Below are 71,155 nucleotides of genomic sequence, written 5' to 3' on the forward strand. Positions count from 1 at the left end.
GTGGAGAACCACATTTCAATATTAATTGCTTTGGGGGCTTTGTACAATGTTGTTTTCCAAACATGATCTCAAGTCCCCATGCAGATGTTTATTGCCACTGCAGTCACAGGTGAAATGCTAATTACTTCCCAAGAAGGAGGTGAGATCATGGAGTTCCAGTCATTTATTTCAGACTCAGATGCCCCTCCCCACTCCTGCACAGACACTGCACTGACACCCACTGTGTGCACCTCAGATGCCACTTGGTAAGTATCTGTATTCTGTCAGATAAGTGTTTGATTTATAGGAGAATTCTATCACAGGAAATCCCCAGGAACAAAGGACGTGTGTGTGTGTGTGTGTGTGTGTGTGTATAGTGTGTAGTTAGTATGTGCTCTGTTTTGTGGTGTGTGTGTGTGTGTGTGGTGTATAGTGTGTAGTGTGGTGTCTGTGTGTATAGTGTGTAGTTAGTATGCTCTGTTTTGTGGTGTGTGTGTGTAGTGTGTAGTGTGGTGTCTGTGTGTATAGTGTATAGTTAGTATGCTCTGTTTTGTGGTGTGTGTGTGTAGTGTGTAGTGTGGTGTCTGTGTGTATAGTGTGTAGTTAGTATGCTCTGTTTTGTGGTGTGTGTGTGTAGTGTGTAGTGTGTAGTGTGGTGTCTGTGTGTATAGTGTATAGTTAGTATGCTCTGTTTTGTGGTGTGTGTGTGTAGTGTATAGTGTGTAGTTAGTATGTGCTCTGTTTTGTGGTGTGTGTGTGTGGTGTATAGTGTGTAGTGTGGTGTCTGTGTGTATAGTGTGTAGTTAGTATGCTCTGTTTTGTGGTGTGTGTGTGTAGTGTGTAGTGTGGTGTCTGTGTGTATAGTGTATAGTTAGTATGCTCTGTTTTGTGGTGTGTGTGTGTAGTGTGTAGTGTGGTGTCTGTGTGTATAGTGTGTAGTTAGTATGCTCTGTTTTGTGGTGTGTGTGTGTAGTGTGTAGTGTGTAGTGTGGTGTCTGTGTGTATAGTGTATAGTTAGTATGCTCTGTTTTGTGGTGTGTGTGTGTAGTGTATAGTGTGTAGTTAGTATGTGCTCTGTTTTGTGGTGTGTGTGTGTGTAGTGTATAGTGTGTAGTGTGGTATCTGTGTGTATAGTGTGTAGTTAGTATGCTCTGTTTTGTGGTGTGTGTGTGTAGTGTGTAGTGTGTAGTGTGGTGTCTGTGTGTATAGTGTATAGTTAGTATGCTCTGTTTTGTGGTGTGTGTGTGTAGTGTATAGTGTGTAGTTAGTATGTGCTCTGTTTTGTGGTGTGTGTGTGTGTAGTGTATAGTGTGTAGTGTGGTATCTGTGTGTATAGTGTGTAGTTAGTATGCTCTGTTTTGTGGTGTGTGTGTGTAGTGTGTAGTGTGTAGTGTGGTGTCTGTGTGTATAGTGTACAGTTAGTATGCTCTGTTTTGTGGTGTGTGTGTGTGTAGTGTATAGTGTGTAGTGTGGTATCTGTGTGTATAGTGTGTAGTTAGTATGTGCTCTGTTTTGTGGTGTGTGTGTGTGTGTGTAGTGTGTAGTGTGTAGTGTGGTATCTGTGTGTATAGTGTGTAGTTAGTATGTGCTCTGTTTTGTGGTGTGTGTGTGTGTGGTGTATAGTGTGTAGTGTGGTGTCTGTGTGTATAGTGTGTAGTTAGTATGCTCTGTTTTGTGGTGTGTGTGTGTAGTGTGTAGTGTGTAGTGTGGTGTCTGTGTGTATAGTGTATAGTTAGTATGCTCTGTTTTGTGGTGTGTGTGTGTGTGTAGTGTGTAGTGTGTAGTGTGGTGTCTGTGTGTATAGTGTGTAGTTAGTATGTGCTCTGTTTTGTGGTGTGTGTGTGTAGTGTGTAGTGTGTAGTGTGGTGTCTGTGTGTATAGTGTGTAGTTAGTATGCTCTGTTTTGTGGTGTGTGTGTGTGTGTAGTGTGTAGTGTGTAGTGTGGTGTCTGTGTGTATAGTGTATAGTTAGTATGCTCTGTTTTGTGGTGTGTGTGTGTGTGTAGTGTATAGTGTGTAGTTAGTATGTGCTCTGTTTTGTGGTGTGTGTGTGTGTGTAGTGTATAGTGTGTAGTGTGGTATCTGTGTGTATAGTGTGTAGTTAGTATGTGCTCTGTTTTGTGGTGTGTGTGTGTGTGTAGTGTGTAGTGTGTAGTGTGGTATCTGTGTGTATAGTGTGTAGTTAGTATGTGCTCTGTTTTGTGGTGTGTGTGTGTGTAGTGTATAGTGTGTAGTGTGGTATCTGTGTGTATAGTGTGTAGTTAGTATGTGCTCTGTTTTGTGGTGTGTGTGTGTGTGTGTGTAGTGTGTAGTGTGGTATCTGTGTGTATAGTGTGTAGTTAGTATGTGCTCTGTTTTGTGGTGTGTGTATGTGTAGTGTATAGTGTGTAGTGTGGTATCTGTGTGTATAGTGTGTAGTTAGTATGTGCTCTGTTTTGTGGTGTGTGTGTGTGTGTGTAGTGTGTAGTGTGGTATCTGTGTGTATAGTGTGTAGTTAGTATGTGCTCTGTTTTGTGGTGTGTGTGTGTGTGTGTAGTGTGTAGTGTGTAGTGTGGTATCTGTGTGTATAGTGTGTAGTTAGTATGTGCTCTGTTTTGTGGTGTGTGTGTGTGTGTAGTGTGTAGTGTGGTATCTGTGTGTATAGTGTGTAGTTAGTATGTGCTCTGTTTTGTGGTGTGTGTGTGTGTGTGTAGTGTGTAGTGTGTAGTGTGGTATCTGTGTGTATAGTGTGTAGTTAGTATGTGCTCTGTTTTGTGGTGTGTGTGTGTGTGTGTAGTGTGTAGTGTGTAGTGTGGTATCTGTGTGTATAGTGTGTAGTTAGTATGTGCTCTGTTTTGTGGTGTGTGTGTGTGTGTGTAGTGTGTAGTGTGTAGTGTGGTATCTGTGTGTATAGTGTGTAGTTAGTATGTGCTCTGTTTTGTGGTGTGTGTATGTGTAGTGTGTAGTGTGTAGTGTGGTATCTGTGTGTATAGTGTGTAGTTAGTATGTGCTCTGTTTTGTGGTGTGTGTGTGTGTGTGTAGTGTGTAGTGTGTAGTGTGGTATCTGTGTGTATAGTGTGTAGTTAGTATGTGCTCTGTTTTGTGGTGTGTGTGTGTGTGTGTAGTGTGTAGTGTGTAGTGTGGTATCTGTGTGTATAGTGTGTAGTTAGTATGTGCTCTGTTTTGTGGTGTGTGTGTGTGTGTAGTGTGTAGTGTGTAGTGTGGTATCTGTGTATATAGTGTGTAGTTAGTATGTGCTCTGTTTTGTGGTGTGTGTGCAGTGTGGTGTGTGTGTGTAGTGTACAGTGTGTAGTGTGGGGGTGTTGTGTGACTGGCCACAGGCATATTTCTGCACAAAGTGTGAAATCACTCTTTCTGAGAGCAGCTGTTGCATCTGGTGCCTTTCCTGCCTCCATCAGCCTGATCTGTCCCATCCCCTGTCCCAGGTGTGGAGTCATTAAAGTATGCATGGCTAATGGGGGCTCACTAAAGGATTTTCAGGGACATCTTAGTCTTAAGGTGATATTATCACCCAGGCACGTAAGCAGATGTCCAACGTGCCTTGCCATTATCATTCTCCTATTAATCTCCTGCTGTTTCTCCCCTAATCACAAGATACATTTTTTTTAAAAAAAGCAACCTAAAAGGATAAAGATAAAAACAATAAAAATTCTACTTGCAGAACTTGTTTGATGAACATCACATCCTTGCCTCTGAAAGTAGGAATCGCCTAGTTTAAATCATCCCTGTCTCCAAATGTTCTATGACAAAGGGTATGAGCTTTAATCTATGTTGTATTTCAAGCAGCACCATGTTTATGCAATCCACAGATTTGCAGGTTCCTAAGTGTTTTCTCTAGCCCTGGGAAACGTGGATTCCCAAACCAGGACTTCATACTTGAGCAGACTTAAATTCATTTCATAAAGTCTTTTTCACATGATTCCTACAGTTTACCTTTCCCCCTTTTCTTAGTTTATTGCTCTAATTTCATTACCTATTTTTTTGAGAGAGATAGAGAGAGAATTTTTAATATTTATTTTTTAGTTCTCGGCGGACACAACATCTTTGTTGGTATGTGGTGTTGAGGATCGAACCCGGGCCGCCCGCATGCCAGGCGAGCACGCTACCGCTTGAGCCACATCCCCAGCCCTCATTACCTATTTTTAATTCCACTTATCACACCTCAAATTTCTCTTTTCAATATTTACTGGAATTTCAAATATTACAAAATGTTAAATTGGATCTAAAAGCTAATATTTTGGTTGCTGGGGTTATAGCTCAGCTGGTACAGAGCTGGCCTCACATGCACAAGGCCCTGGGTTCAATCTGCAGCCCTGAAAGAAACCTGGAATTCTGCTGTAAAATCCTTAAGAAATCAACAAAGGTATGAATGTGAGGTGCTTGTTTACTCAGATACCCTTCCCCACCCCTGTTCCCCTTGCTAGCCAGAGAGGTCACAATGCTTCACTGTTGGGGAACTTGGCCACCACTTCATAATCACCCAGGAAGTTGTGTCTTAACTCCCATCTTCCTGGATTCCTGCAGACTGAATTCTCCTTCTGTCTTCTCTTGTGAGAGACGATCACTCCGGGACATGTGCTCCCACTACCCACACTTTGTCCTGTCATCACTAGTCCAGTCCTTGACCAAAAGTGACGTCTCCCCAACTCACACATAAACTGTCCTCTTTATCCCAATTGCTGAGATTTGATGGCAATATCTTTGCAAATGATTTGATCTTTTCAATGTTAAATCGCATGATTCTGGAAAATAAATTTAGCAAAATTTCATGTATCGGCAATCTGCATGATCTTCAAAAAAGCTCTGTAAGTATGCAGCGTTCTGTATCTTTTCACACTACAATCAGCTGCAGCCACAAGACAGGACACCAGAGAGGTACAAGTTAACTACACTCACACAGGTCCTAGAGAGGGCCCACACTGGGGAGTCCCACAGGAAGTGGGAGAGTGAGGAAAACTTTCTATTATAAAAAGTACAAATATCACCAGATGTGGTGCCACATGCCTGTAATTCCAGCAATGGGGGGGCTGAGGCAGGAGGATTGCAAGGTAGGCCAGTCTTGGCAACTTGGCAAGGCCATACGGAACTTAGCAAGACCCTGTCTGAAAATAAACAATAAAAAGTGTTGGGGATGTACCTGATAGTGAAACAGCTCTGGTTCCTGTCCCAGTACCAAAGGAAAAAAAAGTTACATTTTATGAAAACACCAAAAACTTTTGGGACCTCAGGTTTGACACAAGTTTAGTAATACTTTGCTAAGACAAAATTATGAAAAATATCCTGCTATATTTTTATCTGAGAGATTTTATATTATATATATTTACATCAAGTATTTATTATTTTCTTCTAAGATTAAAGCTAGAAATATACCTGTAAAGTCTTAATTAAATCTCCACATACTTCAGTGGTGATCATTGAACAAGCTGTTTCCCCCAGGCCATCATTCACTTCAACCATATATAAGTTCTTTTGAAGCTCTCTTATGTAAGTATCTGCCAACCTAGGTCATTAAAGTTCTGTTACATTTTTATTTTTTTCAGTAGCAAACTGTAATTCTTATTATACTTTACACATAGTAAGTTCTTTTCATTAAACTGATTTTTTACATGTCTTGCCCTTTTGATATTAGTAGAGGAAATTAGGAAATGTTAACATTTTCATTGCCATTTTATTCAATAAGGTACATATTAGTGTGCTTTGAATTACTAAAAATACTGGAAAGACTTCTACCTAGGACAACAGTTTTCTTTGCTATTATTTAAAATAAGTTCTATAATTTAAATACCACCTTTGGTTGTCATTCAATATTTCCTTTTTATTACTTTATCAGTCTTTCTCCAAAATCTCCCCCTTTTTTTACTAATGTATTTTTGCTTGTACATTTAAGATTATTGCTTACATAAAAGAAAAATTTCAGCTGTCTTGACTTGTGACTATTCTAGATGATCATCTATTATTGATCTTAATAACATTTCCTGTTTCTAGAATGTTTCTCAAATGTGTATTTCAATTCTCAGTCATGGAAGTGGACATTCATCTCACAGCTGAGGTTTCTGTGTGGTAGAAATGACCATGCCAGAAGATAACTGAACAAGGCATCGCCAGCGTGATAGTATTTTTTCTTCTTGACTTCAAACATCCTCATATTTCACCATCCAACAATGAAGCTTCAGTGCTTTTGGAAGAAGGAATTGTTCTGAGGAAGGCTCTCTAAAAACTATCTTGAAACTTCTATTATTTTATCTTTTATACATGATGGTAAATATTTTGAAGTGTGATACATTTTACCCCAAACTGAAATTTCTTAACATGAAATAGCATCTATAGAGCTATAGGTAGGATAGAGGATTAGCATTCCCTCCATTGATTTTCAGAAGAATGCGTGGGTTTTCCAAACATCTCCCAGCATAAACCTTATCAGTTACTGTCACTTTTACTATATGCAGCTCGGTTATGAGCATCAATCCTTCAGAGTGACTATTACATAATTTTGTACAATGGTAGTTTCTTCCTATGGGCCTGAGACTACTTCAAGTGAACTCAGCTTTCTCTCAATTTCCTCACATCCCTTATTTGATCAGATTTTCCAAAAGAATCTTGGAAAGTTTCTGCTCTAGATCTGAAATAAACTGCCTTCACCCTCAAAGACACTTATTTCTTATACTGAGAAATTTTAGAGACCAAAACCTGGTTGTTAGAAATAGGCATTGATATTTGGTTGCCCATAATTTCTACAGTTTTTCAATGTAGAAAGGAAGGAGAGTATATATTTTTATGCATTTACTTACAAATTGATGTGACATTTATTTGTGTGTATGTGTGGTTTAGGGGCAAGAATGTAGCTCAGAGTAAATGAGAGTCCCTGCGTTTGATCTCTAGTACAAAACATTTTCTTAAATAATAAGTTAATATTGAATGTTTCTATCAAATGGAGGTTTTATTTATATTACCACTCACTTTCTCTTACATTGAAAGTCTTATTTTCCACTTAAATTAACATATTTGTTTCGAAAATACATCAACCCTTTTGTAAAATATATAAGCAAAATTTAAGCTTTATTGACAGATAATTTTGCCTCTAGGATGTACAGTTGAAATGATATATTTTTCAATTCACTTGAAGTATTTCATTTTCACAGAGGTCACCAACTGAATATTTGCTCATCTTTCCACTTTTCAATTTTGTGTTTTTAAAACATTTAATTTGATTCAACCATGTTTACTATATGAAATATTTATTTTGCAAAAACAAAGCCACTATTTTAGAAGATTTTCTTCTAAATCTGAATGTATTCTGTTCCTGCATTTTTATTTCTCCACGTATGTGGAAAAACTTTGGCATACTTCATACATAGTTTTTTTACTTGGCTTTTCATTTCAAAAAGCAATCGGTTACTAAATCAGAGTATAAAGATCTTCCCCACTCAGTTTACAGGTATTATCTGCTGTGCAGATGAACCATAATGCATTCACCTACTTCCTGTGGGATGACATCTAAACTGCTTCCAAGTAGAACTTTCAAGAACACCTTCTGAATCCACAAGCACACATACTTAATGCTTACATAAACTTAGAAAATATGTGTTAGGTTTAGCAGTAAAGGTTACTGGGCAAGTTGTTTGTCTAACCACCCATTCCTTTATTCCAATCAAAATCACTGTACCAAGCATGCAGTGTGATGGCTATTGTTAAGTTGGAAATTGGGGTTATCTTCCTTATTCAGATGGGAGTGGGAGTCCTTGGAAATATCTCCCTCCTTTGTCTTTATAACTTCTCTTTGCTCACTGGACACAATGTAAAACCCACAGACATGGTCCTCACCCAACTGGTATTAGCCAATTCCATTGTACTTTTCTCCAGAGGGATCCCTCAGACAGTGGCAGCTTTTGGCCTGAACTACTTCCTGGATGAAACTGGATGTAAACTTCTCTTCTATTTCCACAGAGTAGCCAGAGGGGTTTCCCTCAGCACCACCTGCTTCCTCAGTGGTTTCCAGGCCATAAAACTTTACCCCAATTTCTCCAAGTGGCTGGAGCTCAGAATGAAATCCCCGAGGTGCATTGCCTTCAGTTGTTTTCTCTTCTGGATCCTGCAACTGTTGATAAATATATTTGTTCCTATAAAAGTGATTGGTCCAATGAACAGCAAAAATTTAAGTGTGAAAATAAATTATGGATACTGTTCCTCACTTAATCCAGATAGCTTTAAAAAGTTTCTAGTTGCATTCTTATTCTTCACAATTGACTTCATGTGTTTGGGACTCATGGCCTGGGCCAGTGGATTTATGGTCCTTTTCCTGCACAGACACAAACAGCGAGTGCAACACATTTACATCCACAGGCATACTTTTAGACATTCCCCTGAGGGTAAAGCTACATGCACCATTTTGATCCTTGTGAGCTCCTTTTGTATCTTTTACTCATTCTCTTCTGTCTTGCATGTTTGGATGACTCTTGCTGTAATCCCAGGTCAGTGGCTGGTGAATACCTCTATGATTTTGTCTTCATGTTTCCCAGCATTCAGTCCCTTGGTGCTCATTCACAGTGACACTCGTTTCTTTGGTTTCATGGACTGCTAACAAAGAAGCACCTTCTTCCATATTCTCTACAGCTATTTCAGTCATCCTTTCTATCATATGTTAATGTTTAGGGCAATAAATTGCACCTTTTTTATAGAAATGTGTCATTCTATGTAGAATGGGGCAGTTCAATCTTAGACATCGTAAGTCCTATGAGAGGCCTAAAATAAACTTTATGTGCATAAATAAATAAATACTACTCAAACTGCTTTAGCTTCAAAGGAAATATTCATGAATATGAAATAGTGTGATAGGGGAAAATATTGTCTGAGATTTGGAGAAAACCTCTGCTTGTGTGGTTTTTGTGCAGAGTGGTAAATGACATGTAATGTAAAATGCACCATTTTAATAAATTTCAAGAATACAATTCAGTAGTGTTAAGTGAATTTGTAATGTTGTAAACCTACCATTACTATTTCCAACACTTTTTTTGATCAACCCAAAAGAAAATGTGTATACATTAAGTGTAACTCTTCATTTCCTGTGCCCCCAGCCTCTGGTATCCTCTGTTTTTTGTCCGAGTTTGCCTATTCTAGGTATTTCATAAAAGTGGAATAAAATATTTGTTATTTTGAATGTGACTAACACTTCTTAAGAATATTTTTCAAAGTTCATCTTTGTTGTGTCATATATAACTTTATTCCTTTTATGACTATTCCATTGTTTGAATGTATCATTTTTTTAAATTCACAGATCTTTGATGGATACTTAGGTTGTTTCTACCTTTCAGACACTGTGAATAACGTTACCACGGCCCTGAGTGTACGGGTACCTGAATTCATGCTTTCAGTTCTTTAGAATGTGTAAACAAGGTCTCAGGTGGCAGTTTCTATACTTTGAGGAACTGCTAGACTCTTTTCCACAATAGCTCTACCATTTCATATTCCCACTGCAGGTATAAGGGTTCCAACTTCTCCGCATCCTTGATACTGTTTTTTGTTTGTTTTAGTAGCCATTCTGGTAGATGTGCAGAGGACCCTTGTGGCTTTGATTTGACTTTCCCTATTTTCAATATTCCCTCTCCTCATCAATTTGCCCTTCTCTTCTCACCTCCTATGAGTGTACAAACTTACTTTCTCAAAAGGGAAACTCTCCTCTCTCACCTCCTTAAGGCCTATTCCATTTCCAGAGGTACCTGCGTATGTTCCCCACTCTCATTCCAGATTTGCAGTTGAATCTCTCCTCCATCTGTCTCTCTTCCACTCCCCACAGGATGTCAGGGAAATCCAGATTTCCTCCAGGGAGCAAACTCCACATAACAAATTGGATCTTCAACAGGAAATGGGAACATGCTATTTTTTAAAAAGTAAATATATGACTTGAGTCTACCACTTGAGGGTTTTCTCCCTTTATTCAGATCACAAAATCATTTCCCGACACAGGTTTGACGTTAAATGCTGTTCTCTGCCGATTTTCACATATCGAGGGCTGCGAGGGCTCTGGATTCACCCTTCAGGCTGACAAGCCGCGTGGGACCTCCGGGATGTTGGGCGGGAGACTGACGTCATGTCCCCACTGCCAGCAGCCAGACCCCCCTGAGCAGCCTGGGCATCAGGCTCCACCTGAGCCGCCACGGCGGTGGGCGGACTTGCTCCCTCCTGGAGGCGCAGCACCTCAAGCTTCTTTCCTGCCTTCCCTCGGGTTTCTCGGGTGGCCGTCTTGGTGGCCGAGTCTCACTGGGCGGCTCTCCACCCTCGAGGCTCTCTCCCAGAGCTTCTCCACTTTCCCTTTTGTGTCTGCAGATCAGCTTCTCAGGAGGAAGTCACTTCTGCCCTGGGCTGAGCTCAGCGCCTACATCCCAGGTCGGCTGCACCACGAGTGGACTCCGGCCCCGTCTCTGCTCCTGGACCCAGCCCCCGAAACCCGCTAACGTCACGGGAGAGCGAGCGAACGGCGGTTCGCCGGCGCGCAGGGCGGACACGCCTCTCCGCGTCCACGCGGAAACTCCAGTAGAGACAACTCGGCCGCGTTCCCTTTAAGAAGTGCGAAGCCCCGCCCCGCTTTCCAAAGGCGGTGACGCTCTCTCCCAGCGCCCCGCGAGGCCGATCGGCGGCGGTTCCCAGAGAGCCACACAGACCGCCGTGCGGAGCGTGAGAACTACGTGACCCAGAATGCCACGCTAAGACCTGGCCCATGAGCGCTCGGCAGAGGGCGCCGCCGCGTTTGTTCTGCAGCTCGGGGCGGGACTTCCGGCGTCGCTCCCGGACGGTCGTAGTGATAGCTTTCCGGTTCCGCGCGCTCCATCAGCTATCGGGGTCCTGGGTGGTCTTCGCGGCACAACGGCGAAGCCGATGGCTGTGGCCGCGCCGCAGGACACAGGCGGGGTAAGCGCCGCGTTCCCCGGGCCGCCCGAGTCCCGGATCCCCGAGGGGCTGCGCGCGTCCCCCTGTGTCACTCCACCTTTCAGGTCTCGGTGTCCAGAACGGTGCGGGGCTCAGGGGCGGGTCCCCACTTCCCAGACTGGTGTCCAGGGTGTGGGGGAGCGTGACTGCCGAAGGGACTGGTTTCTATTTCACTAGGACGGTTGAGCCAGCAGCCATCAGGCGTTTCACCCTTATCCTCAGGGTTTTGATAGCCAGGGAGTGCTGTGCTCAGAAGAGCGTGGTCTGCGTTAAGTTTTTCAAAGTTTCCAAACGCAATTCAAAGTTAGAACATCTGGAAAGGGGATAGCACCGAGGTGCAGCAAAGATGGAATCCTAGTGCAAGTTCTCACCGTAGTTAAAAGCACCCAGGACTGGGGCACTGAGGCCACCCATAATGCAGTCATCCCCAGGGCTGGGCGGGGAAAAAAAGGAGGCCTGAGTCAGGGGAACCCCCACCATGGTCACTTGTCTCTCTTCTTCTTCTCACAGGCTCCCATGACTACAAAAACCCTTATGGACTTCGCACAGGTGAGTAGAGGGTGTGCCAGGACTTCCATGATTCTGATCCCACTCTGTCTTTTAATGTTCTGGGGATCTTCTCATGTCACTTCTCTACTTCTTTGATCCTGAGCAACTACATCAAGCCCAGGAATCACATGTCTAGACTAGGGGCTATCTGAAGTAGTTTCTTTTGCTGGAAACTTGTACAGTAGGGTGTGGAAAGTTGTCCCAAGTTTAGATAATTGGTAAGCAAATGCTAGAACGCAGGGCTGAATTGTTGAGGAAAGCAGGGAGTTGAAAGCTAGAGAACAGAACAGGTTTTCTCAGATTTTCTGTGTCTCTTCTGGAGTGAGACAAGTAATGCAAGTTTTGGATTAGAAGATGGAGATCTGACCCAAGTCTCAAATTTCCTGTGGCTACAACATGGAGACCAGACTGTGGGTGTGAAGGGTGGGATAGGAGGAGCAAAGATAAGCCTACTGTAGTAGTCAGGTGAGAGCTAATAATGGCTGGACCAATGTGGTGGCCATGTAGTTGGTAGCTGTTGGTATCTATATCAGTTTTTTTAAGTAAGAAAGATCAGGTTTATAGATACTGAGGGTGAGAGATTCTTAAGAATCTGTAGTTCATGGAAGTGGGGTGTTTGGGTCTAGTAGCTAGAAATATAGAAGCTCCACTAAGCAGGATAAGTTCGTAGTAGGGTCAATTATTGAAATATCCGCAGTTTTGTTTTGGGACATCTTTAGAGGCTGAGATATTTCAAAGAACAGTTAGTTTAGACATCAAATGGATAGTTAACTACACAGGACTACAGCTTTGGGGAGGGATTCAGGACACATCCAGAAGGTAGTGGTCAGTGTTTGTCCTGGGTGTAGCTTGGGTCACCATTAAAAGGGAATCCTGGTTTGCTGGTAATGCTATTAGGAGCCTGGGGACCCATGGGTATGTCTTGTGCTTGGGTCCTTGGGTAGTAGTTGTGGGAGTCACAAAGATGTGGGAGAGAAGTGAAAGGTCTGGGAGAGAGGATGGTCTGGCAGTTTGCCATGAAATCAGTGTGAAGGCCTAGGAGTAACTGAGGTACTGAAGCTAGGACTAATGCTTATTCAACATACTTTATATCCACAAGAATTTTGTAGAATCTGTGGTGTTTCTTTTGAGTTTCATAAATTAGCAGCATAAATTTTCATGAGGAGAGTTGGTGTTCCTGAGGTGTAAGGCTACTGTGGCAGGCCATTGAATGAAGGTCAGGAGGAGAGGCAGGCAATTCCTGGAGGGGGGCATATCAAGTACAGCACAAGTGGAAGTGGGCTGTGGTTTCTGAAATCTGAGGCCGTTCTGGGTTGCTGAGGTTGAAACAAGGAGCTCAGTCAGCAGAGGAGCTGTTGTTGGGATGTGGCCTGAGTGTTCCCGAAGGATTCATGTGTTGAAATGTGAATCCCAGACTGACTTATAACAGTGGAAACAATCTGTGATGTTTGGAGGTTGAGCCTTTGGGAAGTGATTCGGGCTATGTAGAGTTGTTAGGATGTAGCCTGTGGTAGGATTCTGCTGGCTGTATAAGTAGAAAAGAGATTGCATACACATGTGCATGTTTCCTGTGTCTTGTCATGTTATGCCCTGAGCTACTTGAGGAGAATGCCAGCAAGAAGGCCATCTCAGAGGAAGTGTTTAGACCTTGCACCTCCAGAACTGTGAGCCCAAACTTCTTTCTTTATACAGTAGTTTGCCTCAAATATTTTGTTATGCTAGTAAAAATGGACTAATCTGGCCTGCAGAACAGGACAGGGACTGCCTCTGGCAGTGGGGACTACCAAAGCTCTGGGTAGTACTAGATCTTGTATCAACTTGCCAAGCTTTTTGGATGCCATGTTCTGAGTAATATGGTGAAACCAGAGAGATGCCTGCGGTATGGGACACAGGGGTGGAGGTGGCTGAGGAGCGAGGCTATATGAGAGGTGCGGTTCAAGGAGTGACGTTTACACTATGGGGATTGTGAGCTAAATGACTGATGGCCTGGCGTTGAGGACATCAAAGATGATGAGCCCAAATTTGTGTCTGAGAGGCACAATCTTGGGACCCCAGGAAAATCACCTGGCTTTTGGGGATCTGGCCCTACATGTCAGGCCATTTAGCTGGTTCTCCCAGCCCACCTGCCTGGGGATGCTGAAGGAGGATAGTGACCATGGGACCAAGAGGAGAGCGTGGTACTTGGTGGTGCTAAGGGAGGACACAGTGACAACAGACCTTGAGGAGACGGTGAAACTCCATACCATTGATGTCTCCTCTGAGTTAGAAAGCAGGAAGGAAGACAAGCAAGGGAAGGCTGACTGGTAGGGAGGAGGAGTGGACTTGGGTTCCTAGGAGAGAAGCTGATTAAATTTTCCCCATCTTGGCAGGACTGTGTGACCTTTGAGGATGTGGCCATTTACTTCTCCCAGGAAGAGTGGGGGCTCCTTGACGAGGATCAGCGGGTGCTGTACCTCGGTGTGATGTTGGAGAACTTTGCACTTGTAACCTCACTAGGTAAGACTCTTGCCCCCACCCCACTGTTTTGAGCTGGGCTCTATTTATCCACTTTCCCTCTAGCGGCAGTTCTGCCTTTTCTAGAGCCTGTGGAAATCCTCTCCACTGTCTTGGCACATGTGCGTGGATGAGCTTGGTGCACTGCCACGAGAAGCCTTAGCTCTTGCTGCCCTGAAGTGCGCAGGGGAGGGTCTGGGCATCAGGTATCTAGAGCCAGCCTGACAGATCTCACCCGACTTTCTACTCCCTCTTTGGGTCACTCTTCCCCAAGGTCTGCACCTCCTTCTGGATGGCATTTCCTGTGGTCTGTAGTGTGCTGTGTGGTTCTGGGCAGTGCTGCAGGATTACCTGGCCTGTCTTTCCCTTAGGAGAGCAAGTGAGAGCCCTGGTGGTGCCATAGGATGAACATGCCACACGTCTCAGAGGACTCTGGGCCTTGATGAGTGGCCGCTGAGGGAGTGTATGACATCCAGACTTTCTCCTCATAACCAGCAGCCTGTTTTCTAACCCTAACCAGCAGCCTGCCTGGTGTCTGCCAGAGTTTCGGAGCTGATGCCACTGGTCAGCGTTTGTTTTTGTCTACCTACTTACCTACTTTTCTTTCCTTTCCTTCTTTCCCTTCCTCCCCTCACTTCCTTTCTTCCTTCTCTTCTTTCTTTAGAGTTTTGGAGCTGATGCCGCTGGTCAGCCTTTGTGTCTGTTGACCTTCCTTTCCTTCCCCTGGAATTGAACTCAGGGGTACTTAATCACTGAGCCACATACCTAGTCCTTTTTTTATGATTTCTTTAGAGACAGTGTCAAGTTGTTTAGGACCTTGCTTAGTTTCTGGGGCTGGCTTTGAACTTACAGTCCTCCTGCCTCAGCCTCCTGAGCTGCTTGGACCACAGGCATGTGGCACCACTCCTGGCCTTTTCCTTATCTTTGTTGATTTTTTGCTGACTCCTTACTTTGTGGTCTCTGGCCTTTTGCTGCTCCCTCCTTTCTGTACTCCATGTGCCACATATCCTCTGCACTGCCTCCTTGGTGACATTTCCCAGCACTGACCATTTGTGGTGAAGTTTGTGAATGTCAGTAAATATTCCTTTTTCCAATTTTACTTTCCTGGTTCTGGATGCTACTAGCCTTTGGGACAGCATGCACATGTCACCAGATGACAAAGGCTTGTCAAAGTCAGTGATGAGGAGTAGATTTGAGGCCCTGCCTCGCCACCGTGTTGTGCAACTCAGCCTTGTGTCCTTTGTCTGGTGATGGCTCACCCTTTTTGATCCTTAGAGGCTCAATACTGCCCGGCAGCCACTGCTTCAAAATGCTTCCAGCTTTCTCATCCTCAGAACGATACAGTGTGGACTCATTCCTTGATATGTATGTGATAGGACCTCCTCTTTCTGTTTTAAAGTGTACTGCAGGATTTTAACTGATTGAGTTGACTGAGTGAGAGTTTAATGTCATCGATAGAATAATTTATTATTTAAAGTGGCAAGAGAATAGTACCATGATATATGGGCCTACATGAGAAGGTGTCCAGTGGTGAAGCCGAAGCAGAAGGGAAAATACTAAACTATAGCCTTTATTGGACTTCCTGCCCAATAGGTAGGGCATGGTAAATAGTTCAGGATGGGTACATTAATCATTGCAGTGGACCCTGGGATTAAGGGACATCTTGGCCATACGTGCCTACTACCTGTCTTGGGATGATTGGGGCAGAGGAATATGGCATACTGAAGTATCAAGGCCATATAGAAAATATAGTCTGCAGTATGGACTCTGGATTGGTTATTTTCCATTTGAATGGTGTGATTCCATCTCAGACCTTTGGTAAGAATTGCCTTGCTCTCTTCCCCAGCCAGCCAAATTTAGTTTGTTTTTAAATGGAATCTCATTCACTCTTGCCTCAGCTTCCCAAGTAACTGGGATTACAGGGGCATGCCATTGTGCAAGGCTTTCAGCAAAGCATTTTTGCTTTGTTTTGTTCTGATGATTGAACTCAGTGCACTGTATTGTTGAGCTACATTCACACCCCTTTTTATTATTTTAAGACAGGGTATTTCTAAGTTTCTTAGGCCAGCCTTGAACTTGTGATCCTTTTGCCTTAGCCTCCCAAATAATCAGGGTTGCAGGCATGTGCCACTAATCCTAGTCTTAGAAGTTTTTTTAAGGTATCAGAAAATCAGGCTGGGGGCATCGCTCAGTGGTAGAGTATTAGCATTTATGAGATCCTGTATTTGATCCTTAATACGACACATGCAAAAGTCATATTATACAGGAAGTACTTTAAAACATGAGTAATATACTCCCACTATGGTGTCAACATGCATTTCATTAGAATTTGTTTGCTTACAGTTTGTTGGCATGGAATGGAGGATGAAGAGATACCTTCTGAGCAGATTTCTGTAGGACTGTCACAAGTCAAGACTACAAAGGCAGGTGTTTCTACCCAGGAGACTTATCCCTGTGAAATGTGTGTCCCAGTTCTGAAAGACCTTTTGCACCTGGCTGATCAACCTGGGCAGGAACCATACTTGACTGGGATATGTGCAAACCTTCACCAGGAGCAGAATTGTCACAGCTCAGAGATGTCCTTGAAGAGAGACTTGAGAAAAGCCTCATTTATGAAGAGCTGCAGAATCCAAGGGAAACCTGTAACTTGTGGGGATGTTGGAAAAAGCTTCTTGGCCACATTGGACTTTATCCAGCCCCAGTCTGTTCCCAACTGTGAGAGGCCAAATACAGTTACTGAGTGTGGGGAAGATCTTCATATTGGAATAAATCATTACAAGTGGGGTGAATGCAGAAAAACTTCCAGCCACAAACATGCTCTTGTTCACCACCCAAGAGTCTACACTGGAAAAAGGCTTTATGAATCTACCAAATGTGGGAAAGCCTACTGCTGCAAGTACTCACTTATTCAGCTCCAGAGAGTCCATAATGGAGAAAGGCCTTATGAATGCAGTGAATGTGGGAAATCTTTCAGCCAGACCTCCCACTTGAATGACCACCGCAGAATCCACACTGGAGAGAGGCCTTATGAGTGTGGTCAGTGTGGGAAATCATTTAGTCAAAGAGCCACCCTCATTAAACATTACAGAGTGCACACTGGAGAAAGGCCTTATGAGTGTGGTGAATGTGGGAAATCTTTTAGCCAAAGCTCCAACCTCATTGAACACTGCAGAATTCACACTGGAGAAAGGCCTTATGAGTGTGATGAGTGTGGGAAAGCATTTGGGTCCAAATCCACTCTTGTTCGACACCAGAGAACTCACACGGGAGAAAAGCCTTATGAATGTAGCGAATGTGGGAAATTCTTTACACAGAGCCACAGCCTATTAGAACACCAGATAATTCACACCGGAGCAAGGCCTTATGAGTGTGGACAGTGTGGTAAGTCATTTAGCCTAAAGTATGGCCTCATTCAGCATCAGTTGATCCACAGTGGGGCTAGGCCTTTTGAGTGTGACCAGTGTGGAAAATCTTTTAGCCAAAGAGCCACCCTCAATAAACACCACAAGGTGCACACTGCAGAAAAGCCTTATGAGTGTGGGGAATGTGGGAAAGCCTTTATGTTCAAATCCAAACTCATTCGGCACCAGAGGACTCACACTGGAGAAAGGCCTTTTGAGTGCAGTGAATGTGGGAAGTTCTTTAGACAGAGCTACACCCTTGTTGAACACCAGAAAATTCACACCGGCTTGAGGCCCTATGAATGTGGTCAGTGTGGAAAATCCTTTATCCAGAAGTCTGGCCTCATTCAGCACCAGGTGGTTCACACAGGAGAAAGACCATATGAGTGCGGCAAATGTGGGAAATCTTTTACACAGCACTCTGGCCTCATTCTTCATCGAAAATCTCACACCATGGAGAGGCCTCACAAAAGCAACAAATGTGAGGAAGCCTTCAGCCCAAGGTTTAACATCACTTAGCTCCTGAAAGTCCACACTTGAGAAAGGCCTATACCTGCAGGAATTGTGCTATTTCTTTGGTCAGTATTAGGCCTTATGAGGGAACTGCCTGCCTGAAGTTGAACATCATACTTCCTAACACCCACACTGGGGTGAGAGTCCCACACATTCAGGGACAGGTAAAGCTTACAGGAGCCTTTGTCAGAGTTAAATCACTGCCAGAAGGCATCTTCTACCACCTAACACAGTGTTCATTGGTCATCTGAGCTTGTAAAAGAAGGTGCATGTTTGCTTATGCCCAGGAGAAATTCTTGAACAGCCTGGGCCTTCAAGGATAATCCTTTCTGCTTTCTGACTGATTAAAACGTATATCTGACCTAGTTTTTAACCAGGAGGAGCTGATCTGCAGTCTGCTAGAGTCTTCTAGGAATGGCTTACCTTACCTTCATGGAAAAGTTTTATCGGTCTCCCATTCACCAACATGAAATTTTCTTCATACTGGTCTAGCTTATGCATTAATAAATGCTTTATTATTTAATCTACCTGTAGTCTTTGTGGTTCTATTCACAGTTTCTGATGAGAGGAGACAAAATTGAGCTCTGTGTGAATGATCAGTAGTTTTACAGAGCCCCCATTTTTAATATCTTAACACAGATATTATGAGTAAAAGTAATTATTATTTCTTACTCTAATTTGCTTTGCTGCCCAGGACCTAGAAAAACCTGCAGAACTGTATGTAGTCTTATGTGTAGCCTTCATGTCTCTATTTTTGGTGAAAACAGACCACTATGAAGAGGGGTATCATGAATTTCTACAGTTCCCATAGACTATCACATAGTGCCCAACACTGTTGAAGGGAAGCCTTTTTTAGGTTCTACAAGGGTAACGTGCTCTTGTGTTTATAATTCCATAGTGTCAGTCAACCCTATGGGAGCCAGGTATGCACCATAACTGGTACAGAAATAGTAGGTGAAATTAATTGGAATTGGAAGATCTGATAGCAGAACAAGTGGACTGACATTTGTAAAAGTGCATACATACCGTTTCATTTCATGACATGCACACACAGTCACATGATCTCTGTGTATTAAGCTTGACAGTGCATTCACAGTCTAGCTTGGATAGAACAACCCCACATCCTGTAGGCATAATAAAGAACTGATACCTGTCAGAGCCTGGGGCTGAGTGCACACCTTGGCACAACCTGCTGACTTATTGAGGGTTCCACATGAGTGCAGAACAGGCTAGGACAGATCATCTGAAGGATCTTGGGTTGAAGAAGACCCAAATGACATTCCCCACCAGAGGCTTTTTTCTCAGGCACAATCATCCTGAAGTGCTGTCCACCTGACTTGGCCCTCAAAAGTCCTGGCTCTCTGCAACTTTCTAAGTGACAGTGACAGATTCTAATGTCCGATAGCCCAAAGCCAACTTCCTACCTCTGACTTGCCAGACATAGTACCTTTCAAGGAAGTGGCCATGACCTTCACCTGGTAGAAATTTGAACCTGGCCTAGAAGATGGTGTATCAGTGTGTGAGGCTTTTGGAAATACACAATGATTAATAGTTCTAGAGGATGTGCTTTGACTTGGGAAGAAAAAGGCAGTGGAAGGAGCATTGTAAAAGCTTACGTATTCATCCGAATTCCCCAGAGAAACAGAACCAATGGCATGTGAGCCTCTGTGCACGTGTGTGGAAGTTGAATTATTTATTATAAGGAATTGACTCATGCAACTATGGAGGGTGACAAATCCAAATATCTGCCATCTGCAAGCAAACCATTGGGGGTGGTTTCATAGTAATAGAAACCATACAGCCATAGCAACCAAATGATATTATGTATTGTATTGACATTAAAATTCACAAATAGAATAGTACAGAATAGAAGACAGATTCAAAACTGCACAATTCAGTCATCCAACTCTTTGACAAAGGTGCCACAATCATACATTAGAAAAAGGGCAGACTTTTTAAACAAATGATTCTGGGGAAACTGGTCATTAGAAGAATGGGACTAGATGATTATCTCTCAATCTGCACAAAAGTCAACACAAAGTGGACCAAAGACCTAAGAATTATAACAGAAACTATGAAACTGCTAGAAGAAAACATAGGGTTTACACTTCACCAAAGAGGTGCAGGAAACAACTTCCTAAATAGGACCCTAGGCACAGGAAATAATTGTAAGAGTTAATAAATGCATTGGCATCAAATTTAAAAACTACACAGCAAAGGAAGCAATTAAGAATGAGAACAGAGAGCCTACAAAATGAAAGAAAATCTTTCCTTGTTACTCTTCTATTAATGCCTAGAATATACAAAGAAGTCAAAAAAACTTAATACCAAAAATTCAAATAACCCAATTGATAAATGGACAAATGATTTCAACAGACACTGCTCAAAAGAAGAAATACAAATGGACAATACATATATGAAAAAATATTCAATGTCATTGGCTGCTAGAGAAATGCAAATTAAAATACACTGAGATTTCATCGAACTCCAGTTAGAATGACAGCCACGAAGAATACAAACAATAATAAATGTTGGAGAGGATGTGATGAAAAGGGAAATTTTTACACTGTTAGAAGGATTGTAAATGAGTATGATACTATGGAAATCAGCCTGGAAGTTCCTTAAAAGACTATAGACATGTAAACCACCATGTGACCCAGCTATACCACTCTTTGGTATTTATCCTGAGAAGCTTAAGTCATTCGACTACAGTGAAACATGCATAGCCATGTTTGAAGTAGGATGATTCACAATAGCCAAACTATGGAACCAGCCTAGGTGTCCATCAATGAATGGACAAAGAAAATGTGGAATACATTTCCAATACACAATGGAGTTCCAATTGCACAATAAAAATTTTAAAGTAATAAAGAGGAATGAAATTATGTCATTTTCAGGAAATGGGGATGGAACTTGAGTGCATTATATTAAGTTAAAGTAAGCTGAAGTCAGAAAGTCAAGGGTGATGTTTTCCCTCATATGTGGAAGCTAGAGAGAATAAAGAAAGATATATGTTAGGGGTGGGAAATCTAATGAAAACTGAACAGAGGTCACAGAAAAGGGACCAAGGGGGAGAGGAGATGGGGGAAAGAGGAAGTACTGGGAAATGGTATTGTCCAATTTATATGGTTATATTGTGTGTGTGTGTGAATGTGTGACAAATTCCATGATATATAACTATGACAATAAAAATATGTTTTAAAAAATGGGCTGGGGATATGGCTCAGTTGGTAGAGGGCTTGCTTCACATGCATAAAGCCTTGGATTTGAATCGCAGCATGATGCACACACACAAAAGTGACCAGTTTGGAGTCATAATATCCTATAAATGGAATAATTGATGATTGTTGTGTCTCCTATGGAGACATTTCTCCCTTTCAGATAAAGACCACTAGGCCAGCAGAATGCCTAGAGGTTGCAGGAGGGGGAAGCAAAACATTTATTTGCTTGTGAATCACTAAGGTTCTAGAGAGTGGTGTCACCTTCATTTGTACCTCTCAATTCCTGGGTTTGTGAGCCCCAGTTATGGGGGAAACCATGTCATGTATTAGATACTGAATCTGAGCATGTAGAGTTTTTGGAACACCTGTAAGGTGTTTCCAACTAGCCAGTGCCCTTTCAAAAGGCCATTCCACCATTCTTTCAGTACGGCTGCATCAGGCTGATGAGAAACATGGGAAGATAAGTGAATTCCATGCACATCAAACCACTGCCATGTATTACTTGCTGTGATGTAGTGAATAGATAGGACAGACGGAGAGTAAAACAGGCAGTTAGGGCAATGGGCACCATAAAAGCTTCTCTAAATGTAAAGGCCACTCCATGAAATTAACCTTTAGAAACTTTCCAAACACTCCAGCCAACTCCTTTGTGCTGGAGCATGGAAAAAAGGAAGCAGGGTGGACCTGAGTGAAGGCTACAGACTCAAGGGCTAAAGGGGTGCATAACCAATCAGAAGGTCACAGGCCAAACCAATAGCCTTGACATTTTTCCAATACCTGATTAACACAGATATTGATAAATGTCCCTATGCAGTATCTCTATTAACCACTAGACTAGTACACGTAGGTGGCAAACTACTGTTTCTTTTCATTGCACTTGAATAAATCCTACTCTTTACATTCACTCTTCACTGTGGATTTCATTCTTCAAATTTGCGAGACAAGAACCTGAAAATAAGTCGCTGAGTATGGTTAGGGTATTCTGCAACAATTAGATCCTGCTCACCTCTGCCAAAAAATCTGATCCCGATATTGAGACCAGCACTAAGGCTGGTAGGCACCCCTTGCTGTAAAAAGCTGCCAGTGAGGTAGAAGGGTGTAACCCTTCCAGTAACTGCAGCAGCAGAAGTAGAGAATCGGATCATCTATAATTCTTGATCAGAAGCAATGCTGTGCAGAATTCCTTGACCATCCACAAGACATTCTGTATGTTCCCAGGTGATAGTATATCATCACATGCAGAGAAGGCACGCTATATTCAAAATATGTGTTGCAGTAAAAACAATGCGCTTCTTCCATGATTGAATAAGTACACCGTAATCATGGCAATCAACCTGCCATCAGGTAGTTGGCTGATCAACCGTGGATCCAGTGTTGGTATCTGCCTTTAGTGACTGGGTACTCAGTGGGTCTTCCTGGCTGGAGACTGTGCTGCGGAAGCCGTGCATGACTTCTCACTTGGCCACCTTAGCACTTTCTTCATAGTCTTATAGGGTAGTGTCAGGGTGACCGGAGCCAGAGTTTGACTCGTATTCACAAAGCAGGTCACCCTCTCTTCCTCATTATTAAAGTCCTTCTATGCCATTCAGGCAGGACTCACTCCTATTCAACAACTTATCCCCAAATACTTTTGTCACCACTTTTTCTATCATCTGTTTTCCCAGCCCCTGACTTTTGATCCAAACTATTAAGCACAATGATAAGTTCTCTCTTCCTCTCTTTCTGTGTCTCTGCAGTATTAAAGATGGAACTCGGGGCCTTCCCCATGCTAACCAAGTGCTCTATTGACTTATAATATATATCCTATTAAATTTGGAGATTTGGTGAGAGGTGTGAGCTGGCAAACGGCTTGAGATACTCGCTTAGAATTTGTTTTTCAGACTGGAATTTTGAAGGGAATTTTTGGAGAAGTTCATTAACTCACTTAGTTAAAACAGAAGTTTGGTACTATTAGGAATGTGAAAATTTTATTAAATACATTTTTCAAGAGCTCATCTGTTGTGGTTGAATCTGGAATGCTCCCCAAAAGCTCAAGTGCTGAAAGTATAGTCCTCAGTGTATCACATTTCAGATGTGGAGCTTTTAGGCAATGATTTGATCATGAGAGCTCTGAATTCAACAATGGATTAATCCATTTTTTAAATGGATGGATTGGTGCATCTTAGCTGGATGGACTCCTAAGAGGCGAAACCTAGTTGGATGAAGTAGGTCACTGACCACATATTCTAGAAGGGTTTGTATTTTCTCTGGTCCTTTTTTGCTATCCAGCTACATTAGCTGAGGAAATTTCCTACATCACTCTTTTCTGCCATAAATTTCTGTTTCACCTTAGGCCAGAGCAATGAGGTAGCTAAACATGGCTCATGGATAAACCAGGAGCCCAAATAAATGATTTCTCCTCTAAGTTGTTCTTAATAGATTTTTTTGATCGCAGTGATGACAAGATAACTAACATCAGCATTGTGCATATTGAAAGGGAATTGTGCATCTTGATTCTTACATCATTGAATCCAAAGCTAATAAGCACTGTCCTGAAAGGGCTCTTTTTTTCTGGCTTTATTAAAAAGGGCTCTTTTTTCTGGGGGTGTATAGGATATGGGTGTATGTGGGAGGCCCATGTCAGGAGCCCAGCATTTTCCCTCTCCTGATCGGATGAGGCCCTGTGGGTCATCCTGCCAATGATCTGGCTACTCTGAAGTTGCGGAAGATGGTGGTCTTGATCTTGAGGGAGGAAACAATGCAACCAAATGCGTCTTCATGCGTGGGCTTGCCTTCCTGCAGATCCATGGGTCGAGCTTCGCTCACCTGTTTCTTTGTGATATTAACCCCTTGCCGTACTGGGGATAGAATGTTCCATGGAAATGCCCTTCTCTTACTCTGCCTTTGGGTGTGGCCTTCCTAGATGTCAGTCAACCTGCTGACAGCAGACCTCATGAAGCTAGACTCAGCCCCTTGAAACCTGACCCCTGGCCTCATTTGAATGGCTTCTCCTCAATAAAAGGGATCAGCATGTGCTCTCTCTCTCTCTCTCTCTCTCTCTCTCTCTCTCTCTCTCCAGACCCTTAAGGTCAGAGGGGCTCTCACAGCACCCCCAAATAAAAAGGTATCTCTGTCTCTTACGTGGTTATTTCACACGGCCCAGGTCCCCTGGAGTGACTTGAGTGTTTTTGTCGCAGGAATGTGACAGGTGTATATTTTCTGGGTGTCTGTGAGGCAGGAGATGTCCAAAGTCCTTCAACTAGAGGAGGAAACCCTTGATGTAGGGGCCTAATCTTTTATAGTACATGCAAAGATGGAAGCACTTGTAGTCAAGGCATTCAGTGTTAACATGTTAACAGTGTTCTCACTCTGGCTGTAACACCACTTGGCCCCCCGGCTCGTAACCAGATTGAGGATGTGCTCTACTGCAGTTTCCATCCACTATTAATCTGTTACTGTGACCTACCCCCCCCATTTGTTTATGATTGCCTGCAAATGGATTCTGTCCTTCTCAGGGATCTTCTGACCAAGGGATAGAAAGCTACAACATTTCAGAGAGCTCCATCATGTTTGTAGATAATTTGTATAATCCATGAGCCTGCAGTGCTATTCATCAGTGAATCCCAGGGTTTCGTCTGGGACCTGTGGGGTACAAAGGAGGGGTGACCCTCACCACCATGGCATCTCACAAGGGACTAAATCCAAGTGAGGCCACACTTTCCTACAGTTAGATTATTATGACAGGGCTCTTGTTAGTCTTCATCTTGTTTGAGAAGCTGCTGTAAAGAGTCATAAGCTAAAGTTCTGTGAGAACCTATATCTTCAAGAGATTCCAATAGGCAGTCAGTCACTTTGTGTGTGTGTGTGTGTGTGTGTGTGTGTGTTTTACTAGGGATTGAATGCAGGGTCACTCTAGAACTGGGCTACATTGCCAGTGAAGAATTATTATTATTATTATTATTATTATTATTATTATTATTATTATTATTATTTTGGCACTGAAGAGTGAACACAGGGGACATGGTAACTCAGCCACACCTTCTCACTAACTTACTTAGGGCCTACCTAATTGGGGTCTCACTAACTTACTTAGGGCCTACCTAAATTTCTGAGGCTGGCCTTGAACTTACAGTCTCCTGCCTCAGCCTCACAAGTTACTGAGGGCCATTGCCAAGTAGGAATGACGCATCAAAATTTCCTTGCCAGCGTACCCCATGTTAAATGGACTTGCCTTGGAATTTCGCTGTTGACATTGCATGTAAGGTGACCTTGCTCAAGGACCAGGGCGGATCCGGGTTTAGAGCTGATCAGGTTTGAGGAAGTATCCCGGTCCTCAGGTTTATGGCGTTCAGGTTTAAGACAAGTTTAAGGCGTTCCCGGTTTAAGACAATATGGGTTTTAGGGAAGTTGGAGGTTGAAGATTATTGCTGCTGGAAATAGGGCCTTGCTGCTACCTGAGCTCCCGTTGAGTTCTCGGGAGATTCAGAAAGAAAGTATTGGAAAAGAAAGCCTCGTGGAGTAGGTGAATTGGGCGGCAGCAGAACTGGGATTTCCCCAGAACGTGTGTAGAGGCCGGTGTGAGTTTGGGAATAAAGAATTACTGTTTGAATCTACCAGGTGTGTGGTGGCTCGTGATTCTGTGCCCAGCCAAGACATTGGCAACAAGTCACTGGGATTACAGGTGTGTACCACCACACCCAGCTCCATGGTTTATTTATTATTTTTCATTCTTGAGACAGCATGTTTATAAGTTTCCCAGGCTGGCCTTGAACTTGCAATCCTTCTGCCTCACACTCTCAAGTAGCTAGGATCTCAGGAAGACTTCAGTGCCCCAGCCCTTGTATTGTTTTAATGGATAACACAGCAGTGAGAAGGGCAGCCTCTTGCCTCTGAGCCGTTGGATGTCTTGTCATCCTAGGTGGTCCAGAGATTCGGGAGGCATGAGAAGAGACTCCCAAACTTCTATGGTGAAGGAGTGTCCAAGATTATTCATGGAAGTGCATATTGATTAATTTTGGTAATAAATTTGGTAAATGAACTGGCAAATGGAAATACATCGCCTCATGAACACTGTGAGACTTAACTGGTATTGGGTGTTGGACCTAGTAATCTTCACGTACTTACAGCTTGTTCATTTTCCTTAACACACTGCTGTCAAAACCACTTATCTCTGGCCATGGCTTTGCTTGTGCTTTGCAGAGATGGCATTTGTGAACCTGGTTTCATCAGATTCTGAGAGACCTTGAAGACATGACTCACCAACAGAATCAAACCATCTAAGGACTGAACCAAAGCTTCTCAATACCATCCTGCAGTAAGAGGTAGCAAAATTCTGTGGGGAACAAAGGGCTGCTTCCTGATCAGAGTAAGGACCTTACAGTAAGATGCCTCTGTAAGGTCTACTTTTTGTTTGTTGTCTCCAGAGGAAGCGCCAAGGAAAATGGTGACATGATCAAACACCAAGAAACCAACTGGGAGAAAACCACTGTCTTATCTGGGGAAGCGTGATCATCAGAGTAAATAAGAGAAATGCCATTACACCAAATTGGACATTTAAAAGTTCACAAATCCACATCAATAGAATGATGAAATGTAGAAGGCCCCAAATGGAAACTGATAGGATGGAAAAGTCTACCTCATGGAACACTGTCCACTCATGAATGTGGGCTGAGTCAGAAATCATCATGGTGGCTAAAAGTGTGGGAGTCACACTGGTATGACCAGGATCTTTACACAGTTCAAAATATCACCAACTATTCCCTAAATACAAAGGAAAACTCGTAAGCATCAAGTCAAGACATGAAAGGTCAACCTGAGCAGAAATAACATAGCCACTATTCTCATACACAGACGTCCCATTGCTCCTGCTGGAGTGCCACCAGGGGTCACATCACCCTTTCTGTGGATTCTCTGAAAATATTAAAATTTTAATAAATCTTTTGGAAATAGTAGAGAAACAGGGAAATCTTACCCCCAAAATATTGGCCTGCAGTGTAGAAAGAAGACAATTCCATGATGCTGAATGAAAGGCTGAGGAGTTATCTCTCAGAAGAATATAAAGAGAGAGAAACTAAATGAAATGTGAGAATTTGGCTTTGGCCCCGTTCACAGAGCACTGCTTACTGGCAATTTGGGGCCAAGAATGACAATGTATTATGAACTGTTTTTTATTGCTTTTCATACTACCACGGTTTAATAATGGCACAGTGACAAGATATAAACTCTTGATTTCTATAATAGTATGCCAATAGCACAAGGAACTTTCTGAACTCATAGATATCATGCAGTGAAATATATCAGCCCACCACATTCATGGATTCCATCAACCATGGGCTGAAAATACGTGTAAATTTGGTCTGTAGGGAACATGTACACAGGGTTTTCGTGGCATGTTCTCCTAATCAATAGAGTCCTGCAGAGTTTTACATTTCATTTGGCATTGTCAGTACTATAGGGTGATTCCAAATGCACAGAAAGTTGTGTTTATCATAGATGTGTTACAGAATTTTATATTAGAAACTTGAGGATCTGTCTATATTGGTATCCACAGTGGCCCAGAAACTGAAGCCCTTATGGTACTGAGGGATGACTGTTTACACTGATAGGTAGGAAGAATACTTCCAGTTAAGGCCAGCTGTCGGGAAATATATCCACATTAATATATAATAACACATGATAGTCACATAATTCATGTTCTATAGTAATACAATATCACCTTTCTAATGGATAGAAACAAACTAGACGTAGAAAATATCTCCCTTAAATGCTAACAAGTCTCACTAAAAGAAATAAAGAAAATCTACAATACGTATAAAAGTGAGATACATTATTAAATTAGTTTGTCTAAGTCAGGAATGAAGGAGGAACCATCATTGTCCATATGGTCCTTGAACATTAGACTATAAGAACTACTTTTTCAGTTATGACAAAAAAAGGACCAAGAATGGGAATGGGAATGGAATCCACCCTCTTCTCCTGAACTCACTAAGTGGGACCCACCCTCGAGCCCACCTTCACAGCATGTAGTTTCTACCCTTCTCTCTCCAGTGGAACCACCGGCTTCTGACAAGAGACTGTGCAACTTAATTACTGGGGTGCATGTGAGTAAGGAAAGCAGACAGAATGTGGGGACAAAGCTGTTGCAATGTCACCTGTGCTGATATATCCTGGTGCCCATAAAAGTGCCTGACCTACGTGGGTTAGGAAATCAATATTCTTGAAGCAGCAAATGAATAAGTCCTTGTGGTACTCCCACCTGTTTGAACCACTGTGGTTGCTGCTCCAAACTCACCACATGCTGTCTGCTGTGAGTCTGGGTGTCCTAGGAGTTCTCAGGCATTAAGACAATAACACTTTGAAGCCCACGGTATCGACATGATTGAAACCCACAGGGCTGCGCGCTCCACTCCTCACTTAGCAGGTCTGTGTTTTCTGCTCAGGCTCCCAGGGGGTCAGTGCTTGTCCCAGGGTGAGGTCTGTCCCACTGGTTTCCCCTCTCCTGAAGGGCTTCTCAGGGGGACAGGCTTGCAGAGACATGACAGCCCCCAGGTGTGGGCCCAGGTGATCTCCAGTCCCCATGCTGGCACTGTCACTGCACCTGCAGGTGAAATGACAAACACTTCCCAGCAAGGCGCTGAGGTCACGGAGCCCCTGAACGTTGTCACCTGCCAGGCCCAACCTGCAGGATGCTGCCTCAGAACCACTGCAGACAGCGCACAGTCAGGTAAGCAGGGGTTTTTCCTTCTTTGGACAGTTGTAAATTTTATGTGTATCTCGATGCTTCTAATCAGCCATAAAACGAATCCATGCAGTCTACCAGATTAGTCTTTTATTACTTTTTCATCCTGAGGTTTACATTGGTCAGAGCTCTGGGACGTTAGGGAACCCACTCAAGTCTGCTTTCCACACATCTTTTCCGTGCCAGCTCCTCCTATCGCTCTGGCCCACCCTCAGCAGGTCCTCCATGCCTGTTGGGTAGGCCTGTGTTCTCTCATCTTGTCCACAGGAGTCTCTGAGCAGGAATACGTTCCTTGTTAAGTGTCCCTTCTGTGGCACCAGTGTCCCCCACAAATGGACTCTCTGCTAAAGGGGTGTCAGAGGAGACCCTGCAGAGCCTCTGAGGGGTCTCGGCCACTATGTCACTGGCACTCAGTCCCCGGGTTCCAGGTCCATGCTGCGGCCACCGTGCTTTCTCGGGTCAGCATGTGGAGCCCAAGGGAGTCTGCAGGAGTACATTTAGAATTCTGTTCTGTTAGAGTCACATTAACGTCCCTTAGGGGAAAGGCCTGATTGTGTTTTCCATGTGGGGATAAAAAGGCTACTCAGCAATAACGTGTGGCTCACTCTGATGAGAAAGAGAAACTGGAGGAAGGGAAAGCGAGCAAAAGGAAATGTGGGCGCCAGGTTCCCCAGTCTGGCTGTATCCCCCTTGGCACCCCGGCTTGTAAGCAGGTTGTGAATTGCTGAACTGCTGTTTTCACCCACTATTAATCTGTTCTCTGACTTACCCACCCCCATTTGTTCATGAAGCAGAAGATGATATTTCTATTCTTGCCAGGGAAACTGTAGATGGGCAGCACACGCCCCTCATGAGGGCTCAGGGCATCTATTTAGATCCCCCTGTGTCTGCACACATCCTAGGGTTGTGGGGGACCCTTAGTCCTCCTGGCTGTGAATGTCTGCAGTCGTGTCTCAGAACAGCCTCAATGTCCACAGGCTCTGGTTAGTGGAAATTCTCAGGGAGGACTCACAGTCTCCCACAGTCCTAGGAAGGTGTGGAGCACAGGGTGAGCTAGGCAGACCTGGAGACTCCGCTGCAGCCTGAGCCCTGTCCTCTGGCTCATGTCAGGCTTGGTCTTCTGAAACATCGCTGTTCTCTCCGTCCCCTCTGTGTAGTCTACCTCACAGCTGTAGACCTATTGTGCATCTTTAGTACGCCAGTGAGTTTCAAACTCCCTTTCCTATCTTGTAGAGGCTTTCAAGTGGCCAATTGTGAAAATTCTGCAGGTACCACAGTGCCCAGGTGGACAGGGATATGTGCTCCGACCACACCTCCCTCTCAGCTGCCATCCCTATATCTATGTTTCTATCCATTTTTATAGAAAGAGATCATCTGCACACGTCCGTGTCTTGCCATTGCCCTGTAAAATGTATTTTTGAAACAACCTGAGTCAGGGCACAGGGCTCTTCCTCACTCTCACTTTCCCTTGGAGGTGGACACTGCAGCTTTGGGCAGCACAGGTCTCACGGTGGTGTCTTTGAGTTTCTGGGCATGAAGTCTTGGTCTGTTTTTGTGAGAGTGTTTAGTTTGTGGTCAGTATTACATTGGGGGATGTATTGATGCTGACACACTTAATCTCATGGGTTTATCTCTTCATCCCCTGCCCTAGGTACAAGCAGACCTGCGGGTGCTGACGTGAGCTGCTCAGCATGGATATGGGGATGGTTCTCCTCACTCAGACAGGAGTGGGATTCGTGGGAAACTTCTCCCTCCTTGGTCTCTATAATTTCACCTTGCTCACTGGACGTCACTTCAGACCCACAGACGTGATTCTCAATCAAGTGGTACTGGCCAATTCCATTGTTCTTTTTGCGAAAGGAGTCCCTTCGACTCTGGCAGCTCGGGGATGGAACATTTCCTGGATGACACGAGATGTCACCTTGTCTTCTATTTCTATAGAGTGAGCACTGGTGTCTCCTTCAGCACTTTGTGCCTGTTCAGTGGCTTCCAGGCCCTAAAGCTAAACCCCAGAATTTGCAGGTGGATCACGCTCAAGAGGAGATCACTACGATTTATCGGCTTCTGCTGTCTCCTCTGCTGGGCCCTGCATCTCTTGATAAATTCATTTCTGCCTTTAATAGTGAATGGCCCATTGAATAAGAAAAATCTCAGTGTGGATGGGAATCACGGGTACTGTTCCTGGGTAGTGCCAGAGAGACACAGCACCTTATACACTGTCTGGTACCTCTCCCCCGACTTGTTGAGTCTGGTCCTCATGGCCTGGGCCAGTGGCTCCATTGTCCTTGTCCTGCACAGACACAGGCAGCAGGTTCAGCACATCCACAGCCGCGTCCTCTACCCCCCACCTTCTCATGAGGCCAGAGCCACACGCATGTCCTGATCCTGGTGAGCTCCTGGGTTGCCTTTTATTCCGTCGACACTGTTTTGACCATTTGGGTGACTCTTGCCCCCAGGAGAGGCCAGTGGGTCATGAGCAGCTCTGTGCTGGTGTCCTCCTGTTTCCCAGCACTCAGCCCCTTTGTGCTCATCGTCAGTGACACCCGCGTCTCTCAGGTCCTCTATCACTGCAGAGCAAGGACACGTGGTGTCTCCTAATCCACCTGCCTGGCTAGCGGCCTGTTGTCTTGGATGTATTTGAATGTCCATGTCATCATCTGCTCATGTTTGAAGAGCGCTTATGTCAATACTGTCTGGTACCATGGCAAATGAGGTGGCCATATCTTCTGTACTGTCAGCTCTACGCCTGACTAACCATGAACACTGTGCCCATAATGAAACAAGGATTTATCACTCTAACCTTAGGTTTCTCAGTAAAGAATGTTCAGGATGTTTTATTTATTTTTTCATTTATATGTTTTGTTTGTCCAGGATATTTTAAAAGAATGTAATGGAGGAAATTTCTGAGTTTAATATCCAGGAAAGTTTTTTATTTTCATTTTTTTTAGAAACTCACTGTAGGCTTTTTTCATGTTTCTCTCTGTTTTTTAATTGATCTATTTTAATTGACCAATATTTATTATGTGTATTTATGGGATGTTCTGATCTATTTACACATTGTATAAAGATTAAATCACCTAGTTATCATGTCCAACATCTCACAAACTTATTTCTGGTGAGGATCTTTAAAAAATCTGTTGTTTTAGAAATTTTTAAATGCAAACTGCATTATTAACAACAGTGATCATACATCGTTTTCCCAATAATTTTTGAGCTCACTTTTTGGCAGGGGAATGAACTGCATGAGCAGTGTGAGGAAGGCACTGCCAGCCTCAGGGGAGTGGGCTGAGTTCAGGTGCTTGGAGGTCAGCAGGAGAGGAGGGACAGGGAAGTCTCTGGGCCATCCCTTAGGACAGCTGAGGAAATCTGAGTGGCTGTTTAAGATGACGGGCAGAAGGGATTCAGTTGAGAGACTGAAAATATCAGGACTCCTCACTGAGTGGTACTACTGTGCTGTGTGTGGAGGCACAGCCTGAAATCCCAGCTACTCTGGAGTCTGAGGCAGGAGTGCGGGTTCCAGGTCTACCTGGAGAACTTCGCGACCCTGTCTCAAAATGGAAAAGAAAGGTGGAGAGTCTTGGGAAGTAACTCAGTGGTAAAGCACCCCTGCATTCAATCCCTAGTACCAAAATATAAAGCATTAGATACTTAATTTAAGTAGTTTGTTTCTAAAAATAGCACTGTAAGTCTTTGATATTGTGGTTTACGTCAAATGCATAGTATACTACTTAGCCCTCAATGAAAACGCACCTTCAATTGCTAATGGATAACATTAAGCATCTAAATTGCTTATAAAATGTCTCTTGCCTATTTTTGCTAAAGTGAAAATTCTCAATGCACAAAATTTTATAGAATAAAATCTGACGTTTGAAAGTCTATCTCCAGAAAATTGAGCATGCTTTTCTCTGCTTTAAAAAATGTATTTAATTTTTTATTGTCTGAAATTCTAGCATCTTACTTGCGTTTTTTGTTCATTAGCAAACATTTGCAATTATACAGTGAAATGCCAATTCTTATTTTATATCAAATTTATGAGTTTTTGTATGTTGTAAAATTATCACAATCAATTTTATTTATCTCTTGTTTTTAAAATTAAAACCTCATATTTTGTAATTATTTTCTGTTTATTTTGAAGGAACATTGAATCAAATTTACCAATCATGATAGCTTTAATTTCATCAGATTAAACTCAGGAAATGCTTTATGGTTTTCTATCTCACATTTATAAAATATAAACCATCTATGGAAAGGTAATCTCATGGGAAACTCATATTGCCTGGGCTTTTCTGTTGCTTTCTTTTCTTTCAAATTCAACTTTCCTGAACACTGTGTTGATATTTCAAAAGAGATTGTATCTCTTTACTTACAAACAACACACTTATCAATTTAAATTTTGTACATAATTTTTGAAAAGTATTTTTTAAAGCTACATTAAAAAATTCTGCAACTTTAGTGATACTGCCTTTTCCAGTGGTTTATGTTATTGTTAGAAAGCTTCAGGATTTATACCCGTCGTTACACAGTTGCAATTACTAACAGTGGGGGAAGCAATGTCTTAAACAGCTCCATTCATTCTTGTGCAGTTGGTTTTTCCTGTTCCTGCAATATTTTGTTGGTATGTTGCAAGGTGAGCGTGACAGCCTCACTTTAGTCTCTGACGTTGCACTCCTCGGTGTCTGAAAACCAGGGGGTCAGAGGAGATGCAGAAGAGGGAAGGGAAAGCTCAGGCCACACCATTCAGGGCATTCTTCAGGGGAGATAGAGTAATGACTTGGAAGTAGAATATTCGTAAAAAATTTATGTGTGTGATCAGAGGGAGGAGTGATCATGATGGAGAGGCAGTCAAGGAGTCATTGTGCAAGTATGAGTAGACATGGAGGAGTGTTTTCCTCTGCCTGGGGGAGTAAGGGATTGACTGACCTAAGGGAGCTGCCTCCTGGGTAAAACAACGACCTATTCATATTTTGTGGTGCTGGGAATGAATCCCAGATCTCCACATGCTCGGCATGTCTTCTACCACTAAGCTACATCTCCAGAACTTTATTTTTATTTTGATACAAGGGTTTAGGCTGGGCTCAAATCACAATCTTTCTGTTTCAGCCTCCCAAGTAGCTGGAATTACAGGTGTGTCACAGCACCTGGCTATGTTACATTTTTAATGACACAGGTAGTATTAGCCTCCATCCTATTTTACTTTTTTTTTAAACAGCATTTCTACCATTTTATTGTTTTTACATCACTTTGCAAATCAGCTCAATATGTTGTAAAGTTCATTTTCATTTTTTTTAAGAGAGAGTGAGAGAGGAGAGAGAGTGAGAGAGAGAGAGAATTTTTTTTTTTAATATTTATTTTTTAGTTCTCAGCGGACACAACATCTTTGTTGGTATGTGGTGCTGAGGATCGAACCCGGGCCGCACGCATGCCAGGCGAGCGCAGTACCGCTGGAGCCACATCCCCAGCCCCTCCATCCTATTTTACTTTAGGACATAGGCAGAAAACACAGAAGATAAATTATATGCTAAGTACACAGCAAGCTCATAAACACCATGGAATTCCTCGAATGCAGAAGATCCTGTGTGACAGAAATGTGAAACTGATGCAGCTCAACCAGCCTGGACATATACACCACGTCCACAACAGAAAATTAACATGGAGGACATGAGGCATAAAACTAGCATGGTGGATGTTGGGAGTTGCCCCGGCTCCAAAGACTAACTTCCCCACCCCCCAAGAAGAGCCGTCCAATGGTGAGCCCTGCTGGCTCACATGATCCTTACCCACCAATCAAAAAGCACCCCATGCTAACTGTCAAACCACCCCCAGCTCTATAAATATGCAGAGCTGTTCCTCAATAAACGGGCATTTTCTCCAAGGGCAAGGCTTGCTCGTTCTTTCAGTGGACATGAGGCACTAAAACTGTTGGGAGTTGCCCCGGCTCCAAAGACTAACTTCCCCATCCCCCAAGAAGAGCCGCCCAATGGTGAGCCCTGCTGGCTCACATGATCCTTACCCACCAATTAGAATAGCCCTGCTGGCTCACATGATCCTTATCCACCAATCAGAAAGCACCCCATGCCAACTGTCAAACCGTTCAACCATTAAACTGTCATAACTGTCAAACCACCCCTGGTTTTATAAATATGCAGAGCTGTTCCTCAATAAACCGGCGTTTTCTCCAAGGGCAAGGCTTGATCATTCTTTCAAAAACAACATATGCAAAGCATACAGGGCCTGTGAGACCTGAAGGGAAGTGCTAACACCACAGCACTGACACAGATTTATGTGACAGGCATAACAAGGCAGAACCCCCAGACCTGACGTGTAGGTCCCACATGTACATACCAGGAGAGACTGAATATACAGAATATGGCCAGCCAAATATGAAAATAGATCTTTTTAAAGAGAGAATTATATATATATGTATATTATTTATTTTTTAGTTCTCGGCGGACACAACATCTTTGTTGGTATGTGGTGCTGAGGATCGAACCCGGGCCGCACGCATGCCAGGCGAGCGCGCTACCGCTGGAGCCACATCCCCAGCCCATGAAAATAGATCTTGACTCAAAACCTACACAGCTGTCAGCCATGAGAGCTGGACTTGGTAAGTAACTGCCAACTTCTTTAAAAATTGTCCCTGCTTTCAACTTAAGACCAACTGGAGGAAGCCCATAGGCTTCCTAAACCAATCACACAAGACACCCAGCTTCTACTTATCTCCCACTTTGCCATGCCAACTGCCTCCCACCTGGGCACACATGAAGCATTTCTACTCTCTTATTGCCTTGGAGTCTGCTGAATACAAGTCACAGTGCCTGAATCCCTTGATATAGTATGCTCAGAATGCATAGCCTTTGCTTGTCTCATTTATTTGATCTTCATTCATTTCCACAACACAAATGCACAAAATGGTGGTTTTCCATGGACTGAGTGTGATAATACAGGCACAGCCTAATTTAAAGAACATGCAACTATTCTTTTCAGGGTTTATGACGTGCTGATGGTTAGAATTGGGAGATGTGTTCATACCTTGAAACAACGGGAATCTCACAGTTTGATTGTCAGTTCAGGAGGTGATAAGCAGCTGGAGTCTGGTAGTAAAAGCCTTGACTCAGAAATGGCTTCCCATATGGGAGACTTTTCTTTCAGCCTCAAGTTATGTACAGAGGCTCATTCTGCCTTCTCTCTCTTTTCACAGTATTAGTGTTTGCACCCAGTTCCTAACCCATGGTAGGTAAGGGTTGTAACACTGAGTGGTTAATTTTTTATTTTAAGACGAAGTCTTGAGTTTCCCAGGTTGGCCTTGAATTAGTGATCCTCCTTCCTCAGCCTCACAAATAGCTGTCATCGCAGGCATGCACCACCATACCCAGCCTTGTTGCCTCTCTCTTGAAGCAGACAATTCTTGGGTAGAGAGTGGTTCTCAGGTATAACCTTTGAGTGATTTAGGACAAGGGGAATCTTAGCTTCCTGTGTGACAGATTGATCAAGGAGCTGGTTATGGGTGTAGGTTCTGCATTGCTTATTTGGTATATGAAATGTTATTGTTTGAGATGTCTCCCCAAACCTCCTGTGTTAATGTAGGAATGTTAATGGGTAAATGATTAGATTATCAGAGCTGTGACATGATCATTAATTTATTTGATGGATTATCCATTTGATGGATTAATCATTTGAATAGATTGAGTGGCAAATACAGACATGTAGTATGTGGCTGACAGAAGTAGGTCACTGGTGGAATAACATATGGGTTTATATGTTGTCCTTGGTATATTTGATTGCTCTCTGTGCTTTGTGGCAGCTGGGAGTTGAGCAGCTGCCTCTGCCATGCCCTTCTGGCATGATGTTCTGCTTTACCTTTAGCCCAGAGCGATGGAGCCAGCTAACCATGGACTGAACCTCTGAAACCATGACCCCATATTGAACTGTTCCTCCTCTAAATTGTTCTTGTCTGTTATATTTGGTCACATCAACAAAAAACTGACTGATACAGGTATGCTCCTGGGCTAGCCCTATGTGTTAGCTTGGCCAGGTCCATGGCTCTGGGCTAGAGGTGAGACAGAGCATCATGGCTGAAGGGCGCAGCAGAGGAAAACTACTCAGTGCAGGGCAGTTGGGAAGCAAAGAGGGAGAAAGTGGAAGGGGATGAAGGGAAGATGAACCCTTCCAGGGCACACCCCCAGTGACCTACTTCCTCCAGCCACACCACATTTCCTATAGTAACCACCTCGTCAGTTCATTCAAATTAGGATGGACTGATGAGGTTATAGCTCTCACAGTCCAATCATTTCCCCTCCAGACATTCCTACATTAACCAGAGCTTTGGGGGGCTATTTAACACCGTAGAAAGGGGAATCTGTCCCTAGTCAGGTCATCAGCACTCGAGCAGCAAGAATAAATATAGTAATAAAATATGGTCCAACACCTAGCCCTGTGGTGCTACTTGTCAAATTCACAATTTAAGTTCTTGTCTTTCATTCTAAAGATGAACTCTTGCACCTTCCTGCCCCAAAGATTCCCCACATGCTGCATTCAGACAGGGTCTTAATTCTTCTCACAGGCCAACTCACCTCTCCAAGCAACCACGAGGTATCCAGACAAGGCAGTCTTGACATGACACTGCCAGCAAGTGGAGGTGACTCAGAAATATTAGGCAGCACACCCCAGTTCCCATGACCTGGTCACAGAGCAGCACGGTTAGTTGCTGCAAAGTGATCCCTTCCCTCCCCTGCAAGTGGAGGAGGCTCAAGGTGAGGATGGTGGCTGTGTATTCCAGCAACTGTGGCCCAATGGACAGCTCAGGTGGCCTGGGACACATGGTCACCTGGAGGGGCCTTCTCCCCTATTCGGAATCCACCCATAGGGGCCGAGGCCACGCAGATCCTCCACCTCCGCATAGAGAGCACAGACCTTGCCCGCCTCCTTCCGCTGTTTCCCTGGAGGAAGCCTGGTTTGCCTGTTTGGATCAACAGCCTCCAGGGTGGTGAAATGGCAGCTGTTGCTTCTGTGGTCTTGCCTAGTAGGGAAGGTTGTGTCTTGAAACATTTGGGTGCTCGGCACAGAGATCCCACCCAGGAACCCCATCGCAGCCCCACTAAGATCCACCCCCTCACTCTTGACCACCATGTCAAAAGCCCAGGATCCTGATGTGGTTTGATCCATGCCTCCTCCACACCCAGAAGGCTCCACCTCTCTGGGAGGCTGCTAGACCAGTGGACATTCAGAAGGAGACCTTCTGTTCAAATTATGTGCCCTGGGCAGGGCTTCCAGCCTCGTGTTTGTGGTGCCATATCGGCAGTTATCTGTGGGTCCACAAGATGGATCTTTGGGAGCAATTTGTCCAGCCAGAGGTGAAGAAAGGAAGAGGCCCTACCACAGTGGTCACCGCAGCTGCATTTCCACACCAAGTACTTGAGTCTCAAAGGGAGTAGTGTCATCCTCTTTCAGGTCCCTGTGTTCAAAACAGGGAGGACCTCGTGTTCCAGGTCTCCTTTGAACCCTTGTCTGATGTGTGGCAGAGTGTGACAGAGGCCAGTGTGTGTGATGTCTTGGTGACTGGATTTGGAGTATGCACACCAGGTGAGGCATTTTACCTTATTCTCAGGGCACCATAAACTGTGGTGTGTTGTGGACAGATTAGGCCCATGATGTAAGTTAGGCTTTTACAGGGTTTCCAAAAGTTGCTCACACAACAGCCTGAAACACAGATTAGGCACCAGGAAGTTGAATTCTTGTGCAGTGTCACACGCAGTAACAGCATTGAGGATTGAGGCTCAGCTAATTCTGTCATCCGAGGCCTCTGGCTTGAGGGTGGACTGTGCCCATGGGCAGAATGGCAGTATTCTCAGGGCAGGCTGAACAAGAGATTCCTGGAAGTGTTAGTGGGACTAGGAATATGGTTCTGTTGTGGCTGAAGACTTTTGCTTTCTACTGTTGACCCACATTGCACTGTGCATCAGAGCCCATCTTGTTTTGTACTATTCAATTTATTAAGTTTCCAAATGTGTGGTAGAGAAGTGGACCAGGGAACTCACTTTATTGATAGTAAACCTTTAAATTAGTAAGTCTACATGAGTATATTTAATGCCTTCTCTCACTGAAGACAGGGATCTTCTGAGAGTCAGATTGTACCCGGAGTGTACCTTGCAATTTTTGAAGGCACTGGAGGGCCTGACTCATGGTGCCTGAGCCACGCGGACAGACTTGCTGCATTGGGCAGACTAAGACATCACAGGCATGGCTGGGGACTGCTCGAACGTGTCTGTCTTTCTTCTTGAACACTGCAGCCCCTGGTGCCTTTTCTTGAGTATATAGTGCAATATCCAGAGCCCCTTCTCAGATCTGGTCTAATTCTATCTGCTTCCTTCTCAATGAAGGTCCTAAAAACTCTACCTTTCTTTATTCTCTGCTTTTCATTACCATCAACTTCTCCATCTGTTGAGTGGTATTTCTTTCCCCAAAATGACCAATGGCATGGGAAGGAATGAGACTAAAAAACAAAACATATATTACCTGTTAACTAAGACCATTAAATAAAGAACAGTAATGAGATATAATAAAAAAGTTTTTTTAACCTGCCAAATTATCAAGATAACAATGATCTTTGGGCACAGAGATTAAAAACAAAAGTGGCCTCAGTCTAAGGTTGAACAGTTACCATACAGATGTCCTTACAGAAATCCTTGGCATTTGAAGTTGTGGTGGCTTCTTTGCAAATTTGTGGTCTGGCACAGTCCTTTTTGATAGTCATCATTAGGCAATCACGTATAAGGACCCTTTCTTTGGAAAGTTTCTTTATAAATTTCATTTAAAAGGGTCACTGTCTCTTCCTTAATTGTCTATGCATGACTGTTAATTTTTTTCTTGTTTCTATCCTTATTTTAGTACATCTGTTTGGGGTTGTAATTCCCTGCTACTGTGAAGCTCATTCAAGACTTCTCATTCTTTTTCTGTGTTAGTTATGCCAGTTGTGGGAATGGATCCAGATATTCCTGACCACATGGCTTCCCTTGGAAGGACTGGGGACATTTCTGTTTCTGATGATCCTCACCTCTGAAAACTGTACATGGTTTGGCTACTGTTTCTAGGGTCCTCCTTATCCTCCTGGCTGGAAATGCAGTGATTCACTAGAGCTGCAGGACCTAAAAGGCCCTAGGTCCTGGTTGACTATCCTCTTAGCCATTTAATGTTCCTTGGCTTTTGTCTCCATGTCCTAGATGTTGAACACCAGAAGGCCAGTTTCATCAATCTTGAAGTGAAAGTTGTGGGTCTCAATTCTAACATCTGTAATTTTCTTTAGCTTTTGGGAGTACCTTGGATATAAATTGAGACTGGAAGACGTAGCTCCTTCTTTTGAGTTTATTACTTTAAAAAAACCCTCTTATTCTGCTACATGTGGATTTCCAGTTTTGCCAGCACTATTTGTTTAATTGGCTGTGTTTTCTCCAGTGAATGTTTTTGGCGCTCTTGTCTAGTGACAGATTCACTCCTCAGCTGACTCTCAACCTCTGGTAACAATCACAAAAATGTATAAGATTTCTCCTTTATAAACCTTCTATGACTTACTAAGACAACTTTTTTAAATCCTTAGTTTCTTCCTATCTTTATTTTTCCCAACTTGGAATAATCTAGTCATTTTTATGGGACAAAAACCTAATTTTTCCACAAAAAATTCTTTCTCATCCAAAAACATTCCCTTTTCCTTTTAACTTTCCTCACCAAAATATACCATCATGCCTATAACTTTGTTACACCTCTTTTTATTCACTAATTTCTATTTGTCTTAACATTTTAAAAATTTGCATTTTGATACAATCCTTACAACATTTATGAATTCAACAAATTACTTTTTTGTGGTTCTGGGGATTGAACCCAGGGTCTTGCACATGTGAGATAAGGGCTTTACTACTGAGATACATCCCAGCCCTAAATCACTCTTTTTCTAAATAGGGTAAAAATACTTCAGACTTTTTAGTTTTCTCATCAAAACACAGCTTAAATTCTTTGCATTATTGCTTAAGACTTAGCCAAGTGTTAACAGTCCTCACACCCCAAATCTGCACTTCCAAAAGTGACTTTGTTGAAGCAAAGTAGAAAACTTATGTCTCAAAGACACAGAAGTTAAATGGAAACATCACTGAGAAGGGAGTAAGCAAAGGCCCAGTGAAGGCCGTGGGTCTAAAGATGATATGTGTTATGTAGTTTCACATCGTTCCCTATTTTTCTAGTCAGCAGGAGTGTGGCCTGCTGTGAGTTACTCCATAATGTATAAAACAGTTTTAAGTTTTCAGGCTGTGCCTAAATCCGAGTTACTCCATATGTAGAGCACTTTTCCACAAGCCACCCTGTTTTATGTGCTGAGGTGGAATGACTACACCTTGTTGGTACCAGTAAACAACCACCATCTGCCTGCCACCACCGAAGGCACAAAGTGATAAATAAACTGTGACAGTAAAAATGACCACCCATGAACTTATCAAACTAATTAGAAGCACATAGGTGTATGGTATATCAAACCACACCAGAAAGACCAAGTCCACAAGCTTATCAAGCATACCAGACCTCTGAATGAAGCAACCCCTCACTTGGGGTCCATAAAAGGAGGAGTCCCTCAAGACTGGACATGACAGCACCCTAACCCTGTCACCTGGTCATTTGTCACAAGCCTTGCTCAGGAAAATCACATTGAAGGCCCTCTGAATCTCGTCCTTGGGCTTTAGCAGAGTGCAATTTCTCCTGCTCGTATTGACCACAGACAGTCCACTCCAAGCTGACACTGAATCTACCATCTGTCCAGACCTGGACCTAGAATAAGTTCCTCTTCTTTGACAGCCCTGAGCTCAGAGCACAAGTTCATAATCTTATCTGACTGAAACTGAATTCTTCACCTCTGCCGCTGTCGGTGCCAGTGGGCTGTAGCCCTCTGTGGCCATGGCAGCTACTCACAGCAGGGGTTGCCCACTGGCATTAGTGACTGGTCTTAGCTGGCAGGACCCAATCTGTTGGTGCTGCAGGAACAGGAAGGGTCTAACTTTGTTGTAACCCTCCAGAGCAGACAATTGCCTGTTTAGCGTTTCAGCAGACCCCAGCCACTTACCAGTGACTTCTTTCTGGGTTCTTGCCTCACAGTTTAGAAGAATAAAATCCATGGACAATGGAGAGTGGAAAAAAAAAAAGAAAAAAGAAACAGCGGTTTTTCACCCACATGTACTATCTAGGGGATAATGTAGCTACTCTGTGGGGACATTGCTCACTATCTATGCTGATCAAGTATTGGGAAGTGCCAAGGCTGTTGGTTTGGCCTGTGACCTTCTGATTGGCTGTTGTGCCGTTAGCCCTTGAGTCTGTAGCCTTCACTCAGAAAAGGAATTGACTGGAATGTTTGGAAAGTTTCTACAGGTTAATTTCGTGGAGTGGCCTTTACATTTAGAGAAGTCTTTATGGTGCCCATTGGCCTAACTGCCTGTTTCACCATCTGTCTGTCCTATCTATTCATGACCACGATAGTGACTCTTTGCATTGGTCTCTGCTAAGGCCTTTGCTCTCAGTTTAGCTTTCTGGACTCATGTGAGTGCCTTAACCCTTCATTAGAAATTACGATTGTGATTTCCTGGCTTATGACACACAATTATTCTGTGAACTAACCAATGAAAATGGTGTCGTTTGTGACTTGTTATTCAATAAATTATGACATTGTGGAAAGACACCAACATGCTCCTTCTATGTTAATAGCTCACTCATGACAGGGAAATGGTTTTATAAATGAAAATTCTTGGCACAGTAGATCAGGATGTTATACTTTGGAGAACTATCTGGTTGATAAGTCCTTTTAATCGAATTTGGTTTTTTAATTAGATGTAGCATTCAGTTCAAGGGAAGTCAGGCAAACCGTATTTTTAATGTCCACAAAACCTGGAAGAGCTTCCCTTGAGTTATGGTGTGTGTGTGCGCGCGCGTGTGCGTGTGTGTGTGTGTGTGTGTGTGTGTAAGTGTATGAGAGAGAAAGAATATAAGTGGGAGATAAACTTGCAAATACACTTCTCACCCCGTGGGGAGTCAGGAGGAAACGCAGGCGGGACAGGCTAATACAGGGCGGGATATGATGAGGCAGCTTCTTGTCTCCAGCAGGTTCCAGCAAGCCCACTCAAGAGGGACTTCTGACCTGCGAGGAGACTGCCTCTACTCCAGCAAGACCCGGCGGGGTGGGAAGTCCGCCAGGGACGCGCTCTGCACACGACCAGAGCTCGGCGGGGCTCAGGAGGGGACTCGCGCTGTGACCTCACGGGGGGGGGGGCTGGCGGCGCCCCCGTGCACCTCGAGGACCCCCGGGGAGGCAGCACTACTGGACCCGGTCACCGGTGCCAGGATCCCTCACACGGCGGCGGGGCCGTGGGAACTACGTTACCCACAATGCCCGGCCGCGTGGCGGAGGGCTGAGCCTAGGAGCGGCCGCTTCCTGTTTCCGGCGGGCTGCCCGGGACTTCCGGCGTCGCGCCCGGGAACCGTTTCTGCCGTCAGAAGTTTTGGGGCGTGGAGCCGGGGTCGAGGTGAGGGGGTGGCGGAGGCGCGGGCAGGGTGACCCCGCAGCTGCCCCCGGCGGCTCGAGTCGCGGCGGCCCGGCCCCGCGGGACCGGCCCGGGAGGGGCTGCGCCCCTCTGCGCGTCACGCCGCCCTTCGGGTCCGGCCGCGGGACCGCGCGCGGCTGGGCCCGGGCCGCCGACGGCCGGTGCGGGGAGGCGGAGACGAGGCTCGAGGGGGACACGGTCTGAGCCGGGCTCGTCGGTGGTCCAGGAGCGGCTCCGAGTGGGAGGGCCTGAGAAGGGGGAGTCCTGGGCGGGGTCCCCCAGCTGGAAGAGCGAGCCCCAGGACCGCGCCAGGGATGAGGCAGACTCCGCCACTCCGGGCCGGGCGGGAAACGGGGGTCCCGAGCCCGGGAAGTCCTGCCACCATGTCTGGCCCCTCACCGCCTTCTTTCCACAGAGTCCCTTGACCACGGAAGCGCTTATGGACTGGAGGCAGGTAAGTGGAGTCGGTTCCAGGGCCTCGTGGGTGCCCCCGCTCTGAGTCTGTGGAATTGTGTCCGAGGTCCCTGCCTGCCACTCGTACCCTCCTGGACCTGGGAACTCGGAGGAAACCCCCAAACCAGGTCATGACCGAGGCTGAGGCCGTAACCCACGGGATGAGTGATGAAGGGGTACCCCGTGAATAGGTCCAAGAATGTGGAAATGTTTGAGTGTGAGACTGAGCTTGTTCGGGACCACAGGTTTCCTTTCATTCTTATGGAACATCAGAGCAGCGGTGCAGAAGTCAGGTCTGGAATGTTAGGAGGCTGTTCTGGAAGTGATGGGAGCAGTGGGAGGTTTGGAGCCTAGGAGGAAGGTTATCCGGCCAGACCTTATTAGGCTTAATGTGACTGCAGCAAAAACAGACTCTGGTTGTGCTCAAGTAAGACTTGATGTGGCTGGACCACTGTAGTGGCCAGGCGTGGCTGGATTCTGTATTGGTTTTTTCATTAGGGTGTTTCATTTTATGTTTAGGGGTGCTGGGTCTTGAACCAAGGGCTTCACACGTGCTAGGCAAATGCTTTACCACTAAGCTGCACACCCCCTGGGTTTCATCTTTAAGAGTGAGAAAAAAGTAGAAAAAGATGGGTGATTCCATTGTTTTTAGTTTTAGCAGCTGGAAGGGTAGAATCTCCACTCACCAGAATGTTAAAGCTGATAGTGGGTTTGATTTTCATTGTGTAGTATCAGGAGTTTTGTTTTGGCTATCTTAAAAGAGTGAGATGTTTAAAAGCAATAGTGGAAATGTCTAGTTAGTAGCTGACTGCATAAATGTGGAACTCTGCAGCAAATTCAAAATGGAAATATACAGGGCTAGGTATTTGGCTCTGAGGTAGAGCACTTGCTTAGCCTGTGTGAGGTCCTGAGTTCAATCTGTAGTACTACAAAAAAGAAAAAAAAAATAAATCTAAAAAGTGGTGACAGATGTTTGTCATGGGATATGTACCTTGAATTACAATTAGGAGGCACATCCTAGACTTAAATGGTAATGCCAGAAGCAGCCCTGGAAAGGGAGGGTGGGGTCCATGATTGGTTCCCATGCCTGAGTATCTGAATACAGTTGGTGGTCATCACCAACACAGCTGAGGACATGAAGTGGCTGTGGGAATTGTGTGAGGAGGTGGCTGGTCTGGCAGATGTCTAGGCTCCCATGGAAAGAGTGGACATGAGTCATACGGAAATTCAAAATAACTGAGGCACCATGATGGGGTGGCCAATACTTGTGTTTGTTCATCAGACTTTGGGCTCACTGGGATTTAAGAGTGACCCTCGATATGCTTGGGGGTTTTAGTAGGGCTAGTGGGTTAGCTTAGGGACACAAGTGGTCATCTGGGAAGGTCACCAGGCCTGGAGTGGAGGGCCTCTGGAGCAAGGTCTTGAATTATGGTTTGAGGAGAGAAAAAGGCTGTGACTGATGGGAGGCATCAAGTGCAGCACAAGTGGGAGAAGGCCATCAGTGTCTGGTGATTATCTAGGTGGTTCCTGGTGACAGAGGCTGGAGCAAGCAACAGGCAGGCCAGGAAGTACAGAGCAGGATGGGGCTGCCTATGTCAGTGGTCATGGATCCTGACTCAGTTTGCCACGCTCTCTGGATGCCTTGTTCAAGCAATGTGGGGAGACCAGGGAGAGGCCTGTGGTGTGATGCTGGGGTGGAGGCACCTGGGGACTGAGACTGTCTGCGCAAGAAGGGATGAGCACATGGTGTGGGAGAGAGACCTGTTGGCACTGGCATGGAAGACACAAGGGTGAAGGTACGCTCATATGTGTCTGTGTGGGGGAAGTATGATCTGGGGAACCCTGGGATAGAGCCTGGCAAACGTGGGTGCCACCCCAAGTTACCAGATCCAGAGTTACATGACTTCTCCTGGCCCACCTGCCTGTTGGTTTTGTGGGAAGAAACAGTGATAGAGGGACCATGATGTGAGAGTGAGTGACACTTGGTGTGGCATCTCCATGGAGGCACAAAACAGGGAGGAGAGTGGGAAGGGAAGGTGTGTGGGTGGATGAGCTTGGACTCCTCGAGAGAAGTTGATCACTGCATGATCTGTCCTGTCATGACAGAGCTGTGTCACCTTTGAGGACGTGGCTGTTTACTTCTCCCAGGAGGAGTGGGGGCTCCTTGATGAAGCTCAAAGGCTGCTGTACCTTCGCGTGATGCTGGAAAACTTTGCACTTGTAACCTCTCTGGGTAAGACCCTTATACTACCATTGTCTAGGTTTCTGTCTGTCTTCTCTTCCCGCACAGGCAGCTCTGCCAGACCATGGGCTCTGCTAATTTCCCACTGTGTTGACATGTGTGCTATGGGGCCAGTGCCAAGCCATGTGCGCTGCCTGAGCAGCCTAACACCTGCTGCCCCAGAGCATTCGTGGGAGGTCTGGGTGGCAGGCACTGTGCCGTCAGCTTCATGGATTTCACTTGCCTCGACCTTCCCTTGGCCAGTGTTCATATCCATGAGACCTTTTGCTCTAGCTCTGCCTCCTTCTAGCCAGGATTTCCTCATCCTGTCTCTATCAGGAATTGTAGGCACTGTCATGATCAGTGCTTATGTGGACCATGAACTGTGTCCTCAGGTCCTCCTTCCAGACTTTTTGTAATACTAATTTTTTTTTTCTTATGATCTTTTGTGTGTTGAGTGCTCTGGGCCACTTCTGATTACTTACCTGTCCCTCTTTCATTGACACTTAGATCATACACTCTCCTTGGAATTGTGCAGCCAGGGGATGGGGAGAGTCCTAGCTGTTTGACAAGGTGGACATGGCAACATGGTCTCAGAGAGGTCTTTGTCCTGATGGTGGCAGTTGGGTTCAGGTCAGGCCGGAACCTGCAGTGTGACTAGCAGTGTTCTGGTATACAGGCTTGTGGCCATCACCTTATTTCTGTTTTCTTCTCATGCTCAACACTTTTTTCACCTGCCATTTCACTTGTGATTGCTGGCTCCTGGCCACCCCGACCTTCCTGGTCTCTGTGCATTACTTGTGCCTCTACAAGGCCCCTCAGCCATGTTTCCAGAACTGGCCCACACCTAATGTATATTTTGCACATTACAATTAGTCCCCTGATATTTTGACATTAAGGAAGCCTGGGGGTAATGGTAGTAGAGGAGTCTTGGAGGCAGGGCATAAGTTGCCCTGAACAGAATAGAAATACTTAATTATGAGAGTAAGAAAGGAGGAGTACAATGGATTACATGGTTAGGAAATCACAGATATTACCATAAATATGGAACTTTATTTACTTTGGAATAGACCTAAATTTGCTGGTAGGACTGGGTGTCAGAAAAGTTGTAGCTTATGTATTCCTGTGAAATGGTGGAAGGGAAGTTACCTTAAATTGGGTGGGTAAGGGTGAGTCTTGTTCATAACATGGGTGGTTAACTGATGTAGTTGGTAGATGTTTAGATGTATGGCTGTGTACTTTTCGTATATTACCACATGACTCATTTCAGGTGGGTGCAGCTTTCTGCATTCATCTTGTGTTTTGCACAGATAAAAATTGTGCATAAGAAAACACAAAATTCAAATTGTTGCCTAATGTGTCAATTGTGTTATAATGAATTCACATTTCCAAACAAAAACAAAAAAAAAAAGAAAAGAAAGGAGTACAGATAGAAGGATACAGAGTCTTGAGGAGCAGTGCTTCACTAATTGTTTTATGTATATGGCATTAGCCAAAAATCTGAATTTTTTGTGGGGCTCTCCAGTAGTGTCTTTTAGGAGGTATACAGTGTGTTGAAAATGTGCTCTGGTCCAGTTGGCAGGTCCAATAGGTGTGTTGTTAGAGGACATGAGCTGACCTGTTTATAGAGACTGGTGGCATTGTGTCTAACCAAGAAGGGAGAATGGTTTTGGAGTCTGGGGTATTTTTACTAAACTTGCAACCAGCACTCCAACTCTCCAGGCACCAACTGGAGATCTGCATTTCAATTCAATTCTGACTTTTATAGTGGGAGTTAATAACAGTTAAAGGTACAGTCCCAAAAGACTGCCCCACTTCACATGCCAGCCACAAATGGGGTGCCCAAGCTACTTTATTTCTGCCTAGGCAATTATAAATTCAAGGGTCCCACATACACCCTCAGATTTGATTTTCCTACAATAACTCACACAACTTAGAAAAATACTTTTGGAAGAATACAACTCAGGAATAGCTAAATGGAAGAGATGCACAGGAAAAGGTATGGGCAGAGGGAACATTCATGCCCTTTCTAGCATGCCACTATCCGTTCTGCTCAGAGATTCTCTGAATCCTCACTGTAGGGTGTTTATGGTGTTCTCACTACCTAGCCTGGTTGATCGACTCATTGCCAATTGATGATTAGCTTAATCTGCAGCCCCCTCTCCCTAATCTAGTGAATAAGGATGAGGCTGGAAGTTCCAACCCTCAGGTCAGGTCTTGGTCTTTTGGGACACCCACAATCTGAAGCTGGCAGGGACCCCAGCAAGTTGTCATCTCATAAGCATACAAAAGACACTCATCATTTGAAGCCTTAAGTTTAGGAACAGACACAATTGGACTGTCAAATAGAGAAGCAGTATGGATAATTAGATTTTATATAGTAAATTTTTAATCCTTGAAAACCCAGTTTTAACTTACTCTGGGGTTTGGGCTATTTGGAGGTAGGGGAGGTTGATGCTGAGGATTAAACCCATGGCCTTGCACAAGTTAACCAATCACACTACCATTGAGAAACATCCCCAGTCTATATTAACTGTTTTACATGGAGGGTCTTTGGAACACCATTTTGCTAAGCTAGTTTGTGTCAAAGATTTACTTTAAACTTATTTATATGTTAGAGCATCTACGTCCAATATGGAATATTTTCAGGTAGTGGATACTAAATCAGGAAGTTTTATACAATAAATACTAAAGTTAATTTAGAATCATTTGTAGAAGCACAAATACCCATCAACACCCTTCTAATCTTTATCCATCCCCCTAGCCTAGTGCTGGGGATTAAACTACACCAGGAGCCCATTACATTCTTACCATAAAGATGCCCATTGCTGCCATCAGTGCTATCTGCTGTCTGCTCAGTGGATCAGACTCATCTAATCATTTTTGGTGATCTTTAGGGAAGCCTTTCCCTGTTTCCAGTGGAGGGTCATATTCATGCTAGACAAACACTCTATCACTGAGGGTATACCTTCAGTCCTCTCATCTTTTTGTTTACATTCTTTCATATGCAAGTTTTGGCTTTACAATTGTGTTAAAATTATGGAATTTGGTTTTAATTTTGTGACAAATGCAATTTTTCTGCTGTCTATTTATATTGAAAATATAAACTTGCACATTATCATAATTTATCAAGATTTTTGTTTCTGTATGATTTTTTTGACATTTTATAAATTGTTACAGACTGACCCCACATTTTAGCAAGGGGGGGGGGTTGTGACAAATGCAATTTTTTAAATTTTGTTAATTTTTTAAATTGAAAATATAAACTTACACATTAATAATTTATTTAATTATTATCTTCTCCCTATCCCTAGCAGGTTGGGTTTTTCTTGTTTTCATGGACTTTTTCCTTTCTCATATTTTGTTCATTTTCTTCTTTAGGCTTTTAGCTCCCTGAAGCTTTGGGTTTATAGTTTCCATTTCTGACAAATAGGAGGTGAGAAGGAGCCTGGGTTCTGCAGGCAGTAGCCTCTCCCTGGATGGCCTCTGCCTGCAGCATGGTCAGCTGTGCCACCCCGCTGTGGTCAGGTGGGATACTCATCTGAAAAGCTTCTGTTGGCAAGAATGGCACCTTGAAAATACAGGTCTCCCCTCTTAGGGTGTTCTAATTGACCTTGCAGTACCTGGAGTTGACATCCTGGAGAGCAATAGAAGCTTAGCTTATTTTTCAGATTCTTTGTTTTTTGACTGTTTAGTTTGAAGGGAAATTCTTACCACGTTAATAAGTAGCAGCACTTAAATGTGCCCAAGCACACTAACCAGAAGATTTATAATCTAATGAGCTGAGAAATTTTCTCAAGTGTCTTAGGAGGAGGTGAAATAAATATTCCTTGCCCTTTTCCATGTTTTCATTAGACACTGAGCTGCAGGTTTCCAAACATGGAACTACCCTTTCTTCCATGAGGCATAGTAGCACCAGGTTAAAGCAACCCCAGGATTTGCCTTTGGAGCATTTGCACTTCCTGTATCATGTGGTAGGAAGGGGTCCCTGCACCTGCACCCAGTGGGTGGTATGTAGGGATGGCCCTGGGCAATCAACAGATTGCCCGCTAAGCATGCAGTGTCCCAGGCCATAGACAGTCATGATTCTAGTGGGGTGTCAACTAGGAATTTTTTTGCCCAGACTGACCTTTTACTAAGGTAAAGAATAGGATGTACAATAAATGAGGAACACCCCTTGGACTCATTGCTGCCATCAGTCATGATGACCTGCTATCTGCTGTCTGCTCAGTGGATCAGACTCATCTAGTCATTTTTGGTGATCTTTAGGGAAGCCTTTCCTTGTTTCCACTGGAGGCTTCTCACCTTGTAGGCTAGTCAGTGGCCTTTGACTTCCTGGAACTACACCAGGAGCCCATTACCTTCTTACCATAAGATGCCCAGAAACACACTGGCCTGGAGACACCCGTTGCATTAAAGCATTTAGGCCCAGGTACGCTGGGAACACAAAAACCTCCCCTGTGCTAAAATGTGGGGTCAGTCTGCAACAATTTAGGTTGAAAAAACTGAAGCAAGAAAAGGAAGACCCAGCCCACGCAGGTTCCAGTCAAAGTATAAGCACAGCAGTGGTCAGCAGTGCTCACTCAGACAGCACATGGTCATGGCCTAACCATGCAGTAATCACAGCAGAACCTCTGCTGTAGGGCCCAGGCCACCCTGCTTGCTGCATCCATTTTCTTAATATGTACCTGTGGATTTTAATTATAAGAGGTGACTGAGGGCCAATAGGGAGAAGTAAATGCCATTGAAAGGGGAATTTATGACAGTTCTGAGAGAAAGAGGTGCATTACACTTTGCAGGGTGGTGTATGTAAGCAACAGGTGGTCAGGAGGCAAAAGCAAGAGGGGAATATTAGGGCACAGCCTTTATTGGGTTTGTAGCAAAGTCAATAAAGGATAGAAACAGCTCATATGGGTGGGTTGGAATAATTTCAATGGGCTCTGGGAAAGGGAACTGGCCTTAATTGTCAGTACCTGGTCCCAGGATAGTTAGGGCTGAGGATTGTTCTCCTGGGGTGTATAAGCCAGGGAAACATGGTCTGCAGGATGGGCTCTGGATTGAATAACTAGTGTATTAACTGCATTAACTCTCAGTTGAGCTCTTTGCTGTCTGTTAAGAACTGGATAGCCCTATAGGGAGGGGCAGTGTCCCTGACCAGCAGCACTTTATAAAAGTGTCAAAAAAATCATACAGAAAAAAAAAATCTTAAATTATGGTTAATACACTGTCACCACAGTCCACATGCATTTCATCAGTATGTCTCTTTTCAGTTTATTGGCATGAAGCAGAGGATGGAAGGATACCTCCTGGGCCAAGGGTTTCTGCAGAAGAAGCATCACACATCAGGACTCCAAAACAAAGTCCATCTTTCCAAAACACTCACCCCTGTGACATTTGTATACTAGTCCTGAAGAATATTTTGCATCTGGATGATCTACCTGGACAGAAACTGTACTTTTCTGGGGCCTGTGAAAACCTTCACCAGGAACAGAAACATCAAAGTGCAGAGAACACATTAAAAAGAGAAGTGAACAGTGCCTCTTTTGTGAAGAGCTGCATATTCCATGTGTCAGGGAATCCTTTCCTCTGTAGGAAGACTGGAAAGGACTTCCTTGATAAGTGGGGCATTCTTCAGCCCCAGGCCATTCCCAAAGGTGAGAAGCCAAACACAGTCAGAGAGTGTGGGGAGGCCTTTCACTGTGGAAAAAATCATTGTAAGTCAGAAGCATGCAGAGACACTTCCAGCCACAAACACACACTTATTCGTCATCTAAGAGTCTGCACTGGAAAAGGGGGTTTTGATGCTAGCAAATGTGGAACAGCCTTCCAAGAGAAATACTCACTTGTTCAGTTCCAGAGAGTCCATGCTGGAGAAAGGCCTTATGAATGCAGTGAATGTGGAAAATCTTTTAGCCAAAAAGCCACCCTTATTACACACCAGAGAGTACATACTGGAGAAAAACCATACAAGTGCGGAGAATGTGGAAAATCGTTTAGTCAAAGCTCAAACCTCATTGAACACTGCAGAGTTCACACTGGAGAAAGGCCTTATGAGTGTGATGAGTGTGGAAAAGCCTTTGGGTGCAAATCTAACCTTGTTCGACATCAGAGAACTCATACAGGAGAAAAGCCATATGAATGTGGCCAGTGTGGGAAATTCTTTAGACAGAGCTTTAGCCTCATTGAACATCAGAGCATTCACACTGCAGCACGGCCTTATGAGTGTAGCCAATGTGAAAAATCCTTTAGTCAGAAAGCTACTCTCATTATACATCAGAGAGTTCACACTGGAGAAAGGCCATATAAGTGTGGGGAGTGTGGGAAATCCTTTAGTCAAAGCTCCAACCTTATTGAACACTGCAGAATCCACACTGGAGAGAGGCCTTATGAGTGTGGCGAATGTGGAAAATCTTTTAGTCAAAGAGCCACCCTCATTAGACACCAGAGAATTCACACTGGAGAAAGGCCTTATGAATGTAGGGAATGTGGCAAATTCTTTAGACAGAACTTTAGCCTCATTGAACACCGTAGAATTCACACTACAACAAAGATTTATGAGTGTGGCCAGTGTAGGAAATCTTTTAGCCAAAGAGCTACACTCATTAGACATCAAAGAGTTCACACTGGAGAAAGGCCTTATGAATGTGGGGAATGTGGCAAGTCCTTTGGATACAAATCCAAACTTGATCGACACCAGAGAACTCACACTGGAGAAAGACCTTATGAGTGTGCTGAATGTGGGAAGTTCTTTAGGCAAAGCTACAGCCTCGTTGAACACCAGAGAGTTCACACTAGAGCAAGACCTTATGAGTGTGGCCAGTGTGCAAAATCTTTTAGTCGAAGAGCTGCCCTGGTTAAACACCAGAGAGTTCACACTGGGGAAAGGCCTTATAAGTGTGGGGAATGTGGAAAAACCTTTAGTCGGAGCACTAGCCTTATTCAACACTGCAGAATCCATACTGGAGAAAGACCATATGAGTGTGACCAGTGTGGGAAATCTTTTAGGCAAAAGTCTGTTTTAATTCAACATCAGGTAGTTCACACTGGAGAAAGGCCTTATGAATGCAGCAAATGTGGGAAATCTTTTAGCCAACGCTCAAGCTTCTTTCAACACCAAAAATGTCACACCATGGGAGTGCCTCACAGAGGCAGCAGATATGGGGAATCCCTCAGCCCAAGGTCTCCTGTTGCTTAGTTTCTGAAAGCCCATGCAAGAAAGGCCTTAAACCTGCAAAGGAATATGCTGTCTTTGCTCACTGTGACGGCACTAGAGAGCTTTTATAAAGAGGTCACCACATGTATTTGCACGCTTCCAGAGGGCTGAAGGACCCTGTGAGTTGCGGCACATGTGAGGAGGATGGGAGCTGCTCTGAACATTTTAGACTGCTGCCCTCACCAAAGTTGAATCACAGCCACATTCTCACAGAAGTTGTCTCCCATCTAGCCCCAAGCACCTCAGCACACACAGACTCGGATGCCTGTGTTCTCCCCATTCTCTAGAGAAAATCTCCAATAACCTGATCCATGAGAGTATTTTTCTTACTATTGTGTGTCTGTGTTCTGGCTAAGGGGACCCAGCCCGGGCTCAGCTGGAGGCTTGGGAAGTCTTCATTGAATTCTTGGCCTCGTGTGACACTTGTAGTTGATGATTGCAGATTTCAAGTTACTAACCAGTAGCTTCCTGTTGAGCATTGCTCTGATTTGTGGACTAATAAAGGCCTTTTGTTTCATCTAATCAGGGGGTTCTGTTCACAGCCTTGGGTGGGTAGAATATGGATGGGTCCTGTTTGTATTAAAAGATGGACAGCTTTTATAGGACCTCTTCATTTTGTGTCTCAGTAAAGAACTTAGTGGCAGAGAGTGGTTCTCTTTCTATTTTGTTGAACATGAATTACTACCCAAGACCCCCATTGGAGCAGTGCAGGGCTTTGGGGTCCTAGTTTGGAGTCTCGATGCCTCTGAATTTGTTTTTGTTTTAGATCAGAGATCACCTTGAAGAGGCGTCAGTTGTTATGGCCATGTTCAGTACTTTCAGAAATACTCTGAATTTATTTCATTATTCCCACATAACTTCCCATAAAACTCAATATTGTTGAGGCAAACTTCATCAGGTTCTATAGTCATGCAGTCTGGCATCCATGATGCCATAGGTCTGCATCACTGATACAAGAGTGCAGGAACCAGGTACGAACACCACTTGGAACAGAAGTACATGGCGTGATCAGTGGAGTGGAGGGCTGGCAGACAGAACATGTTACTTGTAAAAGTGCACCCCAGATCCTAGGACTAAACAGATCATGCTACTCCCAAATCTATGTTGCATTGTGGTCAGGATCATTATCGGTAGATACTCATGCTCTTGTCAAGTTCCCATCATTTTTCTGGGCTGTTCACCTAAGTCTAAATGGGGAAAAAAAAAAAAAAAAAAAAGCAGGAGGAGGCCAAAAAAAGCAAGGGATTGGAGAAAGTTCCTACATGCAGTGGAGTCGGGGAGATAGGAAGTTCCTGTCTGAGAGGTAAAGGCTGTCCCCCACCCTCTTTTTTGGCCAGGCAACTGCAACTGCTCCTGTCTCAGTATAGCTCATTGCTCACCATTTTTTCCTGCCCAGTTTAAGGCTGCCCTTCTGTAGGCACAAGGAAGGAGGTACTGGAGTGAACGGGTGGTTGCCATGCCTGGTTTCCAAAAACTTGGGTGACTTTTACTCTCTTTATCTATACACACACACACACTGAGGCACAGTTGACCTGCAATAACCAGTATACATTTAAGACACATAATCTGAACCAGTTTATCACACACACAAGCCCATGAAGTATTCCTGACCTGAATAATGAACGTTTCCAGAATTGTCTCATATAATCTCCCTGCCTTCCTCAGGCCTTCAGGTGTCCAGTGATTTACTTTCTTTCACTCTGAATCAGTTTGCATTTTTTTTACAGTTTTACATGAGAAGAATCAAATTATTTGCTTTTTCTTGTATTTTTCATGCTGTATAATTACTTTTAGCTTTATTGATGTTGACACCCTTTGTATTGCTACATAGTATTCTGTTCTATGGACGTGCCACTATTTGTTTATTGATCTGTTAAGGGGTAGGTGATTTTTTTTTCCCAATTTGGGGTATTCACAAAGTTGCAAAGAACATAGGTATAAGTTTTTAATAAAGAAATACATTTCTCTTTTGCCAATAACTTCAAGTGAATATTTCACTTAACAAACACAAACCAAAAAACATGGCAAACTGTAACCTAAGCGGGTTGTGTCCAACAGCAGTGTGTGAACATTCTTCATCCCTGACAAGCTTCTGCTTGGTAGGGTTGGTGTTTTAAATTTTAGCCATGCAAATAAGTCTGTAATGTCATTTCTCTGTGGTTGTAATTGCACTTCTGTGATGTTTTGTAATGTTGAACAGCTTTTTTCACCTATTATTTGCCACCTTTATATCCTTTTTTCTTAAAAATCTTTGTTAATACCCTTAGTCTACTTTTAATGGATATTGATTCGTATTCTTCTTTTCATTGAAAATAAATATGTATAGAAAAGACGTGTTGTAACTTCATTTGGTCTTCAGTCAGTCCCATGAGTGACTTTTTTTGCTGAATGAAGATCATCTTTAAATCTTAGAACATTATTTTTTGCACCAAAGCAGCCCCAGCAAACTTCCAGCTGATTGGCTCCTCTTTGAGCCAATCAGCTGGAAGTTTGCTGGGGCCGCTTCAGCTGTGGCTCTCAACAACTCTTCTGCACCATTTATATTGTGACAGTCCAAACCATTTTCAAGCCTAATCTGCATTATTAACATATTCTTCAAAATGTTCTTAAGTCTACCCATTCAATGAAACAGATAAACTTCTGTTTTAGTGTTTGTCAGTTTCCCCGCTGTGAATATTCCCACCTTTCCCAAGTTGCCAAGCTGAGGTCACTTTACATGGGATGGGGAAGAGATGTGCAGTAGCACATCACTGTGTTATATTTATACCACACTGAGAGGATACTCAATACATGCTCTCATGCTATTTCATTCTCTTATTTTTTAGTATTTTTAGTACTTTCCACCTTTCATGAAAGTTTTCTCCCCAATGGTAATCCCAGTGTGCATTCTATCTTGACTCTGACTCAACGTACTGAAGCTCACAAGACTGATGGCAAAGCTGCGGCCCAGTATTTTGAAGAGCAACAAAGGCTGGTGCTGGTGGAGCACATCTGTAATTCCATTGACTTGAGAGGTTCAGGCAGGAGAATCACAGATTGGAGGCTAGCCTAGCAATTTAGCAAGATCCTGTTTCAAAATAAAAAATGGCTGGGGAAGTAGCTCAGCAAATAGCTTAGCAGTAAAGTGCCCCTAGGTTCAAAAATTTTTAAAGGAGCAACAAAATATTTATTAGTTCACAGCTCTGAGCACAAGAATTTTGTATCAAAGTGAAGTAATGATATTCTGTGGGGGCAGAGAGGGGGTCCTTGTTGGGTCTTCTAGGACCATTTATTCTGCAATTAACATTCAGATAGAAAAGAAGGGAAAGGTTTATGATACTCACAGGTCCTATAACAGGGGTCATAGCACACCAGAGGGACAACATGGGAGAAGACTAGGGGAGGGGAGGTGTTGGTGCTTGACACTAAGCAAAGCAGGTAAGGATCTGAGAACGGGTGGGTCCGTGGAAAATGCATTTGTGGAGCTAGTGGTAGTGGGGTAGCGGGGTGTATTGCAAGTAAAAAGAAGGAAGAGTTTTTCCTGGTGGGTTTGAATGTCACAGGAGAGGTGGACAGGGGAGTTTGTGGCAGGGGCCAGCCTTATCACATGGATACACTCTATGACTTGGGATGGGTGCTCACAGCCTGATGGGAGATGTTGAGGTATCAAAATAATATGAATTTTTTGGGCTGGGGATGTGGCTCAAGCGGTAGCGCGCTCGCCTGGCATGCGTGTGGCCCGGGTTTGATTCTCAGCACCACATACCAACAAAGATGTTGTGTCCGCTGAGAACTAAAAAATAAATATTAAAAATTCTCTCTCTCACTCTCTCTTTAAAAATAATAATAATAATAATATGAATTTTTAAAGTTTTACAATACAACTTACCCACGTGTTCCATCAACAGCATCTGATGCCTGGTTTGGCGCATGCTTGTAATCCCAATGACTCTGGAGTCTGTGGCAGAGGAGTAGCAAGGTCGATCCCAGCCTCAGCACTAAGCAACTGAGACCCTGTCTCAAAATTAAAACAAAAAAAGGGATGGGGATGTGGCTCAGTGGTAAAATGCCCTGGAGTATAATCCCCAATACCACTAAAGAAAAGGAAAAAACAACGCAGAACACACAACCAGGAAATCTGGTGTGCCCACCCTTTTTAAAGTATTACTCTATTCTACATTTGACCTCACCTGCATTCAGAATAAGAATCTTTGTCCCATACAGCTATAAGTAGAATATTTACTTCTTGAATTGTTTAATTTCTACTTATTTTAACTACGTCTTTTTACACATACAGTTTTAAACTCTATTTTGTTGCATCAGTCACCCCGAGGCCACTAGAACTGAAGTCCTACACACGTGGGACGCTGGAGCTCTGCCATCACACCTGCTCCCCTGAGCCGGTTCCGTCTCTCACGATGGCGATTTCATATATAGATAGATAGATGGGGATGGACAGATGCCTTTATTTTATTGATTTACTTATTGGTGCTGAGGATCGAAGCCCAGCCCAGCGACGTCATTCTTTTAAGCCACTTATGCTAAGAATCTTGGGGTCTTCCTTGACTTCTCTCTTTTATTCATACCCCATATTCAATCAACAAACGTTGGTTGTTCAAAGTTTCTAGAAATTTTGCGATATAAACAGAATTTTTCTTAATCTCAACCATCATCTTGTTTTAGCCTTTCTATCGCTGTGACCACCAGCCTTCAGAGCTAGACAGTCAATGTGGGACTCCCTACGCCATCCGCAAGGACAAATGTCGGCGCTTCCGGGGAGAAGAGGGCGAGCGGAAGGGGTGGAGCCGAACTCGGTGCGTCCCTTTCAGAATACCCGAGGCCGCGCGGCGGACCTGGGAACCGCGGGTCAGCGGAACCGGAAGGGAATCCCCGCCAGGCCGGAAGCTGGGCAATTACCGCACTACCCAGAAGGCAGCAGGCGCGACGCGGGTGGGGCGGGACTTCCGGGTCTTGGGCCAGGGCGACGGGTCTGGTGCTGCGGTCCTCTCAGGGGGACGGAGGCCGGCGGCAGCCAAAGCTGGCGAGTCGGAGCTGCAGGGTCCGCGCCCTGCGGGCGGATGGCGGCAGCCCTGGAGACCCTGGCGAGCCTCGCCGTGTCGCCTGCCCTTCCCGCCGGAGGTGGATGGCACCAGCCGGGCTGGCAGGCTGTCCTTGCTGGGCACCGCGGCTCCGTGGGGCGCCGGCGGCCTCGGGGTTCCACGGCGCCCCTTCCCGGGGACGTGTCCTCGAGCAGGCCTCCCCTGGGTTCCCGTTCCCGCGGGCGGAAAGTGGGAGTGTGGACGTTTTCCGGCTGAGCACTAGAGGGGTGCACCCGAGCGTCCAGCACGGCCAGGGGCCCGCACGCCGCCCCGACGGGGGTGCGCTCGGTACCAGTTATCAACCGCCCGACTTCGCTTCCTCAAGTGTTGATGTTTGAACATTGGAGAGAGCGTTGAGGCGAGCATAGAAAGCGGGTTTTATTTTAAAAACGGTAACACAGACTTCTCCAGGGAGGGAGAAGGGGCCATGGCTGGTGTCCTGGTGAACCCCAAAGTGAGAGCATCCTGCCCCTTTTATGCATTTTAGACTTTCTTTGTTCTCCTGCTCTCTTTTCCCTTATCTCTCTCCTTCCTGCATACATGACTAGGCCCAGAAGATTCAGTGGGGTGGCCAAAACGTGAGAAGCAGATGGGCTGGAGGGGCCAAGCAGAGTGATCCAGCAGGTGGCAGCTCAGGAGGCATTAATTAACAACTTTTACAGCTCCCTGTATGGAGGAACAGTTCCTGGGACAGGTTACCTTGGTAAGGATGGGGGAGGCGTCTTCAGCTTCGCAGGCCCAAACTGGCCTCCATCTTCACCATCTGACCCAACTGCCTATCTACACTGACTGCCTATCTTTAATTCTTCCTTCACTTTCCTGGTCTGCTTTGCAGTCCTGGGGTCGCCCCAGAAGGAGTGTGACACTTGAGCTACCCTGGCATCTTGACTCTACAAAGCTAAGGTCCCGAGGTCTGGGAGGACGTGTTAGCATTTTTGGAATCACTGCTGTGGGAGGGCAGAAAAGCTAGCAAGGTAGGCTGTCAAATTTCCCTTTCAGTTTAGGACAGATGGCACTGAGTGGCAACAGTGAATTGAGACAATAATGAATCTACCTTCCTGCTTGAGGCATTTATCAGAGGTAGAAAGTAAGTCCATTAAAAAGTTCACTGATGATGGTGTTCCAGAGCATCATGTCCTTGGACTGAGCACTGGGTTACTCCCCATCACCTCTGTAACTGTGTAGACCTGATCATTGTTGGGACTTGTCTTTTTTTTTTAACTTTCTCATCCCTCTCTTCATGTTAGACTCCCTCCAGTGTCCCTCCCTTGAAGAGGCTATCACTGTTGGTCCCATTTATTATTAACTATAATCTCTTTATTTTCTTTCATTTGATCCTTGTCTTCTGAATCTTTAGATTATCTGAAATTATCTTGCTCATTTATTTAGTTGCTTGTTTATTCTAGCCCTTGCATGTGAGTGCCAGTTACTACTCTATCCTGACTGGACAGGTACATTGATTTGTAGAGAATCAAATGTAACTGCGTTACTATTACTGTTCTTGATGGAGTCTGCCTACAAACGGGATATTAACAGCGGACATGCTTGAAAATGAGGTGTCTGCTGTCCTTGGGAGGGCCTACTTGCAAAGGAGAGGCTCCTTCAAGGTTTAGATAAGGTAACAGCGGACATGCTTGAAAACGAGGTGTCTGCTGTCCTTGGGAGGACTTGCCTGCAAACGGGATGTTCTGCCAAGTGGGCTAGGAGGGCGCTGAGAAAAATTTTATTATCTGTTCTTAACAAAGAGCACAGCTCAACATACTCCAGGCCGAGAATAGATTAGCCAAGAGAAGTGGGTCACTTCTGATTAGAAAGTAAAACTTCTGTATGCTATGTTTAATTAGCTGAAAGACCTGATTTATTGATGCTGGAAGGCTGCCTTCTTTGTTCACAATACTATAAAAAGATTGCTTGTACACAATAAAGGACTTTTTTTCTGCTGCTGCTTTGCTTGCTCTGCTTCTTCTTTTTCTTTCTTTTCCCATGCTGACCTGCAAGTGAATTACTGCAACAATTGGCGTAGTCGGCAGGATCCAGCACTGAAAGGGTAAGCACCCCGGGTTAAGAAAACGAAAGGGGGACTTTCGGGATTAACAAAATATCGAAAGGTATCGCCCCAGGTTGAAAGAAACTTTAGGGGGAACTTTCAGAACTAACACATATCGAAAGGTATCGCCCCAGGTTGAAAGAAACTTTAGGGGGACTTTCAGAACTAACATGGGAAACTCCCAGTCCTTAAAGGAACAATATGTGGAGTTACTACAAGGATTATTATATTCCATAGGTGTGAAAACATCTCATAAGAGACTCAAGGAGTTATTTAAATTATAGAATGTCATTGTCACTGGTTCCAGTATCAAACTAAGGTCCAGTTAAATTTAAGGGAATAGATATTGGTTCAAAAAGAGCTCCGTAAGCAGCATCAGGCTGGGAATGTTATTTCTTTAGATTTGGACATTGTGTAACGCTATTACTCAAGCATTACAATTATTAGAAAGCAATAATGAAAAGGGCTCTCTTTGTGAAAGACAAGTTAATACATCAGAATCTAATAATAAGGTTAACAAAACGGAGCCCAAAGAAAATATTTGTGATACTATAGATGACTCTCCTAAATCAGATCTGGGAGATGAGGAAGATTCAAAAAGCTCAGATAGTGACTCCAATATGAAAGAAATTATGGAGGGCCTTTGTGGATAAAGTGAAATTAAAAAAGCAAAGGTCCTCTCTTAAACCTACTGCTCCTTCTAATGCTTCTCTCTTTCCAATGACAGAGTATAGAGTTGATGTAGGTAGAGAACAACAACGTTTTTCATTTCCTCTTACTATGATACATGATGATGATGATCTTGCTGATCCACAACATTTGTTTCCTATAACTAGACAACAAAACCTTCAAAATCCCCTATGATTGATGTTCACTATACTGCAGTGGAATACAAGTTTATAAAGGATTTAAAAGCTGTAGTCTCTCAATATGGCCCTCAGTCTCCTTTTGTGTTAGATATGTTAGAAAATTTGGGAACTTCTAAATTACTTATTCCTTTGGATTGGGAGGCATTAACCAAAACAGTTTTGGAGGGATCTCAGTAGTTACAATTGAGAAGGTGATGGAAAGATGAGGCACAAAAACAAGCTGGAGAGAATGAAGCTCAAAATCCCCTGGGACCTATGGAGGATAAGTTAATGGGGGAAAGTAATTACCCTGCCTTTAGAGACAGGCTCAATATACAGATCCAGATCTTCAACAAGTTTGACAGGTTTTCTTAAGAGCTTAGAGATGTGTGATACCCACTGGTCAGGCACAACCTTCCTTTACTAAAACTATACAAGGGGCTACTGAAACTTACACTGATTTTCTTGCAAGACTGCATACTTTTATAATGAGGGCAATGGGTCAAGATCAAATAGCAAAGGTATTATTGGAAACATTAGCATTTGAAAATGCAAATCCTAAATGTAAGCATATTTTGGGGTCATTAAAAGGGCAGAACGCCTCATTGAGTGAATATGTGAGAGCTTGTGCTGGAGTGGGAAGAATTAAACATCAAAGTTTCTGTTTTTGCTGCAGCCATGGCTGGAGCCCTTAAACCTAATAAATCAGGAACTTGTTTCAATTGTGGAAAATCAGGTCATTTTAAAAGGGATTGTAAAAAATAAAATAAAATATATAAATAAATTTTATGATACTTTCTAATTACCGACCAGTCATTTTTTCTAGGACTCTTGCTTTTTCCTAGAGTCTGTATTTTTTGAGCTCATAAATTTGATCCTACAGACCTAAGTTAATGTTTTTCTGATCAGTTCTATTTTTGATCAACTGTGGAATATTTAAATATTACAATGGAAATTTCACCTAAAATAGCTACAAGGCCTTTATTGTGTTATGTGTGCACATTTGTATTATATGTTGTATGTCTGTTTGTGCGTATGTCCATATATCATGTACATGATAAAAAGATTGATATATATGTAAAGAGCACTCATAAAAATTAAAACAATATGGATCCAAATATTTTTAATTCACTGATTTGAATGGTTCAATTTAAATTGGATAAACAGATAAAAAATAAGATGTCTTTAACATGTTAATGTCTGATGTACCTTGGTTCTAGGAATTTCTTCAACAACAACAACAAAAAATGGCTAACACTGTTCATTATACTTGTCTAATGTTTTGATAAAATAAGTAAATTAATTAGACATAAGATTATTTGTTTATGAGTACTTTTGTTAAATATCTGATTAATTTACAAGGTTAATATGCTAAATGTTAAATATACCATTAAATGATTTTAACTCCTTAAATTATATTAGATAACATTATTAATAATTTTTTAAGTTGGTAAATAATATAAATAAATAAATAAATAAATAAATAAATAAATGGTTCTTTATCATCCCTAATATTTAGACACTATAATTTCATAATATGGTAAACAAATGTGATTAATTGTGTACTACAAATAACAAAATATCTCTTATTAAAATGGAATAATTTGCCTAAATTAAAAAATTCACAAAGATTATTTCAAAGTGTAAATAAAGAGGGCTGGGGATGTGGCTCAAGCGGTAGTGCGCTCGCCTGGCATGCGTGCGCCCTGGGTTCGATCCTCAGCACCACATACCAACAAAGATGTTATGTCCACGGAGAACTAAAAAATAAATATTAAAAATTCTCTCTCTCTCTCTCTCTCTCTCTCTCTCTCTCTCTCTCCTCTCACTCTCTCTTTTAAAAAAAGTGTAAATAAAGAAGGGATTTAAAAAAATTAAAAGGTTCTAGGTATGCATTTAATAAAAAATGTTTCTGAAAATGAGTAAATAAAAAAATTTAAACAAATGATAAAGAAGGTCTATGTATGTTGGCTATATAGTTTTAAGTAAGTGATAAAGAAGGTCTGTGTACGTTGGCTATATAGTTTTAAGTAAGTGATAAAGAAGGTCTGTGTACGTTGGCTATATATGTAAATTTTTGAACAAATAATCTTGAAAAAATTAAGGATTATACAGATACGGTTAAACAACAACTGTTATTTTGCATTATTCTAATATGTTATTTCTTTAAGAGCTAAACTTAATTAATATAAAAACATCAATAGTAATTATGGTACTATTACTCTTCTTTGTATATTAAATGTGTTCATATTTTCCAGGTATATAAGTCATTAAGATAAAAGCTTTAAAAAAAATTATATCAAGCTGGTGTTCTCCAAAAGGTTGCATGGTAATTTTAGGCTTATAAAAATAACATATTGTAGATTTATTTATATCATTTAATGTTCTATAACTGGGCCTATTATCAATAAGATATATAAAGTTTTATGTTACTTTTTACACTGAGGTACAATTTAAATGTATTTTTTAAGTTAATGAGAGCCTTATCTACATAAAGGTTAATATTATAAAACACAAAAACATTTTTCTATTTTTCTAAAAAAAAGCTAAAAGCTTTCAGCCTTTCTTTATTTCATGTTTTAGATGTGTTATCATATTGTGTTAGTTTTTACTCAAATAAACTTAAACAATTATTTATATAAAATTTATAATATAATATTTAAAAAAATAAAATAAACTTTAAAACTACAACACTTTACTTAAATTTATAAAGAGCCCTACTTACCTAAGATAAGACTCTATGTCCTATCTGACTACATGTAAAAATAACAACAATAATAGTAGGCCAAATTTCAGTATATTTTACTCATGTTAGAGCACATTCTACACTGCCAGGACCATTAACTAGAAAAAATCAAAATATTGATCAACTACTATTCCCCTTACAAAAGGCTCATCTAGAGCATGCTTTCCATCATACAAACACTAAAGGACAAATTATACGTTAAGAAAATATATACTAAAAATAAAAAGGGGGGATATAGCTATGGCTTATATACCTCAAAATATACTTCATAAAACTCTACTAACTTTAAATTTTTTAAATGTCTGGTCAGCTTCTGAGGTTCCTGAAGCCCAGCAACATCTCTTTACATTTAAATCTCAGCCATTATTTCTAAAATTGGAAATACCTATGTGGTACAGGGATGAAAATTAAGAATGGATTTCTAGGATGTTGCACCACATGGGAAGGGGGTTTGCTCTTATTTCTACAGGTAAAACACCTTTCTGGGTACCTTCAAGACTTATCAAATTGCAGAATGAGCGACCCATTTGTCAGACAATTTCAGGAGCTGGCAATGCAGAGAACTTCTACGATGGCAACGAGAACAGCGGACCCCCAACATGGGGACAGATGAAAAAGTTGACTCAAGAAGCTGAAAAAACCCTCCAAAAGGCAAATCAGCCTTTAAATCCTGTTAATCTTTTATTAGCTATGCTTGCAGTTATTAATTGCCAGGTAAGTTCAGTTGATGCTCATTCTTTTGCTTATTGGGCCTATGTTCCTAACCCTCCTTTGGTGCACAGTGTTTCCTGGGGAGAACCTGAAGTTCGTGTGTGTACTAATAATACTAATTCTCCCCCCTCATGTATGTGGGGGAATTAAAAATATTCCATTCCATAAAAATCTGTAGAATATTTCTAATATAACTGTAGCTGTTGAAGGAGTCCCATCGTATATAGGGGCTCATTCTTTCTGTTTGCCTCTTATAGCACATAACAACTCTCTTTCTTATAATAGTTGGGGAGTTAATTATCCTAGTTATTCTACTGCTGTTTTCACTGTCATGATATCTTCCCGAGGACTTAATACCTCTAGTATGTATGTTAATCCATCATGGCTATCATCTGAAGAATGCTTTGTCAAAACTCATCTTCCTTTATGTTCAGCTAACTATTTTGAAACATTTTTAACTCATTTAAAGTGGGAAAGATGTCATGATCATCACCCTAAAACAGTAGTTAAATATCAAAATATCACTATAGTTGGGTGGAGTCCTGATCATTCTGAATTTATAGAAAGTTGGTCAAATCATACTTTAAGATGGCATTGACATAATGGGACAATAAATGCTTGGGGTAATGAGACAATTAAAATGCAACATTATGCTTTGGTCTCTCCAATGTTACAGCATATAAGGTTTTCCAATATTCAAGGGGATATATGGAAATTATGGGCAGTATCTGGGAAACTCACTCTATGGACTGGAAATTTCACGTTAGATGTGTCCCGTTCCTCTCCTTTTGAAGTACATCTACATAATAATCTGACTTATTTTGCTTCTGCATGTGTTAAATTCCCTTATTCTCTTATGATTGGAAACTGGGAATGGAATGTAACTTGGGGAACAATATCATGTATAGACTGTTATCTTACTCAATGTGTAAATAGAACTAATTGGGAATTAATAGAAATTAATAATTATTCTTTAGTTATTGTTAAAGCTGGCACAAAATTGTGGGTGCCTGTTAATTTGACTCATCCTTGCTATGATTCATTGTCTGTTACTCATTTGTACAATGCTGTTCAAGTTTTGTTATATTGCTCACGACAATTAATAGGAATAGTTATAGCTTCATTCCTTGCAGTTGCTTCTGTAACTGCCACTGCTGCAATAGCTAGTGTTGCTTTGCATCAAGACATTCAAACTGCGAATTTCATGAAAACATGGCATCAAGATGCTCATTTAATATGGCAACAATGAAAGGACTTAGACCCTCAACTGGCTACAGGTGTGATCAATTTACAACATACTGTTTCCTGGCTTGGCGATCAAGTGACTATCTTGGCTACCAGAAGTGTTCTGAAGTGTGACTGGAATTCTTCTCATATTTGTGTGACTCCTGTGCCATATAATACCAGTGATTCCTGGGAAACTGTTAAAAGATGGTTAAATGGACATCAAAATTTAACTTTAGAAATTATGAATTTGGAAAACAACTATTATGGACACCTTTAGTAAGACATTACCTGAACTAACAGGATCTGACATTTTACAAAAATTGTCTTCAAGTATTTCTAATTTAAATCCTTTAAGTCATTTCTCTACCTTGTTGTCAACTTCTTTAGGTAACACTGTAATAATTTTTGTTTTGTGTTTTGTTTTGTATATAGTCTTCCAACGCTGGAAAAAGCAAAGGCAACTGAAACATGAAACCTCTCTTATCGCTTCTGCTAAGGCTCATTTACAAAAACAAAAGGAGGGAGATGTAGAGAATCAGATGTAACTGTGTTACTATTACTGTTCTTGATGGAGTCTGACTACAAACGGGATATTCTGTCAAGGTATAGATAAGTAACAGCGGACATGCTTGAAAACGAGGTGTCTGCTGTCCTTGGGAGGGCCTACTTGCAAAGGAGAGGCTCCTTCAAGGTTTAGATAAGGTAACAGCGGACATGCTTGAAAACGAGGTGTCTGCTGTCCTTGGGAGGACTTGCCTGCAAACGGGATGTTCTGCCAAGTGGGCTAGGAGGGCGCTGAGAAAAATTTTATTATCTGTTCTTAACAAAGAGCACAGCTCAACATACTCCAGGCCGAGAATAGATTAGCCATGAGAAGCGGGTCACTTCTGATTAGAAAGTAAAACTTCTGTATGCTATGTTTAATTAGCTGAAAGACCTGATTTATTGATGCTGGAAGGCTGCCTTCTTTGTTCACAATACTATAAAAAGATTGCTTGTACACAATAAAGGACTTTTTTTCTGCTGCTGCTTTGCTTGCTCTGCTTCTTCTTTTTCTTTCTTTTCCCATGCTGACCTGCAAGTGAATTACTGCAACATTGATTATTCTCTGGAAATTATTGATGAATGAACAGGTCTCCTTGTCCAGGGCTCCCCACCCCAACAGAGCCTGTAGGGATCTTCTTAATCTATCTGATCTTTCAACCACTTCTGTTTCCTCCTCTTCTGTTCTCCCCTGGCTCACTGCATCCAACCAAGGAGTCATGAACTTGCCATACTCTTTCCCATCATGTGACCTTTGATCTTGCACTTCTCAAGGTCTGGGACACCGTCCTGGATTGCTGAGAGTCTGCTGTTCCACACCCTTTCTGAGCATCAGACCTAGGATCTTTCCCTGGAGATTTCACTATTGTCAGTCAGACCTGGGAACTTGCTTGGATCCCAGATACCTGAGTTCAGTTGCTTGCTTACATAAGAAATAAGCAAACAATGAAAAAAGGAAAAAAGAAGTTTACACAATTTGGTCAGAGCAGGGAGAAGAAGCTAGGTTGCTTTCCTCCTGGTCCCATAGAAGATATGGAAAATGACAAACCCCAAAATAGTGGACCCTGGGAAGAGGGTGTGAAGAGAGGGTGGCACATTGATGGCATTGATCCTTTCCCAGTGATAGTACAATAGGACCATGAAGAGAAAGAGACCTTCCATTTTTCTCTAAGTAAAAGTATTGCCCAGTAAAAACAAATTTCAAATTCTTCACAAACCTGTTTCCTGAGTGCCCAAACGGACATGCTCTGCTAATAATTAAGTCATGTCTCAGTGTAAACTATATAAACACATACTCTCCCTTTGGCCAGTGACTCATTTCCACCCGGAAGGTGGGTCCATCAGAGGTGTGACTCCATTGCTGAATAAAGGTTTGCTAATCCATGAAGTCTGCACCTGGCTTGGTCCTTTTGTGCTAACAGTTATAGCTTAGAGAAACCAGGTGATACACACTTATAGACCTAGCTAGGCTGGGCTAAGCAGAGAACATGTCAGCTATGCCAGGATGGGGCAGAGGGTGGTTTTTATTCTCAGCACCAGGAGGTTCAGGAGTTCTGTTTCAGTTCTAGTCCTAGCTGAAGTACCCTACCACCACTACTACTTGCCCATCTTCTGGCAACTTTGTGAAGTCTTTTGCAAGGTGTTGAAATCCTGCCTCTGCTTATCAGCAGGTGAGTCCAAAGCTGTATTAGCCCCACCATGTTGGCAGTGACATGGAAGTGATAAGATTAATAAAAGTTGCACAACACATCAAGTACTTATATATGGTGCGTTCTCCACCAATCACCTTGTGAAAATTCTTCTTCAGATCAGAACTGCGTGGTAGTATAGAAGTGATTATTGTATTGATTTGGAAATTGAGGCTTGGAGAAATAATGAGACATCCTCATTGGTTACACAGCTAGAAAATGTCAAAGTTGAGGCCTGATTCTGGCTCCAGAGCTGGAGACCTCTGTTTGCTTTATCAGTGTGCAAAGCTCTCAGACCTGGCAGGCCCACAGTGAGGACCAGTGGGGCTCAACTCTGCAGCTACTTTTACTACAGGAATTATTACATTCCTCTGTTGTCCCGAGCCCTGACGTCTGCCTCCCACCATCCTCACAGGACTTTTCTTGTCTGTGTCATCTCCAGTTCTTTCTCATGGGAAGTTTCTCTCTCAGCTATAGTTGCTTCATGTCCAAAGGCCATACCTACTTCCACCTTGAGCCCTGCACAGAGCTTAGCCCTCAGGAGGTGTTGGCATTCAGGCCTGGTCTCTGCACCTTCGCCACTGACTGACTGACTTTGATCCTATCCACCAGCACAAGGCTAGTGGCATTCCGTTTGACCTTCCAGGTGTTGGTGACCTTCAAGGATGTAGCTGTGACCTTCACCCCAGAGGAGTGGAAACAGCTGGACTTGGCCCAGAGGACCCTGTTCCGGGAGGTGATGCTAGAGACCTGTGTGCTCCTGGGCTCACTGGGTAATGACCCACTGCTTACCCCTGGGGACTCTAGCTTCCTTGATTCTCCACTGGGAAAGAAGGTTATAGGTGCTATCTTGCTCCTGCCAATGCACCGAGAGCCCACAGTTCAGGACCCAGAGGGCACTGAGCACTCTGACGTCTTTCTTCTTCAGCCCTCAGGGCCGTGTGAGGCATGGCGCCTCTGATCCCTACGTGAGGGTGTCCAGTCTGGATGGACACCCCCATGAGATCGCTGGAGTGCAGCAGGATCTGAACGCAGCAGTCTCCCCCATGCTGATTGTGTCTGGCTACAGAGTTTCCCTGTCACTGTGTCATTCTGGTCATTTTTCTCATGTGCCTTCTGTCCTAGGCTGGGATCAGTGTTCATTCCTTCCAACACTGGCCTCTCCTTCAGTGTCAGTTTGGCGAGACGTCTGCTGCCACTTCTTCTGAGTCTTCAGCACTCTCTAAGGGAAAGTCTGCCCTTGCTTTCCCCCAAATGTGAGCCCAGTGGCACTTTTCTTTCTGGCAACCACCTGGTTTCCTCGTTTGTCCCTAGCTCACGGAACACCCCTTCTGGGAAGTCTCCCGTGTTTTTTCTTCCCAGTCTCGTTAGGAGCCACTCTCCTGTACAGTCACGACACCAAGACATCAGGTCTTGAGCCACATGTGCCCCAGACTGTGTCAAGACCCTGCCTTCCCTTCCGAGTCCTGGATAGGTAAGAGGGGTCTGCTCCCCAGATCCTCTGTTGCTGGCCCTCCAGGCTTCCCTTAAATGGCCTCATGGGTACAAAGACTCATGGAAAACAATTGGAAACCTGAGTCCAGGTGTTGGAAATGCCCATTGGGTCCTCACTTTCCCGCTCATCTTTTTCTCCTGTGTTGCTTCACTAGGCATCTCCTCTTCGTGTGTCCAATTCCTTTCAGGTGACAGAGCACAGCTTCAGACCAGAGTGTCAACTGCTCATACATGGGTTTTATCAGAGGAAAGCTGGCTGCAGGGAGGCCGGATTTGGGGATCTCCAAGGGACTCCAGGTTGGGGCTCTCAGAACAGCAGAAAGGTCGAGTGAAGCCAGGGAAGGGCTTTCCCGAGGAGCCAGTGGGGGGCTTGCACCCCAGGGCATTCCAGGAGCAGGCCTCTCCAAAAGTCCTCAGCAGGGGAGACTCTGAGCAGCCGGGGAAGGAAGGCTTCCTCCATGCAGGATCAGACCTGCACAGATGCAGAGAGTGTGGGAAGGGCTTCAGCAGGAAGTGGTACCTGGCTCGACACCAGCGGGTGCACACAGGGCTGAAGCCCTATGGATGCAGTGCCTGTGGGAAGGCCTTCAGCCACAGCTCCACCCTCACTCGGCACTACTTCATCCACACTGGGGAAAAACCCTACACGTGTGCAGAGTGTGGCAAGGCTTTCAAACGCAGGGCGTACCTCGTGCAGCACCGCCCAGTTCACACTGGGGAGAGGCCCTACGAGTGCACTCGGTGTCAGAAGGCCTTCGCCCATCGCGCCACGTTCATTCGCCATAGCAGGACCCACACTGGGGAGAAACCCTTCGAGTGTAGAGAGTGTGCACGAGCCTTTAGCAGCAAGGCACACCTGGTTCAGCACTTCATCGGGCACACGGGGGAGAAACCCTATGTGTGTGCACAGTGCGGCAAGGCCTTCCGGTGCAGCTCAGAGCTCTCCCAGCACCGTCGGGTCCACACTGGGGAGAGGCCCGACGAGTGCACGCAGTGTGGTAAGGCCTTCCACCAAAGCGTGTACCTGGCGCAACACTAGGTCATCCACTCCGGGGAATTGCCCCACAGGTGCCTCGAGTGCGGGAAGGCCTTCAAGTGCAGGTCACACCTCCCGCAGCACCAGCGTGTCCACTCCTGAAAGACACAGGTGTGTAGTGGCAGAGTCCTGCCTCTCACAGTGGACCCACAACGTGTGGAAACCACTTCTGTGCAAACAAGGTGAGGACGCTCCTCCCTCTTCTTTTGGCCAGCGCTTGCTTAACTAAACATGTGAGCCGTGGTCCTAGCGAAAAGCCCCTCCAGTCAGAGGTGCAACCAGAGAGGAGTGGGGAATTCTCACCAGAGGCTCAACTCTGGGAGCTCATGCTGAGATGGCCCAAGCTAGAAGGAACACACTTGCTGTCCTAGAATTCTTAGTGAGGAACAGCCACGTGGCTCTGTAATTGTCACTGTGCAGAGACTCATGCAGAGCACCACTTGCTCATGCTGGGAAGTCATGCTGGAGTCTGACTGGCTTTGGTGTTTGCTCTG

The 71,155-nt window shown here is 43.7% G+C and overlaps 3 protein-coding genes and 1 pseudogene across 5 annotated transcripts; all 4 read left to right on the top strand.

The window, feature by feature from the left end:
• The first annotated feature begins 7,055 nt into the window (after positions 1 to 7,055).
• LOC308638203 (vomeronasal type-1 receptor 1-like) lies at positions 7,056 to 8,585 on the top strand. The gene has a single exon (XM_081275403.1). The coding sequence runs from the start codon at positions 7,657 to 7,659 to the stop codon at positions 8,554 to 8,556; it is 900 nt and encodes a 299-aa protein (XP_081131529.1). The 5' UTR covers positions 7,056 to 7,656; the 3' UTR covers positions 8,557 to 8,585.
• A 2,173-nt stretch (positions 8,586 to 10,758) lies between these two features.
• Positions 10,759 to 18,340, top strand: LOC308638197 (uncharacterized protein). 2 transcript variants are annotated; one of them, XM_081275379.1, is made up of 4 exons: positions 10,759 to 10,880; positions 11,409 to 11,447; positions 13,817 to 13,943; positions 16,284 to 18,340. In XM_081275379.1, the coding sequence occupies exons 1-4, from the start codon at positions 10,848 to 10,850 to the stop codon at positions 17,858 to 17,860; spliced, it is 1,776 nt and encodes a 591-aa protein (XP_081131505.1). In that variant the 5' UTR covers positions 10,759 to 10,847; the 3' UTR covers positions 17,861 to 18,340. The 2 variants fall into 2 exon arrangements, with proteins under 2 accessions (XP_081131505.1, XP_081131504.1); XM_081275378.1 differs by lacking the exons at positions 10,759 to 10,880; positions 11,409 to 11,447 and adding an exon at positions 11,471 to 13,111.
• Positions 18,341 to 30,680: 12,340 nt separating this feature from the next.
• LOC308637303 (vomeronasal type-1 receptor 1-like) lies at positions 30,681 to 31,390 on the top strand (annotated as a pseudogene). The gene has a single exon. The product of its transcript is annotated as a vomeronasal type-1 receptor 1-like (transcript).
• Positions 31,391 to 43,374: 11,984 nt separating this feature from the next.
• On the top strand, positions 43,375 to 55,615 carry LOC308637563 (uncharacterized protein). The gene is made up of 4 exons (XM_081274058.1): positions 43,375 to 43,517; positions 43,772 to 43,810; positions 45,916 to 46,042; positions 51,301 to 55,615. Exons 2-4 carry the CDS (start codon positions 43,796 to 43,798, stop codon positions 53,223 to 53,225), a joined length of 2,067 nt encoding a protein of 688 aa, XP_081130184.1. The 5' UTR covers positions 43,375 to 43,517; positions 43,772 to 43,795; the 3' UTR covers positions 53,226 to 55,615.
• The last annotated feature ends 15,540 nt before the right edge of the window (positions 55,616 to 71,155 follow it).

The sequence above is a fragment of the Spermophilus citellus genome (genome assembly GCF_964194105.1).
Source record: "Spermophilus citellus genome assembly, chromosome: 18".
NCBI classification, from domain to species: Eukaryota; Metazoa; Chordata; class Mammalia; order Rodentia; family Sciuridae; genus Spermophilus; species Spermophilus citellus.

Bases quoted from the DNA above. Each gene is read 5' to 3' on its own strand.
- LOC308638203 (XM_081275403.1), top strand. From the start codon at position 7,657: ATGGCTATTGTTAAGTTGGAAATTGGGGTTATCTTCCTTATTCAGATG.
- LOC308638197 (XM_081275378.1), top strand. From the start codon at position 13,028: ATGTTATGCCCTGAGCTACTTGAGGAGAATGCCAGCAAGAAGGCCATC. The intron at 13,112-13,816 runs GTGAGCCCAAAC...CCATCTTGGCAG, and splicing joins GACCTTGCACCTCCAGAACT to GACTGTGTGACCTTTGAGGA. The intron at 13,944-16,283 runs GTAAGACTCTTG...GTTTGCTTACAG, and splicing joins TGCACTTGTAACCTCACTAG to TTTGTTGGCATGGAATGGAG.
- LOC308637563 (XM_081274058.1), top strand. The intron at 46,043-51,300 runs GTAAGACCCTTA...GTCTCTTTTCAG, and splicing joins TGCACTTGTAACCTCTCTGG to TTTATTGGCATGAAGCAGAG.